The following is a 68,509-nucleotide window of genomic DNA, read 5'->3' as shown; positions in this document are numbered from 1 at the left end:
GGCTGGGGACAGCCTGATATCAACGGCGGTGGTGTGGGCGAGAGGTACCAAGACACTCCTCTGCTCTGGGAGAGGCTGGCCTTGGTGAAATGCGACAGGGTGAGGTGGTATTCAGTGTTGGACACGTGACACATTCCCTAGCACTGCCCCGGGATGAGGACAATGTGCAGGGAGCCATGAGCACTCTGGGCTTCCCCGAGGACAGTGACCCTTGGGACTGGTGAGTCTGTTGCAGGGGCCCTGGAAGCCTGTGCGTCGTTCCAGGGTTGTTGGCAGTGGGTCGGGGGCTTCTGTGCCAAGGTGGCCCTGCACCCCCGAGGTGGTACCTCCTTGCACCTGACCTGCCACAGAGGAGCGCCGGCCTCTGTCCTCCTGGCCCGCTCCGTGCCCGTCTGCGTGAATGGGCTGGCACAGGGCCAGGAGGCCCCTGAGAAGGAGCGGGGCGCGTGTGTGCTCAGGAAGAGCGCTGTGTGCCCCACCTGCGGACCCGCTCCAGCTCCAGGCGGTGCTCCTGCAGCTTCTGCTGGTACCGCTGCTGCAGGTCCTCCAGCCGCTGGGCCTCATGGGCGAGCGCCTGCCTCAGCTTGGCCGCCTCGACCCTCAGCTCACTCGCCTCGGCCTGCCGCGCTTCCTCCAGCCCGCGGGCCTGGGCGAAGGCGGCGTCGTAGCGCTCCAGCTCGCGGTCCCGCTCCTCCAGCACCTGCAGGTTGTAGACGAAGTCCTCCTGCAGGCGCCGCAGCCGGGCCCGCGCCTCCCGCAGAGCCGCCTCCTGCAGCTGGGAGCGGTGGGACTGTAGCGCCCGCCACTCCTCCTCCTTGCGGGCCAGCAGCGCATCCAGGCCCTGCTCCGAGGGCGGGGGCGGCGGCATCACGCAGCTGTGGCAGAGAGAGGCGAACAGGACTCTGTGAGGGGTCTCACTATCCTCCCACAAGGCCCACCTCAGACCCCAACCTCAGGGATGGCTGTCACCACAGAGAGCAGGGGCGTGGGGCCAGGGATCTGCCATCCAGTCATCCTGTGAACTCTGCAGCACCGTGAAGTGAGTCCCCTAAGGCCCAGCAGATCAGGGGCACACCAGGGCCAAACTACGAGGGTCAGAAGTGGCACACGTCACAAGTGACACAGACGTTGGAAGGAACATGGACAAGACATGAGTGTGACGTGCCACAAACAACACACATGTTAAAAGTAACACTCATGTTCGAAGTGACACATTTTAAGAGCAGTATGTTAAAAAAACATTCACATTGCATATGTCACAAATAATAAACAATCAGAAGTGACACGAATGTCAAAAGGGCAAGCGTGACAGTCGATGCTGGAAGTCACATGCATGTAACACATCACGAATGGTACGTATAAAAAAACATTTAAAAAATGGCATGCATGAAATGTCAAAACAATACACATACCAGAAGTGACATGTGCAATACAAAGGTCATAAATGGTACACATGTAAAAAGTGACAGGCGACATGAGTGGCGTGTCTAAAAAACACAATGGAAGTGACACGTGCACATGTGTCATAAACACACGTCCCAAATGACACACCTGTTGCATGTGACTTTATCTAATAACTGACATGCAGCAAACACATCAGAAATGACACACAAAACAGATGTCAGAAATGACAAACGACACACACCATAAACACATGTCCAAAACAACACACATGTCAGAAGTGAGATGTGACACACTTGCCAGATATGGCATGCAACACGGACAGGAAGCGCTATGCAAGACAGATGCCAGAAAGGACATGCGACACAAGTCATAAATAACATGTCACACTGATACACACGTCGAAGGAGATGTGTGATGCGTGTCAGAAGTGACATACAAGACACATGCTAGGAATGAGCTGGAACACATGCCACGGTACTCGTATCAAAACCACATATCAAAAATGATTCATTAGAAGTGACATGCAACATGTCAAAAGGGACATATTACACAAATGGCAGAAGTGACATGTGGCACGCATGTCAGAGGTGACGCACAACACGTCAGAAAGTGGCAGGTGACACATACCAGAACTGACATGCACCTGACACATGCCATAAACGGCATACGTGTCAAAAAAGTGACATGCACACAGCGCATGTCAGAATTGACACCCTCAAACATGTAAGTGACATATGACAAATGCAAAAAATGACACATATCAGAAGTGACGTGTGCCATATCATGAAAACTGCATGTGCCAGAAGTGACGTGCACGCACATCAAACATGACGTGTGTGACACGTCAAATGACACCTTGCCAAAAGTGATGTCTTAAAGACGCACATGTCAGATGTGACACATCAGAAGTGATCCACATCACAGGTGACGTCCATGTGATCACACTCACCAGCCCCAAACCCAGCACACACACAAGCCCAGCTGACCGCGGTGGAGCCACGTGAGGGAACAGTGCTCCTGTCTGGCCCCGACTCGCCCTAAGGAGCGGCCACTGCATGTCAGCACGAGCATGGGGACTTGGGCCTACCCGCGAGATGCCGCCTGCGCTGTTGTCCGACCGAGCGTCTGCCGTCACAGTGCTTCCTACAGAGTGCCCTCAGCCTCCCGGCCAGTGAGGGCCCCTTCTCAGTGCCCTGCATCGGTCACACAGCCCCCTCTGGGTGACTTCTGCTTCGGAAAACTGATCATGTGACGCCAAGCCCACAACTCCAGCTGTCTCCTAAACTGAGCCCCACCTGTCTGCACACAGAGGCCCCTAGGACCAGCAGGCCACGCGCCCGCCCCGCCCCGCCCCACCCCCGGAATTTCCAGCTGCTTCTGGGAGAGACACCAGCTTCTAGCAGGCCCCCCTGAAGCCGCTGCGCTCTGGATCCCAGGCTAAACCAATCCACGGAGGGAGGCGCCAAGTGCTCCGCGTCCCTTCTCACCGCCACGGAGCGCCGCCAGCCTCTGCACACACCTCACGGAAAGCCGACCCCAAAAGCCCGGGGCTGTGACTGCCCAGCTGGAACCAGCAGATTCAGAGCCTGCCCCCGACCTGTCGGTCAGCCGGCAGATGTCCCCACAGGGACTGTGCGAAATTTCTGGGAAAACTCTAGAAACCTCCGGAGGAGAAGGCCCGCTGTCAGCTCAGCCCTCGGCAAGATGTCATTCTAACCAGGGTGTCAGGAGACCAGCTGCCCAGCAGGGCAGGGCCAGGCTGCCCCCTGGTCCTCGCATCCCCCGATGGCCTCCTCTGTGGACCAGTGAGCTCCCAGGCCTGAGTCCTCATCAGGTGTAGGGAAGGTGAGGCCACGGGCTCCCGCAGGAAACTCGCAGGCACCAGCAGACGCCGCAACGGAGACCCGTCTCACACAGCACCGCACACAGCACCCCGCACGCCGCGGTGAGGCGGCACGCATACCGGCACCGCCAGGGCCCCGCCGGCCGCGAGCGTGGGACCAGCCCCAGCAGAGGCATAGGTAGCAACACGGGAGCCCAGGAGAAAGAGGCTCAGAAGTCGGTGCTTCCAGAGGTGCCAGACCCTGGCGTGTCTCATCACACGGCACGACAGGGCCAAGACTGCCAGGGCCGCGAGGACGACCCTTGGATGAGGACGTCTCAACACTGGCGTCTTACTTACTGCGTCCTCAGAGTCCCGGGGCACGGGGCTACAGGAACATGGAGAATGGCCTGAGCACAGTGTGCCCAGCAGGGCCCCCAGCAAGCGGGCTGCGGTGATCACACACTCCACGGACAGAGACGGGGGAGGAGGTGATGCTCTCTTGGGCCAATGGCCAGAGTGAACGCGTCAGAGTCACAGACGAACCAGCAGGCTCCCGCTCTGCAGACGTGGCAGTGGGGTTGACCGCAGTTCTGTCCGGCGACCAAACGTGGGCGGTTTATTTCAGAATGGACACCAGTGAAGCACTCCACTGGAAGGGCGTCGCGTCATCTCCAGAGAACAGAGGCAGTCGCAGACCTAAAACGCACCCGACAGTCAGTTGCCAGGTGAACGAGCCGTCCAGGCACAGGCTGACGGAGACGCCGAGGTGGGGGCTCTGTGCGCCTCCCTCCTCCGGAGGACTATGCTCTGGGCGCACCTGGCTGCCCGCCCGTCATGATGCAGAAGGACCCAAACCCACTCCGGGCGATGTGCTCTTGTAGTCACTGTAATACAAGCCATGTGCTGAATTCATGTTGCGTGGGGCCCAAGGGAGGGCCCAGAGGTGGCTGCTCTGCACGCAGGGTTCAATGCCGGCACCCTGTGGCATGCCAACGTGGGCAGCGGGAGCCCGGCTCATGGCACTTCGTTGCTATGGGGGTCTAGGGAGTGACATCCATGGGCCTGTGGCCACAGCCTTCTCTCCCATCCTTCCCTGACTGCCAGATGGTACCCACACCATCTGTGAAACCCGACACAAGACAGGCAGCAGACAGCTTAACTCCACCGCTGGCACTTGCTGCGGTGGGCGGCACCGCTACAGTGAGGGGTATGCAGTGCTTTTTTACTTGAATTTACACTCGCCAAATTCCCTTGCCTCAAAAGTGAACATGTGAGAAATAAAAGGGAAGAGAAACTGAATCGTCTCGTAGTTAAGGACTCACACCTGCCACCCTGCAGAACCACAGCGGTGTGTCACATACCGAAAACCTTCAATCAGTGAGGGCTCAGAACGAAACGGAAACAACGCACCTGACTAAAGCAACTCTGGAACACAGGACTCTGACTGTGGATGCTAAGGACAAAAGCAAAGGCAACTGCATGCAAATATAACACTCTAGCCAGTAGGTTCGTTCCTCACAGAAACGTGGATGGGCGATCCTAGTGCCACTTTCCGTGTCGTCTAAGACTGAGCAATTAAGTAAATCTATTTAAGCACAACGAGAGCCAGACTTAGAGGGGAGAAAAAATGGAGAATGAGCCCTGTGAACTGGAACTGGAGGTGGCAGCACGAGCCGACAGTTTTACACACAGGTGTACAGATCCAGAAATCAATACAGATGTGCATGATGCATACCCACATGCGCTTCCTAGCTCTGCCCACTGAGAAGCCAAAAAGCAGCGTCATTCAGGGCAACAAGCACGCCGCACCCAGGCCTCGATGCCTAAACACCACTTTCTACATCAGAAGGAACTAGCACTCCTGGAAGAAAGGACAATTGTAGGCGAGGCCGAGGCGAGCACCACATGAGCCTGGAACATATGGTGGCGCCGAGAAGCAAGGAAGTGCTCAGAAAGGCTGGGGCGTGCTAAAAGGACCCCAAAGCCAACCTGCACGGGCTCCTAAAGCCCAAATCTGGACAATCAGAGCAATGAAACAAATGACAGTAATGGATTACAACCCATGGAAAAAAAATAAAATGTCTATACCAACATAAATAACTGGATACAAAGAAAAATGGGAAGGAGAGACGTTTCTCACAGTAGAATCTCAACTAATATATGTGGAAGGAATAATGGAAATGGGAAAATCACCATTTGGCAAATATGATATAACTGTTTCAGAAATCACTCACTTGTGGTCGCTAAAATCAGTGACAGGAAGCATGGTAGAAAAAAGATAGTCACATAGTCTCAAAGTATCTCCCCACAAGTCACTTATTATTTACTAAAGAAAAGCGGTAACTTCATGATAGACACCTGGTAGATGCCACCTAAAACTGTGTGACCAGTTAATGATGGGACGAACTGGCATCAGGTGCCTACTGATAAGATACACTGAGAACATACTTTCAGTGTTGAGGCCTTCTTATCAAAAATACATTACTTAAAATTTATCACGAGGAAACATCAGATAAACCCAAACCGAGGAGCTTCTACAAAATAACTGACTCATGAAAATCAAAGCAACACTGAAGAATTGTTCCAAGTAAAGATTAAGCAAATAAGGATGGTCCTGGATTGGACTCTGTAGAAGAGTAAAGTTAGATAACTGAATAAATCCTGTATGTTCGATTATGGCTACGTATTAGTGTTAATTTCCTTAGTTGGCTACACGAAATGTGGTAATGTAAGAGGCTAACGTTTTGGGGATGTCGGCAAAAAGGTACAAGGTAAATCTCTGTGCTCCTTTTGCGACATTCTAGTAAGTCTCCAGTAATTTTCAGTCTGGGGGCCCAGACCGCCTGGGTTTAAACTCGTCCTCACCGGCTGCGGAACTTGGGCGAACGCCCTCATCTTTCGGCGCCATTGCGTCATCAGCAGCGCCCCCGTCACTGCTTTGCCTGAAGGGGCTGAACGGTTTGAAGCGCTGCAAACAAAGCGTGGCGCCAGCGAACGCCCGCAGACTGGCCGCCCCGCCTACCGAGGCGGACGCGGCAGAGAACAGCCCCAGGGACCAGGCAGGGGCGGGCCCCACGGGGTCCAGCCCGCTCCGGGCCTCAGCGGTCCCCTCAAGACCAAGCTGTGTCTGGCAGGACCTGAAAGTCACGAGTTTTTCCAAGGAAAGCGACAACATCGTGCAAAGTGACTCAAGAGGCCGCGAATGAAGACACCTCGCGCGCCCCCACCGCTCCCTCCCGCGTCGGGGCCCCGCGCCCACGCCTGCATCTCACCTCGAACGCTCGCGGGGAGCAACTTCCGGCCGCAGCGTTGCCATAGCGACACGACTCCTTCCGCGCAGCCCGGACGTGCTCCGTGCAGCGCTCGGATCCCGCCGGCCGGAAACGGGAGCCGGCCTTCGGGTTCCGGGCTCCTCCGCCCCTGTCCCGCCCGGGCCGGTGCACCGGCGCCAAGGGCCCCGCGGCGGTCTCCCTCCCACCCGACTCCGGGCGGGGTCAGCCGAGTGAAGAGGGCCCCGTACCATCGTGGGGTGGCGGGGTGAAGAGGAGGCGGCTGAGGCTTCCCCAGCTGAGCCCAGCGGCGCCCGTCTAGGAGCGCGGAGGGCGGGCCTCTGTGGGGCGCGCCGCCCTGGGCCGGAGGGACCACGGGGCCGGGACCGGGATGCGCGTGGGCGGGCAGGCTGCAGGCGGCGTGGCGCGCACCTCCGCGCGCGAACCCCGGAGCCGGGCCGGGAGGTGCGGCGTCGCGCGGGGGTCCCTCCAACCAGGGGCGCCTCCACTCGTCACAGGCAGGCGACAGGCGGGCCCTGGCGGCGGCTCCGACACTTACGTGCGTGCGCGCTCATAAGCTGTGCGCTTTTGTTCGTGTGTTCAGTTATACGTTAAAACAAGACCACCTCTGCAGGCGTCCTGGTGCTTAGTCACCAGGTCTGGGCGTCCACTGGCGCTGAGAAGGACCCAGCTGTCCCAAGTGAAGATAAAACAGGTGCTCGGCCCGCCTGGCGGAGGCACCATTGGGCAGTCTCCTGCGCGCCCGTGGTCCCGCCCTTGCTCGTACGTCTGTGTGTTTCTCGACCTGGATGGTATGCCTGCTGGTCCCCAAGCTTGTCCTGCCAGTGCTGGACAAACGTCCCAACCTAGGCAGCCGTAAGAAAGGCTCTGCTTTAGGAAGCAGTTCGTGGAGCAAGGTCCAGGAGGTATTAAGAATCAGAGATCAGTAACCCAAAGCCATGGGGCATGGAGGATGTAAGCCCATCCTGCTCAGACCCCACGGGACAACGGCAGTGTCTGCCTGAAGGAGCCAGAGGGGCCCGGAGACCTTTAATCTGCTGTGACAGAGCGCGGGTTCAAATCCGGCTCTGTTCCTGCCTTGTTACAACTTCCCGGGACTCAGTTTGCTTCTCAATAGAATGGGAGTGACACTCTCCTTTCCCAGTTGCTTTGCGGGTGAGAAACACGTGAAATACACAGTTCGTCCCCAGGGAAGGGCTCTAGGACGCCCATAGGACGCCCCGTTTCAATGACTATGAGCACTCCTTACTATCTGTGGTCCCTAACCCTGACCCATTCTTACCTTCAACCTGACCCCAGCGCTAACCCCAAAGGTTGCCCCAGGCACAGCGCGGCCTTGCTTCCCGTGGAAGGCTAGCTTCTACTGCCCTCTACTGGTCACATGCATTTTCCCAACCCCTCCAGTCTAGCCAAAAACCCCACAACAGACCCTCTCTCCTCAGCCCCAGCTGAGGCATCCAAGGTGCTGGGTCCAGAGATGCAGTACACACCTGCCCCCACACATCACACAGCCAGCAAGACAGTGGATGCCCGCGGCAGGCCCTGCCAACCCAGGTGCTCACCACCCTTCCCCGGGGCCACATCATGTCACCTGGGGCTGGCCCCCCACTGCCTCTCTGTGGTCTGCCATCCTATCTGGCCTCCCTTGGGGCCCCTTAGCTATGCCCCCGCCCGGCAGCCCATTAGCTGCCCATGGGGAGGAAGGGACATGCTGGCCCCGAGCCCTTGGCACCTGTCTCTGCCCCACTGCCCCTCTCCACAATGCCCTCCAAAGTCTTCCGCCTCCTGGGACCACCGAGGCCAGCACTGACATGCAGTAGCCTCAGCCTCGTCTACAGCCTTCTGCCTGCAACTCTGGTCACTGCTGTCCACTGGGCTCCCCAGCCAGGGTCCCCACAGATCAGGCCAGACTCCATGTTCTCCCAGGCGGCCTTCCCTGACCTGCTCACCGTCCTCCTGGTCAGACCAGACTTGCACCCTCCACTCCCCAATGCCCTCTGCCCGCCCTGCAAGACAGGTGTCCTGCTCCCCTGTGGTTGTTGGGCCTGCGAGCTGTGTCCATCCTGCTGCATCGCAATGGCAGACCATGTGTCAGTATCCTGGAACCCTAACAAGTAACCATAGACTGGGGTGCTTAAGACAACTGTCCCAGAGACCACAAGTCCAAAATCGAGGTGTCTGCAGGGGCTGCGCTCCCGCCGAAGGCCCTAGCTGGATCCGTCCTGCCTCATCCAGCTTCTGGTGGCTTACTGGCAGTTTTCGGTGTCCCTTGGCTTGTGGACACATCACTCTGATCTCTGCTTCTGTCATCACATGGCCCTCCTGTGTGTCTCTGTCTTTACGGTGGGACTCATGCTGCTGGTGCTGGGAGCTGACCTCACAGCCAAGCCCCCCGCAGGCCACTCACGGATAGGGATGGGGCAGGAGGCAGGGGAAGGGCACAGCCCGGGCACTGACCCGCGTGGCTTTGAGCAAGTCTCTTCCCCCTGAGGCAACAATTTCTCCATCTTCCCCTGCTCCCTGGGGCCTCTGCCTGTGAAGACAGCTCCAGAAGCGTGTGGGCACAGGTACTCCTGGCAGAGTGCTAGGGAGATGGGGATCCAGGTGGGGGTTCAGTGGAGCTGTCCTTCACTGCCCCCATCTGTGCCAGGCCCTGGACGGCCAGCCGGAGGGCCCCTGTCCCCAAGAACAAGGAGTGCCCTGTGAACCAGGAGACAGGCTGGGGATGGGAGGGGGGTCCTCACAGCTCCACACCAGGAAGGGACTCAGTGGGGAGGACAGTGCCCTGGAAGGGATGAGGGGGACTCGGGGTTCCAACACAGCCATTTCCCAGAGGTCAAAGCCCAGAGGCACAGACAGGGCTGTCGGGTCCCATGAGGGTCTACTGAGGGATGTCCCCACGGTGGGCACCGAGCGGGAAGCCTGGCCAGGACGACCCCCACAGCCATCTTTAACGGGGAAAGGGGTGGTATCCGCCTTCTCTGTCATCCCACCCACTGCGTGAGAGGTGACTCCAGGGGACTCATGGCACGTCCACACTGGGACCGACCCCCCAGAGACCACGAGGTCCACCCCTCAGGAGTGAGAATGTGGGACCCAGGTGGGAGAAGCCAGGAGGTTCCGCGGCCTGGGGCAGGCCCTGCCCGCCTCGCCGGCCTCGCATGCCCGGGTGGAAGCCCACCCTCAGGCTGGCCTCGCCTTGAGGGCACCAGCTGTGGCCGGGCTCAGCCGAGCTGCAAGCGGGTGCTGAGTCATCAGGGGGAAGAGGCCTGCGGTTGGCCCCGGAAGGGATGCCCAGGCCTGGCACGGAGCCCCGCCCACTCCCTCGGCCCCTCGCCAAGGGCAGCTGCCACCCTCCCGCCCTCCGCCCTGGGAACGCCACTGCACCCATGTGCCAGGCAGGGGCTGGGGTCATGACTTCTGTCCCCCGGGGCTGAGAAGCTTCACACTGAGATTCGGGGGGACGGGGCGGGAAGCTACAACTTCAGATACCACCGGGGAGGGGCCTAGGTGAGCTGAGCCCAGTGACTGGAGAGCAACACCAAAGGACAAGGTGGCCCACACTCGGGTCACACCTGGACCTGATGAGCGCAAGGTCGGGGAGAGGCGGGCAAAGCAAGGTCAGGTGCACACACCGCATTAGCGGGGTCACCAGGCAACTCACCTGAGCAGGTGAGACCTGAATGGCCTGCATGGGAGGAGAGAAAGCTGGACCAGGGACCAGGCAAGGGGACGCAGGTGCCCTGGGGCCAGGCTAGTGGCTCCTGTCCGTGGAGGTGCTGTTACTCGAACGTCCTCTCCATCACCTGCACTCACCGAGCGCCTGCTCTGTTCCAGAAGGTGGCCCAGCCCCTGGGTGGTGGTGGCCCAGGGCACGAGGCGCTACAGGGCCTGCTGGGCCCGGACACAGGAGCAAGAGGCAGAGAGGAGGCTGGGGGGCACCCGAGGAGGGTTGTGGGAGGGGGCGGAGGCACAGGCAGAAGAATCTCCACTTGGGTGGTGGAGTGTCTTGGAGTTGCCATCTGCAGGCAGCCTTGAGTGCGGACAAGGCCACTGCCCAGACAGGTATGGACAAGAACGAGAAGGGGGCATGACTGGGCCTCACGCGTGGGAGAGCAGCAGGGGGAGAACCAGGCAGAGGAGCCCTGGAGACTGAGGGTGTCCCCAGGGAGTAGTGTGGTGGCGACCAGCCATGGGCCCTCACACGAGGCCTGGGAAATGGCCATCGCACATGGGGGTCAGGGCTGGAGGCTGACACAGGCAGCCTGGGGCAGCACATTTTCACAGGTGTCCCGCCGGCAGGGTCCCCAACTGAGGAGGCTCTGTGCAGCGTCAGGCTCAGCCAGCCACCTCAGCTGTCCCCGACCCACCATGAGCCCCCCCTCACCTGATGAGGAGGTATAGTTGCAGGTACCCTTGACTGCCTTCAGACATGCAGGGGTCACGGGAGCTGGCCACTGCCAGCAGAGGTTGTGTGGCCACCAGCTCTGTCCCGGACCCCATCTCAGGAGACCGTGGGCGCTGGGGGCCAGACCCAGCCAGGGAGGGGTCCCCCCAACGTTGGTGGTGCTTCTGGCCACCAGTCCTTCACCCTGCCGCCCCCCCACCACGGCTTCTTAGTGACACCTCTCTGAGGCCAGAGCTGGGGGCAAACAGTGGTAGGCGAGGTGGACAGGGGCCCAGGGAGGCAACATGCCACAGCTGCTGCCCCTGAGCTGCGGAGTGTCGCTTCCCTGTGCTTGTGGGAAGGACAGGAAGTGTGGACAGCAGAGGAGCTGTCCACTGGGAGCCTGGGCTGGGTGGCCTCCAGGAGGTAGGGAGGGAGGAACAGGCAGTGGGGACTCCAGAGACCAAGGCCGGAAGGGCAGCCTGTGGGGCCTGGAGGGGGCGGGTCGGGGCGTGAGGGGGAGGGTGCAGAGGGGAGTGAGGGGGGCTCCCAGTGAAACAGCTCAATGTCTTGGCCAGCCTGCCTCGTGGGCCCCATTACAGTCCGTCCTCAGGAGCCTAGATGGGCAGAGGGGCGGACCCCCCCCACACAGGATGGACAGGAAGTGCAGCCAGGGGGGCTAGACTCAAGGGGATTGGAGAGCAGGGGAGGCTCAAGTGCTCGGGGCCCCTCCCAGTCCAGCCTGCAGCCCCATCCGAGGGACAGAGGTGAGTCCCTGATGGCCTCGCAGAGCCAGTGGCCTCTGGAGCAGCCCAGGCCCTGGGCACCCTACAGCCTTCATGCCAGGCGAGCCTGCCCCCCATGCCCCTCGCTGAGGCCTTCAGCTTGAGGCTGGTGGCCACGCGCAGCGGCTCCAGTACTGTGGGGCGAGGCGCTGGGCAGGGCTAGGAAGGGGGACCCGGGGAGACCCCTGCCTGGCGCCACCCACTCCAGTCTGAACACAGAGCAGGCCGATCCCACATACTTATTTTTGTAATTCTGAGAGTAACAGAGCCACAGTGGCGTGGGGACACTTCGCGGACATCCTCGTGCAAACGGAAGCCAGACCCCATCTCACACCACAAACGGAAACCACTCAAAATGGACCGACGACCTAAACATAAGAGCTGAAACTAGAAAACACAGGCACATCTTCATGCAATCGGTGATTAGCTAGGGCTCCAAATCAGCCACCAAAGGAGCAAAGACAGAGCTCGTGTGGCTCAAAGGGCCGTGCAAGGGGGCGCAGACAGCCCCCCGAGAGCAGAGCAGAGATGTGTACTTCCCAATGCCGAAGAGGGTCCAGGACGTTAATACCCAACCAGAGAGATGAACGGCCCCATTTCAAAGATGAGCAAAGAACTGCAACAGACATTTCTCCAAAGAAGACAGAGACGTGACTGACGAGCAGCCGAGAAGAGGCTCAGGGGCGTAGCTAGTGGGAACTACGGTGAGATGCCACCTCACACCCACTAGCATAGCGTCAGTGTAGGAAAAGGGGAAGACGCGATGTCAGGATATGGAGAAACAGGAACCCGCATGCTGCCGCTGGGGACGTCAGGGGCACCGCCGCAGAGAGAAACAATTCAGCGGTTCCCCAAACAGGATGACAGCAGCATGACCCAGAGGGCCCCCTCAGCCCTGTGGGCACGGTGTGACAACGCTTGTTTACAGCAGCCGAAAGGGGGACCTGGCCCACACGTCCAGGAACAGTGGACAGCAAGGTGGGCTGTCCACACGGTGGAGTGTTATTCAGCCGTCAACAGGAGGGGAGGGATAGAGGCTGCCACAGACCTCGGAGCCAAACCCCGAGCAGGTGCAGGGAGCAGGCCACAAAGGCCACCTAAGGCAGCTCCTTTCACGTGACGCCCCCCAGAACAGGCGAATCCAGACACGAAGCCGCCAGAGGATGGGGGAGGAATGAAGGGGAACCATTTGATCAATGAGCGTGACGCTCTGACCCCCAGCCCTAACTTCCCCAAACCCACATGCCCCCAAACCCCAGCCCTGATGACCACGCCCAACGCCCACCCTGGGCGGAGAGTGCAGACCAGTCAGGGAGGCGCTGGCAGGTGCGTGGGTGGGCGGGGACCGAGCTTCTGCTGCTGAGCTGGCCACGCGGTTGACACGTCGGTTTTTCCAGGAGCCGGAAGAGGTTCTGGGGAGCAAACTGAGGGGAAAGCGAGGGGAATGGCTGGACACCCTGGCCGTGGGGCCAGGCTGCCCCAGCTGGAGGACACCCTCCGTCCCCGCCGGCCTCCACCATCGGCCTCTGCAACTCAGAGTCAGGGAAGGTGTGGCCGAGGTGTGCAGGGAGAGTAAAGGCCAGCTGTGACAGTTGTGTCACCCGGTCCCTCAGGAGCCTGGCCCCAGGGCAGGGGTTGCAGCTTGGCTGGAATGTCCATCCCATGATTCAACTTTCTTCAGCCGACCGGGCCTGTCCTGCCCCGATCCTGTCCATGGGGTGGTGGCAGCCAGCGCTGGGTGGCACAGGCAGGCATGGAGCCCAGTGGGGTTCTCAGGGCTTGAGGATGGGGGATCTGCATGGCTCCATCAGCCCCAGAAGCTTCCTTGGCACCCCAGACCTGACTCTGGGTAGGAGCAGAAGGCCTTTCCCACCACACTCCCTGGGGCACTGTCACCTCCAGCCTCAGACACCACTCCATTTCTAAGTGTGTCAGAGCTCATGCCCACAGGCACAGGCAGGGTGTGGGGCCCTGCCCTCCTCCAGTCCCTTTCCAGTGACAGAAGCTGCTGTGGAAGATGGAGCATGCCCCCAGGGGCCCTGGCTGGCTGAGGAGGGGAAGGACAGTCCTGGGGGCCCCTTGGAGCGCATTCCAGGGCCTGCCCGGACCTGCAGCTGTGACTTCTAGCCACGAGAACCCAGGCGATGGGGCAGACTGGCCCTGTAGGCTGCGGGCTCTTGGGCCGAGGGCGAGGTCCCCCATGGCCATGCCAGGCAGTCCTGTGAAACCACCCCCAAGCCAGGATGGCTACACCTCCCTGTCCCCCACCCTCTTCCCTTTCAGATGGGGGGGGGGTGTGGGGCAGCCCAGGGCCAATGCAGGAAACCAGCCCTTGGAGCCAGGTCCGGGGTGGGTGCCTCTGGCTCTCCCCAGCCTCCCCTGCCCCTCACCCACTCCTTCCCAGCCGTGCTCTGGGCTCTGGGCCCTGGAAGGGGACCGAGGACCAAAGATGGGTGTGGGGAGAGGCTCGGAGCCCTCAGGGAGGTTCCCAGACCCGAAGGTGCCCTGTGGGGTTGTGTAGGGATCAGAACCTGGACACCTGAGCCTGGGGTACAGATGCTGGGTGGCCCAGTGCAGCCTTGCTGATGGCTGAGCACTCAGATGTCGAAGGGGTGTGGGAATCCTGGGGGGCAGGGAGGTGTCAGGTGTGCAGGCCCCTGCCCCCCGCGGGGCCCTGGTCTGGATGAGGCCGGGCCTCTCTACCCTCCTCCGATGACCAGCAAGCTGGTGTCCCACAAGGGCCCATCTACCCCACACACCAGCAACCATCATTCTGGTACCCCACCTTGATATGTCACCACCCCCAGTCAAAACCCATGGCCTGGAACGTTCTGCCAGGATAGGGGCTGGACAGCCGGTGCCTGACCGGTCCTCTCTTTGTGTCCCTGTGAGGGGTACCCCCGCCTCAGCCCTGGGTGGGCAGCCGGGCTGGCCCCGGGGTCCGTACAGGTGGAAGACCACACGAGAGGAGCTCCAGGTCTGGGGGACAGTCTCCCTCATTGCAGGGCAGTCCCTGGGTGACTGCCCGCAGCTCTCCCAGCAGACCTGAGGAGATCCCTTCTGGGAGGGCTAGGGCCAGGGCCCGTCCCCAGGCACCCCTCAGATCACTGAGCGGGGGTGGGGGAGTGCTTCAGAGCTCAGAGAAGACCCAGCCCTGGCCTTAGGGAGGCCAGAAGTGGGGCAGGAACACCCCAGCACCCCTCCTCCGGCCCCACATGGACCAGGCTCCTTTCCCGGGGCTGGGGGTGGGGTCTGTCAGCCTTCGAAAGAACCACCAGAGACCTCAGTGGACTTAACATCTCAGAGGGGCGCAGGGATGGTGGGCTCTGGGCCAGGAGGCCAATACTGCTGTTCTGCTCCCCACCTTTACTGTGCTGGGGGGGGGCCCACAGGCCCCTGGGGGGCCTCCTTCACTGATGCGTGCTGCACCGCATTCTGGATAACTGGGATCTTTGTGGTAAAGCCCAGGGCCACCAGTGCCTCAGTCTCCTGAGGCCTCAGGAGACTTGGGGTGTCGTTCCAAGTTGGTTAGGTGGAAAGCGGTCCTATGGTTCCAGCTGGGGGGCCCCTGGCCACCAAAAGCCACACTCCCTGGTGCCTTCTCAAATCTTAGCGCTTTCCATGTTGCTGGTGAGAAAAGGGGCTGGGGCACCTCGCCCAGCCCCCACGGCCATGTCTGCTGGGGTGGGGGTGGGGAGAACGCCCAGGGGCCTGGCCATCTGCCCCCCACTCCCACCCCCACGTCCCAGTTCTGGGTGCGCGAGGGGAGGAGCCTGTTTTATCTGCCTTCGCAGGGCGGGGAGCCACCCAGGGAAACGGAAGTTCAGAGCAGGTGCTGGCCTCACCCAAGATCACCGAGGCCCGCAGGCCGGCGGCTTCCCAGCCCCAGCCTAGAGCAAGCGCAGGTCTGGATGGGGGCGCAGACCCCACGCGCCCTGGGGAGGGAGGCCTGACGGCCCCAGACCTGAGCCGCGGGGCCGGAGGAGGGAACCCCACAGGGTTCGCGGGCACCTAGCGGCGTGGGGTGCAGGTGGGTGCTCGCGGCCTCGGGCGTGGGGTACACGGAAAATCTGCCCGGAAGGTCGCCAGACCTGGCCAAGCTTGGGAGCCAGCGCGCACGGAGAGGGGGGTGGAGGGGCGGGAGGAGGCTGAGCGCTGGGCGGCCGGACCCGAGGCGCGGAGGGCGCGGGACTGGCCGGGCGAGGGGTCCTGTCCCCCGGCCGGGAGTCCTCAAGCTGGTCCCTCGGCCCTGCGAGAGCAGCGGGGACGCGCCGTCGGGGACCACAGGGGGCGCCTCTCGCGCAGCGGCGCGGGGTCCGGGCGGGGCGGCAGGGGCGGTGCCAGCGGGCGTGACGTGCGCGGTGGACGTGCGGCGCGAGCGACCAGAGCATCGAGTCGCCCCCAGCGCGGGCCGGGCAGCCGGGCGGGCAGAGGCGGCGGAGGCGCGCGGGCGAGCGGCAGCAGGTAGGCGCGGCGCGGACGCGGCGCACGGGCCCGCGGCCGGGCCTGGGGACCCCGCGCGCCTGCCGGGCGCCGCGTCCGCGCCCTCGCTGCCCTCGCCCCTTCCCGCCCTGGTTCGGGGGCCCCGGGCGCGGACGAGTCCCCTCCGCCCCGGCGCCCCGTCCCGGGCGCCCCTCCGACGGGCGGCCCTCGGGGGCCGGGCTGCGGCAGGGAGGCGGCTGCGCCCCGCAGCCCGGGCGGGTCCCGGGTAGAAATAGCTCGGTCCGCCGCGGCCCGAGTGCCGGCTGTATTTGGTGGGGCTCCGTCCCCGTCCCCGAGGGCGTGGGGAACACCGCGCTACCGACCGGGCGCTGGCGGGTTGGGGGTACCCGCGGGGCTCTCTTTCTCACCGCTACTCCTTGCTGCCCGCCTAGACACTCCCAACGCATACCGCCCCTGGGGCGGCTTCCAGCCCGGGCTCCGGGCGGAGAGGTCGGCCGCCCAGAGATTAGGCTGGGCTGTCTGCGCTGCCTCACCAGGAGGGGCTTCAGGGGTCTCGGTTTCCTTTTCTGGAAAATGGGTCGATAATGCAGATACCTGGGGGCTACACAGGCCAGTGGCTGGCAGGCCTGAGTGGAAGGGAAGCAGTCAGCCGAGTCCCTGCCACTGGTGATGCCTGGAGTCTGGCTGAGGGACAGAGGCCCCCCCCCGCCCCCCCGCGGAGGGCCAGAGTGCTTCTCTGTCCCAGAGGCACTGAGCTGCACACCCAGAGGTGCCTGGGCAGACAGGGTCACTTTGTGTGGTGACTACGGCCAGGCTGGGTGGCCTGAAGGACATCAGATGGCAGCTCCCCCCGCCACCATGCAACCCAAGCCTCTGGCTTTGGCCAAAGCCACAAGCAGGGGTGGGTGCTGTGTGTGTGTGGTTGGGTCCCCGGGTTACCCTGTCTCATTGCCAGGACCCCAAGGTCTGGGGTCAGGTGGGTGCTAGGAGAGACGGGACTGTCGTGCGGGCCGAACTGGGCCCCACAGGGTGGGCAGGGACTGGGGAGTTATTCCCATGGTGAGAGGTCTGCCCCCTGGGGCCTCTGGGGGCACTGGTGGCAGATGTACAGCCTTCCTGCCCAGCAGTCTGTGGTATGGACAGGGCCTGGGATGGGCATGGGAGGCCTGGTCCCAAGGTAGGCTCTGTACTGACCCCAGTTGACCACGGGCAGGGCCTGACACCCTGGAGACAACTTGGCTCTCACTGACTCCAGTTGGACGCCTCAGTCCGGAGCGGCAGCTGTGAGGAGGGGTCTGTGCACCGGGGGCTGTGTGGAGGGGGCCCTTCTGGGAGGCGCTGAGTGGGGAAGTCGCCACACAAAGCCACCGACCCATCACTGCCTCCAGGTCAGGCCTGGGGGCACTGGGCACCACCGTGGCGGCGGACAGGGTTTAGGGCTTCTCACAGCCTCGCCTTGGGAGCGCAGACCTCTTCCAGGCCTCAGTCCCCATCTGTGAAGTGGGCCATTAGGGGACACGGCCCTGGGGACCCAGGGTTCAGGCCCCTGAAGGGGGAAATGAAGCCAGTCCGCTCTGGGGGAGCCGCGAGACTGCGTGCGCGGACTCTGCGCGCCAGCCAATACGGTAGCGGGGAGTGGGGGCGCCTACTCCAGGCAGTACGGCACTGGCTTTTCCCTCGGCTCGGTCACGTCCCCCACGTCCCAGCCTGGCCAGCAGCGGCCTCTCCAGAGCATCATTCCTTCCCACCCCTTTCCCGGTCTCTACCCAGGTGGGACCCGCCCTGCCCAGCGCGGGTCAGGCCCCACTCCTGCCCAGCCGGAAGCTGGACTGCAGGGCTCACACGGTGGGGGGAGGGGGGACAGTGGCCCGGTGGAGCTCAGGGTCCCTCTGTCCCGCCACTCCCCTCCCCTCCACCTGGTAGGCGCGCTGAGGCAGGGACCCCCTTCCAGCCTTGGCCTTAGCGCACTGGGACCAGGTGGCCATGTGGATGGCAGGCCAGGCACTCCCAGGATCAGGCCGGAGGGGAGGCAGCTTTGGGCCTGCTCCAGCCTCCTCGGCCACCCGGCCCCTCCCACTGCCCTCCGAGCCTTCCTGAGGAGGGGGCTCTGACCGGTAAGCCCACAGACGCCCACCAGTGCGTGGGCTCTTCCTTGTCACAGTGGGGGATGGTGTGGGGGGGCACGGCTGAGAGCCAGGTGCTGGCAAGGGGGGAGGGTGTCGTGTGCAGTGTTCGACCTGGCGAATGGGGCCGGTATTTCTAGCCAGGCCCGCCCTGGAGCTCACAGGGCACCGGGCATGCCCTGGGGGCCGTGGTCAGAGAGGTAGGGTGGGGGGCTCCGCAGGCCTGGTGCAGACCCCTGCTTGGAGCCCGCCTCCCACCTCCCCAGAAGCCCTAGGCCTCTTCCTCCAGTCAGAGCTCTGTGCACTTCGGGTGGGCACTGGGAGTCCTGCAGCCCACCTGGGAGGGGCACAGGCCTCCTGAGCCCCAAGAAGGCAAGTGTCTCAGATCTGCTGTTACCTGTTTGCACATGGAGGCAGTGGGGAGGAGAAAGGGGAATGCGTCCCCCCACTCCCCCAGGGCACAGATGCCTTTTGCCATGGGGGGGGCACCCCAGCTGGCTTCAGGGGCCCTGGGGCCCTTTCGTGGGGGGCCAGGCCTCCTGGTATGGGAGGTCCAGGAGGGAACGTAATCTCCCTTTTCCTGCCCTGGCTTGAGCTGGTTGGTCTCCAAGGACTTAAGTCCAGCTAGGTGGGTAACTGGCCAGCTCCCACGAGCACTGGGACAGGCTGCAGGTTTTAGGGTTAGGGCCACTGCACTGACATGGGGGACATGGCCTGCCCTGGGGGCTGACTGGCCGGACAAGGACCCAAGGTGGGTGAGGGACCGCAGGTACAGAGCGGGCCCCGGGGAGCAGGCCAGGGTGCACTAGGGACAGCAGCAGGCCCACAGCAGTTGGCTCCAGACCTTGGAGGTGGCTGAAGGCAACGGGCTGTGGGTGAGGTGGGGTGTTGACGGGACACAGAGAGGGTGGGGCTGGACACCAAGATGGAATCTGGAGCCGGGTGAGTGCAGGCAGAGCAGGTGCACTGGGAGGCCAGGACCGCAAGAGTGGTGGGCGGCTGAGGGGCTGGGCCCCCACCCAGGCAGCCGGCAGGAGCCTGACGGGAGGGCCCGCTGCGTCCTCCGGTGTGCGGTCTGTGAGTGGGCCACTCCAGGGCCCCCCGTGCCCCCCTCCTCGGCCCGCCTGACCCAGAAGCGGGCACACAACCCCACCGGGCAGATCGGCTTTCTGAGGCCCACTGGGCGTGTTATTTCAGGGCTGGGGACATGGTTCACATGCCTCCCTGGGACAGTAAATGTCACGGAAGGCCAGCCAGCCAACGTGTACCCACTGATGGGCCGGTGCTGCCTCCCAGTGCACGGCAGTGAGGGTGCCACCTCTCCCCCGGGTCTAGGCTGGGCAGTGGCAGGCCCGATGCTGGGCTGGGTTGATGAGGCCATTTTACTCTTGGGGTCTGGCCCCTTCCCTACCCACCCCGGGGTTAGCAGAGCCCTTCTCCCCTCCACCCCCCATTTGCAAATTAAAGCCTCACCCTGAGGGCCAGCCGGGGCCATTTCGGCCTGGTGACCCAGCAGGCAGGGGGTCTGCTGGAAGCCTCTGCAGTCTGGCCTGCAGGGGTGGGTGGCAGAGGCTGGGCCTTGGTCCCAGTGCAGAGGACAGGACACAGAGGATGGCCCCACCCCAGGCGAGCCTCGCGTGGCAGCCACGTGGTCCGCAGAGGTACCCCGAACAGTGCGGTACCCTCGCGGCCTGAGGCCTGGCAGCCCACCCCCTCTACCTTACGCTTCTGAGTGCTAGTGTCAGGAGACGCCCCATGTCCTGCAGGCTGCCAGCCTGTGTCCTGGGGACCCTGGGAGCCTCAGGGGAGGGTCTGGCCCTGGTGGGCAGCGGACGGCAGAGACCAGGACTCCAAGGTTGGGGCGCTGTGACCCAAGTGTGGCAAGAGCGGACAGGCAGGCCCTAGGGAGGCCACTGTGCTTTGCGATCTCCGTGTACAGAGCTGGCCTGTTCCTGCTGGTTCGATTCGCCCCCCCCGCCCGCCCCTTGGCCTTTGCATGGCCCACTCGATTTATTTAAAAAGTGCAATGAGCGTTAAGGCCACGACCAAGCAAGCCAGGATTCCGAGGACAGCCAGCACCTCAGCGCCCCACGTCCTGAGGGTCCCATGCTCTGCCTAACTCATGTCCGTGTATCACAACACACCCCTAAAGTTTTGTGTGGTCAGCTTTGTTCCTTTACAGTTGCCCTGCTTTGTGTGCCTTGGACTTTCTAACCCTGACGCTGCAGTGTGCAGGGTCCGCATGGTGCCCCATCCCGTGCACTTGGCCGCGGGTCAAGGTTTGGGCAGCAGGCTGTGGTCCTGCGCAGGGCTCTGGCAGGGAGAGCCCGGGGCGGGGGCCACACTGAGTCCTTCACGCCTGGGGCGCAGAGCTGGGCCACCCAGGGGGCCGTGTCAGGTCATCTGCAGGGCAGGGGCTCCCCTGGTTGGGGTGCCCCATGCACCTGTGCCCCCCGGGCGGCTGCACAGCCTTTGGCTTCAGAGACACGTGCTGCCCACTGAGGTCCAGCAGCCGTCCGCGTGCTCAGGCCGGGGGCAATGGCTGGACCCACAGGGCCCAGGGTCTGGGTGCTGGAGCGTGGAGAGCCTCTGGATTCCTCAAGGTGCGGGGCCTCTGGCTCCGGCCCGGCTGGGAACAGGCAGGCTCGGAGGTGGACTTCTAGCCCAGCGGCGGTGGGCTGTTCTGCACCAGTGGGCTCTGTCGCGTCATCACCCTGACTGCTAGCTGGCCCCCGGGGTTGGCCATCTCACACAGCGGCTGCCGCTCGGAACCACACTGGGGTCCCCGGCACTGAACCGGGGGCGGGGCGGTACTTTTCTACCTTCTTCTGCCCTCCGGGCAGAGGCCCTTGCCCTCACTCCGGTCCGGTCCCAGGCTCCCTGTGTCTCAGACGTGGAACTGGGCCACCAGGGAACATGCGAGGTTGGAGGGCAGGTCTGAGGAAAAGGGGCAGGGTGGGGCCAGGGGACCTTGAAGGCCAGTGGGCGGGCAGGGTGCCAGCAGGAGGGGTGCCAGGAAGTTGCTGGGCATCAGCGCAGGTGGAGTGTCCATCCGCACCTCGGGTCCTTCCCCAGAGCTGGTCCACCACACTCGCTGGTGAGGACAGACCCGGCTCCTGCGGGCAGCACAGGCTGGACTGACGCACCCAGGCCTCAGACTGCTGGACGCCCCTCGGGACAGCTTCTGTCTGGTGAGGCGGGGGGCAAGGCCAGCAGGCTGGTTGGGGACGGGGGTATCAGTGCTAGGACTGGCTGCCGGGTCAGGGATGAGATGGGAGGAGGGCAGGGCCTCCGGCAGGATGTCGGGCCCCAGCACTCAGAGTGGCCCACAAGAGCTGCAGCCTGTGGATGATCGGGGTGGAAGCAGCCGAGGGGGGAGACCAGCTGGGGTCCTCCCGTGTGGGCCGGAGGCATGAGGGCCCGTCCTCAGTCCCCGCTAACCCACCTGCCTTCGGGGCGGTGCTGCTGGCCACCCCCTGACGGCACAGTCCGCTGAGCCTCCCCCAAGCCCAGTATTCCCACGAGCCACTGGGGTCTGCCTTGTTCAGCAGGTAACCCGAGACCTGGCTGAGCCCAAAAAAGCCACTGCCCTTTAGGGCCAGCTGTGTGGCAGCGTGGATGGAGGGGGGAAGGGCTACAGCTCTTGGTCACCCCAGACCTCGAGCTGTGCCCCAGCACAGGCTGGGGCCGGAGGCAGGCTCTCGGCAGGGGTTGGAGGAGTGGGAAGGTGGGCAGTGGGGGCCCCCAGGGCCCCCAGAGCTGGGCTCCTGCTGGGGACTGAGGCCTGGAGGGAAGGAGCCCAGCCTGGTGCCAGCTCTCCACCTTGTCTGTCCCCATGCTGCTGGGCTGTGGCTGGGATGCCCACCTGACAACCGAATGAGCCTGCCCACCTCTCTCTCAGGGACGAGGAACCAGCCTTTCTGGCCATGGGAGGGGCCGTGGTCGACGAGGGCCCAACTGGCGTCAAGGCCCCTGACGGAGGCTGGGGCTGGGCCGTTCTCCTGGGAGGCTTTGTCATCACAGGCTTCTCCTACGCCTTCCCCAAGGCGGTCAGCGTCTTCTTCAAGGAGCTCATGCACGAGTTTCGGATCGGCTACAGCGACACGGCCTGGATCTCCTCCATCCTGCTGGCCATGCTGTACGGGACAGGTGCGCGGCCACCTCCCGCTCAGAGGGCCCGTCCGCACCCACACTGCTGTGCAGATCCACGCAGGGGCCACCGGTGTGGGCGGCGCTGTGTTCGGGGCTGTCTGAGGGGACGCGCTCTGGGCAAACGGTGCCCCTGGTGTCCGCTCGGCTGGGGCGTTGGGAGGGGCTGGGGCGTCGGGAGGGGCTGGGCCCTGCCACTCAGTGCTGTGTCCCACAGGCCCGCTCTGCAGCGTGTGTGTGAACCGCTTTGGCTGCCGGCCAGTCATGCTGGCGGGAGGCCTCCTGGCGTCCCTGGGCATGGTGGCCGCATCCTTCTGCAGGAGCGTCATCCAGCTCTACCTCACTGCCGGGGTCCTCACTGGTGAGTCGGGGGGCCGGGCGGGGAGCGCTCAGCGGGCGGAGGAGCATCAGGGCGGCGGGCCCGTCACCCTTCCCTCGGGCGCCAGCCTGTCCCTCCATCCCCGTCTGTCTCCCAGGCATGTCAGTTGGTGATGTGGGCTCTGTGCTCACACCATACGTTTGGGGGGCCCGGGACCAGGGTGGGGGCAGGGTAGTGCCTCACCTGCTCGCCCCCACTCCAGGCTTGGGTTTGGCGCTCAACTTCCAGCCCTCGCTCATCATGCTCAACCGCTACTTCAACAAGCGGCGCCCCATGGCCAACGGGCTGGCGGCGGCCGGCAGCCCCGTGTTCCTGTGCGCGCTGTCGCCGCTGGGGCAGCTGCTGCAGGACCAGTACGGCTGGCGGGGCGGCTTCCTCATCCTGGGCGGCCTGCTGCTCAACTGCTGTGTGTGCGCCGCGCTCATGCGGCCCCTGGAGGCACCGGCGGGGTCGGCGCCCGCGTCTGGGCCCCAGCGGCCGTCCAGGCGGCTGCTGGACCTGAGCGTGTTCAGGGATCGTGGCTTCGTCGTCTACGCGGCAGCCGCCTCCGTCATGGTGCTGGGGCTCTTCGTGCCACCCGTGTTCGTGGTGAGCTACGCCAAGGACCTGGGCGTGCCAGACACGCGGGCCGCCTTCCTGCTCACCGTGCTGGGCCTCGTCGACATCTTCGCCCGGCCGGCCGCGGGCTTCGTCACAGGGCTCCCCAAAGTGCGGCCGTACTCCGTCTACCTCTTCAGCTTCGCCATGTTCTTCAACGGCTTCACCGACCTCACGGGCTCCACAGCCAGCGACTACGGTGGCCTGGTGGTCTTCTGCATCTTCTTCGGCATCTCCTACGGCATGGTGGGGGCGCTGCAGTTCGAGGTGCTCATGGCCATCGTGGGCACCCAAAAGTTCTCCAGTGCCATTGGCCTAGTGCTGCTACTGGAGGCCATCGCCGTGCTCATCGGGCCCCCGTCCGGAGGTGAGGGCTATGGCCCACCCCGTCCCCAGGAACGGGGACTCACGGTGGGAGGGCTCTTCACGGGGGGGACCCCCTCCCCTGCCCGGTCCAGGCAGGCCACCGTGTTGTCCAGCACACAGGGGGGCCAGCAGGTGTCGGGAGTAAATGGGGACCCCTTAGTCCAGTGTAGGAGGGCCCGGCAGCCTGGGCCAAAGGCAGGCGCACACCCAAATCTGGCCCCTCAGACACGGAGAGTCAGCGGGAGCCGCTGGCCCGGGCTGACACTGTCCCCTTGCAGGCAAGCTCCTGGATGCGACGCACGTGTACCAGTACGTGTTCATCCTGGCTGGGACCGAGGTGCTGGCCGCCTCCCTGGTGCTGGTGCTGGGCAACTTCTTCTGCATCAGGAGGAGGCCCGCCGCGGCCGTGGAGGGAGAGCACAAGCCCCCCGCGGATGGCGGGGTGGACTCGCGGGAGGTGGAGCACTTCCTGAAGGCGGAGCCTGAGAAAAACGGGGAGGTGGCGCACACCCCCGAAACCAGCGTCTGAGCCGGAGCCGACGGTGGTGCAGGGAACCGGACAGGCGGTCGAGGCTCGTATTTATTTCACAAACAGGACTCGCTCGGGCTGGGCCACCGGCTCAGCCCGGCAGCACGTCATCACCTGATCAGTGTTTTTCGGGGGAGGTGGCGGGTGGGAACCGTGTCACTCCAAAGCGGATCTGTGGTGAAGCCAAGCCGCGAGGTTACAAGCCGTCTGCATCAAGCACCCAGCCTGCCGACCCCGGAGCAGCCCGGAGCCCACCGCTGGGCTCCAGGACCTAGACGCCCACGCTTCATGCTTCAGAGACAACACGACTTTAATCAGCAGCAGGGTTGGAGACACTGCTGAGACAAGCCCGCCCCGCCGGCCCCCACCCAGCACCCCAGCCTGCCCTGAGTGTCTGGGGGACTGAGGTCCCCCGCCTTGGCCGGGGTAAACCTGCATGTGGAAGGGGCTGAGTTCTCTAACGGGGGAGGGGCGTGGTCTGTCTACCCTTCATCCCCAATCTACTGTGTCAAACGTTGGAGTGGGTCTGGTCCTTGCTAGTGCGTCAGCCCCCTAAGTGCTGCTAGTCCTGGGCCTGGCTGTGCGGGACGCCCTGGCAGCTCAGAGCACCCGCACAGGGCCCTGGCGGGGGCAGGGCAAACGCCACTGCGCCTGGGAGCCCTTCCGAGCCACAGGCACTTGAGCTGAGATGGGCGTGTTTTTCACTCCCAGGCGTGTGTTTAAAGACAGTGCTCTTCCTGCCTTCCGTTTATTCATGCCCCGGTTGGCGGAGAGAGGCTCTACACGGCCAGCGCGCGGGGCGGGGGTCTGTTCCCCATCCTCCTCATCTATCCCTGCTGGCTTCACCCAGGAACCTCGCACCCACCTGCCCTTGTGGCCAGCGGTGGCCCGTGTGGCTGGGAGCCTGATTGGAGGCCGCTGGGGCCGCGTCAGTAGGTGGTGCGTCGGGGGCGCTGGGGACGGCAGCGGGCGCCCTGGCGGGCGGAGTGCAGCCGGAGAGACGCCACGTCCCTGCTCCTCTGCAACGAAAAGCAAGCGAGGGCTCATGCCAGGGCCCCAGGGGCCACTGCTCTCCCTCTCCCCTCTCCCCGCTCCCCGTCCCCGAGCCCTGCGCAGACGCCAGCTCCTGCTTGCAGCCCCTCCCAGTCCCGTGGCTCTGGGACTCTGCCTGCCACCCTTTCTGGTTTTCTGTCCTCTCTGCCGGGGGCGTGGACTACGGGCAGCACAGGTGGTCGCAGGGGTCGAGGCACAGCCTGCATCTGCTGGGGCACGTAAGGTGGGCCGTGCAGGGCTGATGGGCAAAGCTGAGACGCCAGCTCCCCGTCTGTCACATCTCAGAGGGCTGGCCCCACCTGTAGACCCAGGCCTGGCTGTAGCCACCTGAGGCAGCCTGTAGCCCTCCAGCTACCCTGGGGGGATTCACACCCGCTCCCTTCACTCCTGGTGTGTACCCTGCCTGACTGCTGCATCACACGAGTCACCCCTGGCTTGCTAATTGGCCGAGTACCCCAGGGGCGTCTCCGCTCACTCTCATCCTAAGCTGCCTTCCCCCCTGCTGGCCAGAAGCAGCAGAAAGTGGGTACCTCCTGCTGTTTTTACATCAGCACCCAAAGGGCCTGGCCTCCACGTGAGGGCCAGTAACCCCCAGAAGTCACATTTTGGGGACACCATTAAACAATCCTACAATGGTTGACATGTCTGCATTGCTCCCCTGGGGGCATGACCCACAGCTGGCCTGGGACTGTGGTCCACGCAGTCTGAAGTGGGCGAGAGCTAGTTCCCCCCAACCCAGGCCTCGGTGACGTGGGCCAGATGCTACGTGCCCATCACGGAAGCAATATTGCTGGCTGGTGACGAGGCTGAACTAGAGGCTGACGCCTGGGGCCAGGCAGAGGGTCAGCATAGACTCGTCTGCCTAGCTTTCTGGTTCCAGATGTTTCCGGGTGTGCCCAAGACACGAAAACAGGAAACTCCCTGTTCTCAGGAAGCAGTGGCCCCCAAGGGCCCTAAGAGCCGATGAGGAGGCAGCCAGTGCTCAGGGGGATAGGAGCACAGATGGGCCTGGCCCCTCCCTCCAGATGTCTCCCGCAAAGGAGGCTCATACCCCACACCCTGTGAAGACCCCCCAGTGGTGTGGATGCCCATGCTGACCCTGCCCTCTGTGGAAAAAATGTACACATCACCCCAGAAACGCAGGATTACACAAGCAGGCACCTGAGCTGCTGTCCCCACGCTGGCCAGACCCAGGGCACCTGCCACACACACATTTGGGAGGGCCTGTGTGGAACACACCCTGGACACGTGTGGCCCCCACTGGGGTGAGGCCCATGGGGGGAGTGGACGCTGGGAGTGGAGGCCGAGCGCCCGGCCCGACCCAGGCCTAGGGGCGAGGGAGGCCCTCCCAGCACTGATGGGGCGGGGTGAGGGGTAGGGGCAGGAGCTCAGCAGGAGGGCCTCTCCTGACAGGAAGCAGTGCAAGGCAGCCCAGGGCAGGTTCCACTGACATTTCCACTGATGCAAGTATCAGCAGGCTGGGGGGACACCTGACAGGGTACAGACACAAGGGACGGGGCCAAGGAAGAGCCCAGCCTCTGCCCAGAACCTGAGGGATCCCCGGGCCCAGCCAGACTGGCAGAGAGCAGGAGGGGTGGGGTCACACCTGCCCTGCCTGTGCGGGAACTCACCTCCAGCCCCGGCACACGCATTGCGTGGTGCAGCACGCAGGCTGGGGCAGGATGACGGGGAGGGACAGGGCTGCCCCCCAGGGCCTTCGGCCTTCTCACTCAGAGCCATCAAAGGTTCTTCTGGGGGGGCCTCCTGGCCTTTGATAACTCAAGTGGGAGAGGGAAGCCGAGGCCGAGTGTGACGGACGGACGGACGGACGCCTTCCCAGACGTGATCCGTCTGCTGGTTGCAAGGGCCACAGAGCATGAAGCGGGCCCGCGGGACGATGGGCACCTCGCCGTGAGCGGCCGGGATGGGCACGGTGCCAGCTCCCGCACCGGTCACTACTTGGAAACCCTGAGGCAGGAGGCGGGAGGACACCGGTCTGGTGCTGCCCAGAGGGTCACTGGGGTCAGGGGATCTTTGCAAATCCCCAGGTGGACTGGCATAAGGAAGCAGTGGCCCATCCAGTCTCTTCCCATTGGCTCCCAACCAGCTCCCCACCCCCCCCAGGGCTGGAGAGGGCCGACACCCACGCCCACCTTCCGAAGTGAGCTCACACGCGGCCCATCCACGCGCACTGCGGACGCCCGCACCGGTGAAATAAAGACCACGCGGCACGGGCAGGAAGAAGGTAGACGCCGTCATGAATTTATTACTGACACGGTGTAGGCACACAAATACAGTGGTTACACAAGCGCGGGTCAGAGCCCGGCCACCAATCACAGGTCACACAGACACTCCGACGACGGCCCCTGCAGGTCGCGATGGGGATCGACACTGCCCACGACCACGCACCGGGCACTAGACCGGAACCCACTGCACAAGACAACCGGCGACGTCGGGCAGGGCCTGGCTCCAGCGGGGGTGCAGGCGTCACGCCTCCTGAGGGGGAAGCCCGTCAGAGGAAGGCGCGGGGCCCCAAAGGGAGCCCCCAACTTGCCCTGACCTACCCAAGCTCCCTCTGCACTCCTACCTGGCCAAGTCCCTGCACCCCCAAATGCTTAAAGTAGCTGGCTCGGGATTCCGGAAGCAGCCAACAGTCATGTCCTGCGCCGTCAAGGCACCCCAGTCCAGGCCTCCCAGGCCCAGCACTCGTGCTGGGGGACTTAAGGGCAGGAAGGGACAGACCCAGACACCTTTCAGGCCCCTAGCTTCCTATGAGCACCCCGGACTCCAAACAACACTGCAGTCGGGTGACGAGGAGAAACGTGAAAGTACCTATAAGTATACATATTGCACCTCGTTTCCCCAAGACGGGGGGCTCCTGTCTGCTGGCTGCTGCCACCACTACCTGGCGCCTCTGATGCTGCAAAATGAGCAGGGACAGTGGCCCAGCCACCCAAGGGTCTTTCTGGAGAGCCATCGGCCCCACCCCGCTTCGTGACCTCTGTGGGGTTCGCTCCATCTCAATGCAAGTCGTGCTGTCCCTGCTTCTTGGCACTTCAGAGTGGATCCCGGGGCCCGCCGCCTTTCCGGGCAAACCTGGCCGACGACCATGTCCTTGGCTTTGAGCACACAGCTCGTAACACACATCAAGGGCCGACCTGCACTGCAAGTATGTACAGCGTTTAGAAAACTTCCCCAATTCAAAGGCATTGGGTCACCACCTCCACGAGGGCCTCACACGACCCCGAGGAGGGGCCCGGCGACGCCCGGCAAAGCCTCAGCTTCTGCGTCTCCAGCACCCGCTTCCACTTGGCCGCGTCCGGGAAGGTCGGAGGGCGCTCGGCTCTGCTGCAAGCAGTTGCGTCCTGGCCCGCGGCCGGTGCCCTGCTCTGGCCACTGCGCAGGCATCTCGCTGACGGTGGGGGAGGGGTGACAGCCAACACCAGGGGAACGAGGTCACGAAACACACAGCACACGCAGACGCACATGTTACTTACACACACGTGTACACTGAGAAAAGCCCCTCTCCACAGCGAGCGCACGACTGAACCGCACAGGAAACGCCACGAAGTCCCCTGTGCCCGCGCCCTGCCTCGCTCCGTCCTACACAGAAATCCCACGCCAGCGTCCGTCAGGGCTCTTTAAAGTCACCATCTTTGTGAGGGCCGCAAAAACAGACAAGAAACAATAAGATTTCTTTACACAGATTTAAGCCAATAATTTTTAGCAAAATGATACAAAACTGTCTGAACCAAGTAGAAGACGGGTGGTCACAGCAGACTCGTCGGGAGCAGGCGCCACCGCGGGAGGGAGAGCTGCGAGGCTCGCGGCCGGGCGGGGGCTGCGCCATCCTCACTCTGCTCTTCTTCCCAGCCCCGCGACAACGAGTTCACGTGGGGGGCCTCATGGAGCCCCTGGCGGCGGCAGCGCTTGGAGTCTGTCCGGTTTAGTTTTAGTTTCCCCATGGGCGTTGCTGGGCGGGTGGCCTGGAGCTCCCGGTGGTCTAGACCGGGGGGCGTCACTAGTAAAGCCATGTAACAGAGTAGATCAGCCATGCATTCACTGTCTGCCCTTCACAGCAAAAAGGAGTTCTCACCGGTGCACGACAGACTGAAGACCACTGGAAGCCACCCGACCGGGAATCTGTCGGAGCCAAAGCACAGGACAAGGTCAGCAGGCGGCCGGAGGGCCGAGGCCAGTCAGGCTCGGGCACAAACCACCAGTGATGGCGCCCTGGGCGGAAGGGGACAGATGCCACCTAGCCCCGCACCGGACACCCGCGCCCCCAGCCACTCCAGGAGCTCCCTCTGCGGCCAGGACATGTGCTCTGCAGGGCGAGTGGCGGGAAGACGGGAAGAGGAAGAGGCGTGCAGGCAGGAGGCCTGGAGGCCACGGAGCCGAGGAGCTTGCAAGCGACAGGACGAGCGTCCAAGCAGGAAGAAATACTTGCTCCCAGCCCCGCTCCTGGAGAGTAACCTGGTGTTTTGAAAACGAGGACCAGGCCCCATGGGGTGCTGGGACTCCCCTCCGAGAAAAGACACGACAAGCAGTTCCCACCAAGACGTTTCCAAGAGCGCCACCACGTTCAACTGCAGCAGGCCCCACAGTGGTGCGGAGCCCTGGGCAGGAGGGAGCCACCGAGTGTCGCCCAGACACACGCCCGTGTGGGAGCAGGCGGCCGGGGCCGGTGGGTCAACACGGACGGCAGCAGAAACGAGATGCTGCGCAGGGACCAAGTTTGAGAAGGAAAACACACCGAGGACAGAAGTGAACGCAGGAGAAGAGGTGACAAAGCCAGGACGGCAGAGACCAGAGCCTCACGCAGCGAGAACGCAAGAGCCCCCACCAAGCGCGGCCACTAAGCTGAGCGCGACAGACACACGACGACACGACTGGCCCGCGGCCGGGCGCCATGGGAGCCAGCGGTGTGCGGAGCCCCGGGCTCCTGTGCCGCACGGCGGGCGGGTCCTGGCTGCCCGTCCCCGGGCTCCGCAGCCTGCCGCCCCCCCAGACCAAGCAGCAGTGGCTCTGAGACCCACAGGAGGAAGAGACCTGGGGCCCTCGCTCGACCTGCAGCACCTGGCATGCAAGCCCGAGCCCACCTGCGTGCTCCCGCCCGCCTGGCGCCTGCCGTCTGGCCGGCCCGGCCACGGGCACACTCACCGGGGCTGCCTTCCAGCGGGGAGACGTGCAGCTACTTGCCGTGGTGCTCGAAAGGAATGCTATTCTGAGGTGGGAAAAGACAGCTGTTGGTGAGGGTCCCGCTGGCCGGGCCGGCACGGAGGCCCCGTTTCCAGAAGCGCTGCCTCGCCTCGACCAGGTCCACCATGGCCGCTGGCCGGGGTGCCTCAGAGGGGACCCCAGCCTCCCTTCCGCAAGTTGCCCCGAATAAGAGTGACGAGTGACTGTGGCCACTCCAACAGGAAGAGTCTGTCACCAAGGCCAACCCCTCCCCATGACACAAACTGGACGCGTCTCCTCACCAAGACGAGGAAAACGACAGGATCTCGCTGGAGGAAGCGCAGACGACACTTCAGCTGAGGGAGGAACTGGCCCCGGGACTGTGACCAGCCGCTCCTTCCCACGGAGAGACCACTGTGCAAACGGCCCATCTGCCACACGCCCTCAGGCTCCGTGTGGTCCTGGCTAGAGGCCAGACCACACTCTGGGCAGGGGACGATGGGCTGAGGGTCCCCTGGGGGGCTGTCTAGCACAAGCCACCCCTGAGAAGGACATGGAGGCGAGGAGGAGCGGCCACCATCCCGCAGTCAGAACACACAGAGGCCATGGGGTCAGGACCAGGACACAGGACTCAGTGCTTGCCCTGCCCAGTTGCAGAGGACTGGCAGGCCACCCGCAGACAGGCTGGCAGCGGCTGTGAGCGCCGTTCTGCAAAGACTGAGCCATCCCCCTGGACCGGGCACATGTGCACAGGGTGCAGCATGCCCCCCACCCCGGGCTCGTACCGAACGCTCACGCCACTGCCACCACATTCACCCCACTTTCTTCGGGAAACAAGTATGAATAGAAGGCGCAGAATCGTAGTGCTGGAGAGACAGTCGCCCTGTGACTTGTGAACCACCAGGGCAGACGGTGGGCGCGGCCCTGGGCGGGGTCTCAGGAAGAGCCCCATGCTGCCCCTAGGCGCAGGTCATGCCCCTGGCAGGAGCCCTTCAGTGCCACGGTGACCGGGAAAACCCAAAGGAGACGGCCATGCGTAGAACAGGGCGCATTAGGACACACCCCCAGGGGCCGCAGGAAGTTGACCCTGGGATCATCTCCAGGGTGACCAGTGAAGAAAACCAGGGTGCTGCTCTTTTGGGGCAAATGCTCCAAAAGCAAAACAGCCTCCTTCCTACGCTTAGGCCACGCGCTATCCCGCCACACGAGAGCAAGCGCGACCGCAAGACCTAAGGGTCCAGTCACAGGCCCAGCTGGGCAGGGGAAGGCAGTGAAGCAGGTGCCTGGCGCCCACAGGGCCTTCTGAGTCTTTTGTGTCCCTCAACGACCCCAAACCCACCAGATGCTTCCTGTCCTTACAGGAAACGAGGTCAGCCCCTTCCCCGGCCTTCACTGGCCAAACCCCGCTGTGCGGACATCGAGTCCAGATGGAGCCCCGCCACCCACCAGCCTGGCCATCCCACCTGAGGGGTTCCAGACCACAGGGCCAGCCAACTGCGTGCCCAGGCTCTGCTCCCACCTGCTGACTCATGGGTTCCAGGGCTGGTGCGAGGATATGCTGAAGCCCCTGGGTCGTGGGGTGACGGAGGAGGGGTGGCCAGGGGCGCAAGCAGCCCAGTCTCAGCCTCCAGCCAGAACCCTCGAGCCCAGCTCAACCTGACTGCGCCTTGGTGTCCGGGAGAAGTCAGGGGCCCAGCCAGCCCCTCCGGCAGCATCGCCAGCGGCAAGGTGCTCGGCGGCGGCAGCGCGGCCAGGAGCCTTCCCTCTGCCCGGCTCGCCTCGCTCCTCTGCCGGAGACCAGCGGGGTCAGGCGGCTCCCAGACCCTGTGCCCTGACAGATGCTGGCCCACCCTGGCCCCCAGCAAGCGGCACCCACACGATGCGACAGGATCATGGCGACCACAGCAGGGGCTGCCTCAGCACACAGCCCGTGCGCCCTGCCCCAGCTCCCACGGGACGTTGGCTGAAGGAGAGGACGCCCGAGCCGTCGAGCTCTTGACCCCTGACTACCCGGCACGAAGGCGCCAGAAAGCCATTCAAGGGCGAAGACCTAAGCGTCGAGGACGGCCCGCAAAGGCCGGTCAGCAGCGACAGGGCCCGGGCGGGAAGAGGATGGAGTGGAGCGGAACGCGGGAGGACGTGGGCGCCAGGCCACGCCAAAGACGCGCGGACAGAGACATCGGGACGGTCCCCTTGCCCTGCGCACTGTCAGGCCCTGGGCTGGCAGGCTTCTGTGCACACCGCCTCCCCCGCCTCACCCCCACCCCCCGCACAGGCTCTGCCTGGCCCATGAGAACGCGGGACGAGGCCCCCGGCGTGGCGTGCCGAGTCTGCAGGAAGGACGCTGGGCCCCCAAGGCCAGGCGGGCCTGGACAGCAGGCACAAAGGCCCGTACTCGGCCCAGCACAGCAAGGCGCTGAGCCCTGGCCCCACGGAGCTCCCTTCCGAGGCTCCAACCAAGGGAGCAGATAGCAACCATGGGACAACGAACCTCACCAGTTAAACCCTCGAAAAAGGGGGAGAGAAAGAGAGGGAGGGAGGGAAGAAACTCTTCAAAACCCTCGGGCCACTCTGCTTGTCAGACCAGCCCGGACGCAGGGAGAAAGGCCTGAACTGGGTCCCACCCTCGGTGAGCGGGGCGCAGGGCGCGGGGCGCAGGGCGCGGGGCGCCTGCGCGACGTGCGTACCTGTGAGGTGGACATGCGGGAGGTATCTTGCCGGCCCGTGAGGTCGGACGAGGAGATGTTGACGGGGGCGCCGCGGTGCAGCCGCATGCTCACTTTCCGCTCTCTCTCCACGCCGGACACGGGCCGAGGAGACGTGTTAGCTGCCGGGGCAGGAGACGGCGGCGGTGAGGCAGGGAGCGCAGCTGTGCTGCACCGGGGCGGGGGGGCCCCGGGTGGGGGGGAGAACTCGGGGCGGGGGGAGGGGGGCCGTGGCGTCGGGCCCAGAGCGGCCGAGACTTTCCGGGCGCGCACAGGCTGGTGGTCCCGACGCTGTGCTGCCTGCACCCCGCTGCCCGACCAGCACCCGAGGGCAGGGCTNCATAGCCCCCACTGCCCACTAGTGGAAACCAGGGAGGACTCACCAGTGTGTGAGGTAGGGGTGAGGGGCGTGGGAGGAGCCACTTCCTGTGTCCCCCTCAGCCGGCCCGAGGCCGTGGAAGGGAGGCCGCGGGTGGCTGGATTTCGGGAGTGTCTCAACCGCTCCTCGCGGTCCCGGCGTTCCCGCTCGGCATCGTCAGCGGCCCGGCTGGCGCCCTGAGAAGGGAGGAACCAGAACTGAACTGGCCGAAACGGCCCAAGGCCTGGGCTGTCCCTGCAGCCTGAGGACACCAGGGGCATCTGGGACCAGCGCTCGTGAAACCGTCTGTCACCGAGCCACTTCTCCCTGCAGGACGGCGCACAGGGTCCGGCCTCCTCCGTGTTCCCATCGCGGATGAGGCGGGGTGGCCCTCTTCTCTGCCATCATGCACACAGGGACAGGGTATCGTCTTGGAGTCAGAGATCAGCCCAACGTGGTGATAGTCAAGGGAGTCTGAGAAGCAAGCGTGGTGGCCGAGGTGGACCCGGGGAGGATGTCACGTGGGTACGGACCCGGGGAGGATGTCACGTGGGTACACACCCGTGACGGGGAGGCCGGCAGCCAAATCTATCCTGGGGGGCTGCGTGGTGGGCCCCGGCACCATCGGCCACTTGCGCTCAGTCAGAAGCGGCTGTCGGGACACTAGGTGTTAGCTGGTCCCACTACGACACCCACACACTGACGCCTACACGCAAAGCCCCAGCACTGTCAGGCAGGAGGCTGCAAACTGCCGCCCGCGGCCAAATCTGGCCACAGCTACTCCTGCCAATGGATTTCACCGGCACAGCCGAGCCCGCACGCGTGCGCACGACCCATGGTGGCTGTCCAGCTGTGCCGCAGAGCTGGGTGGTAGCATCCCCACAGACTGCAAAGCCAAATGACTCAGCTCCAGCCCTTCACAGAGGTGTGCCGAGCCCTGGTGAGGGGAGCGTGCCGGAACGAGCAGCCCTGTGTGGCTCTGGCCGGAGGCACCCTGATGTCCAGACGCGGGCCATCTGCAGTGCCACCCCCAGGGCCCTCTCCCCCCAGCACTGGCTCTTCCCTGGGTGGCACAGGCTGGGTCCGGTCAGGCTGGCTCACTGGCTGGACCCCCACTCAGGGAGGCTGCAGCCCTACACCTCATGGAGGGGGTGGTGGTGATGAGGCTTCCGGTGTGGCATCCTCTGAAGAGCAGACTCTGCTCCTCGATCAGACTCTGTCGCTCTAGAAAGGTTCCCAATCTGTCTCCAACTCAGAACTAAGCAGGGCGGGTCTGCGGCGCAAGAGGAAGTGGGAGATCAGGAAGCACGGGCACCCGTGGGGCACCGAAGGCTGATGAGCCACAGGGTCAGCTTGGGATGGGTAGCCCGTTCCAGCGGGACAAGTTCACGCTCGAGTCCCGCCCCCTGCCCCACGTGAGCGCGAGCACTCGACGAGCAAAGTGCGTGAGAGGCCACAGAGCGTCAGCCTGGCTCGTCACATGCCACAGTCAGACTGGACGCCCAGCGCCCGCCGCGGAGGCTGGGGGCCAGGTGTGGCCTCAGCTCCTGCCCACGGACACACCGGCGCCCTGCCGCCCGGCCCCGGGTCACAAGCACGGCACTCTCGGGGTTGACAACACTGGCAAACGGTCCTTCAACTACAGAGGACCGAGAGCTCGGGTCTGGCGGACCTGCGCATGCAGACACACTCCCCGGGGCCTCTGTGGCCCTCACCCCGCCGCCAGCCAGGGGGCCACCCCATCTCCTGCATGCCTGCCTTTGCTTTCCTAGCCTCCCAGAGCCTCGCCTTCAGGGGGACCCCTCAGGCCCCAGCTGTGCCCGGAACACCGCAGCCGACACGCCTCCAAACGCGAGCCCATCCCGCCTGCTCGTCACACACGCGGCCTCCTGGACTGGTCCCCATGCGCGCACCCAGCAGCCGGGGCTGGCAGTACTTACGAACTTGAGCATGTTCCAGTCGAACACGTAGTCGTAGGAGAAGCCCTGGCGGTGGAACAGGTTCCTGAACAGCTGCCTCAGGTACGAGTAGTCCGGCTTGTCATCGAAACGCAACGAACGGCAGAAATTCAGGTACGTGGCAAACTCAGCTGTGAAAGAAGAAGCTCGGTGCTTACCAGCGAGTCACACACTGGGGACCGCCACGGGGTCTGTGAGCGCCGCTGTTCACCATCCACTGCCACCCGGGTACTGGGGGTCAGACGTAAAATGTCAAACGCTGGTCACGACGCAGATTCCCCAGAGCACTGCGTAGTGTCATCTGCGGCACCTGCCCCAGGGGCAGTCCCACAGAGCGAGGGAAAAGTCCCTGAGCCGTGGCTCCTCACAGGGCTGAAGCACAGGCCACCAGCCACTTTTCGCCTTCCTAAGCACAAGAGCCTGGGAGGTCGGGGGACCCTCAGAGCCAGACTCCGGGAGGCTGGCCCAGCTCAGCTCCCAGCACCCCGGAGGCACTGGCGGACACGCCCACCCTGCACGGTGGGAGCCCTGAGGACACTCACATGGGTAGCCTTTGCACAGCACCTCGATGGGGGTGGACATCTTCTTCTCACTGATCCGCTCGTACTTCTGTCTCTTGGTGGCGGCCTTCAGCCCCTGCCAGGGCAGAGAGCCCAGGTTGAAGTACATGAGCACATAGCCCAGAGACTCCAGGTCGTCCCTTCGAGATTGTTCTGGAAAGGGAAGGGAAACGGATCAAGGATAGTGCACGTATACTTGCAGCAGCAAGCACTCATCGCGGAAACGAACTTCAAAAATCACAGAAGTCTACGGCCACGCCACCCTGAATGTGCCCGATCCCGTCTGATCCCGGAAGCTAAGCAGGGTCGGGCCTGGTTAGTACTTGGATGGGAGACCACCTAGGACGACCAGGCGCTGTAAGTGTTAAAAAAAAAAAACCACAGAGATATACACTTGAGTCGTCTGTTTCACCAGAGGTTGCCCCAGACGTGCTGTTATGAAACTTCAACACCCCATGAGTGACATCAATGTCACAGCTGCCAGAAAGCACAATCACTTACCCGCCCCCTCTGCACCTCAAAGTAACGTTTCCACAGTCCCTGAAGCCCGCTTTTGCTACGAAGATTTGACGACAGCCTCCACCCGAAACATGCCGCCCATGCCCAGGCCCCCAAGGGGTTGGCCTTTCCGAGCGGAGACGGACATGCCCCAGGCAGCCTCGGTCAGCACCCACGGCTCACCGATTCCGAGATGCGTGTTGATGGAGGCGTACCGCGCGGTGCCGGTGAGGTTCTTGTTCTCGCGGTAAGGGATGTGCTGGTGGGTGCGGGCATCCCGGTACTTCTTGGCCAGGCCGAAGTCGATGATGTAGACCAGGTTGCCCTTCTTCCCCAGCCCCATGAGAAAGTTGTCTGGCTTCACATCACGGTGGATGAAGTTCTTGGAGTGAATGTACTCGATCCGACTAATCTGCAGGCAGAGCAGTGGCCGCGTTAAGCCTGGACAGCGGCCTGGACAGCGAGCCTGGAGCTGCGTCCTCTGTGCCCCTCAGCCGGTCACTCGACAGAGGGAGGGGACTGAACTAGCCACCCTCAGCCCCTCCACGGGCTTCCGTGTTGCCCCCTCACTGGCACTCCCAGGGGTGGACAGGCTGTGGCCTGTCGTGACAGCCAACACAGGTCTGCACCAGCCGCAGACCTGTCTGGCGGGAGTCGGGCTCTGCTTGTGAGTACGCTGCGCCGTGCCGAAGGCGGCTCGCCCAGCGTGACCCTCTGGGTCGCTATCCGTGGGCTGCGTCGTGAAGGCACGGACGCCCATCTCCGCCTGCGTGCAGCAGGCGCGCTGACAAAGCCCGGCTCCGCGCGTCGCCGGACGCCAGACCGAGGGCGGAGAATGAGCTCTTACCATCTGGTCGGCCAGCAGCAGGACGGTTTTGAGGCTGAATTTCCTCGAGCAGAAGTTGAAGAGATCTTCCAGGCTTGGTCCCAAGAGCTCCATCACCATGACGTTGTAGTCTCCCTCGGCCCCGCACCACCGGATGGTGGGGATGCCCACTGCAAGAGACCGCGGGGCGCTCGCTCACCTCGTGTGCACCAGGTGGTGGGCGGTGGTGGGCTGGGTCAGAAGACCCTGGCACCTATGCTCGCAGCCTATGACAAACCACGAGACCAGCGCTTGCTTTCTGACAGGGTCAGGTGGGCAGCAGTCAGAAGTGACACAAGGTGAACGTAGGGTACGAGAGGGGCACAGGACAGAGAAGGCAGTGATAGGGCAGAGAGACACAGGATGAAAAAGCGGAGTCCCCACACACCCCGTGCCCAGAGTCCCCTACGAAAGCCACCCATTAGTGTGGCACGTTCGTCACGATGCGTGCCTCGCGCGTCAGTGGGGGCGCTAGCGTGGACAGGCCTGCGCTGCCCGTCGAGTGAGACACGGCCCCTTCAGCCGTGTGGGGCAGGGTGTGGCGATGAGAACGAGCCACCACGTCTCCGGTTTGCTCACCAGCTGTGCCAGGCTTACTGCTTTCCCAGAGCCTGCTCTTCCCACCACAGAGGACTGCGGGACGCGGCGGGGCGGGCGACTGCGGGACGCGGCGGAGCGGGGGACGCGGCGGGGCGCGTCACACTGGCTCTGCGCACGCATCTGCCGCCTCTCAAGGCATCGCTTTCTCCTGTGCTCCGTTTTACACATTAGTTCAGCTTGAGTGCACAGCGTGAGTAAAGTGTACCGTCGGGCTCAGGCGTGTCCTCGGCCGTCACACGCACTCACCCTCACTCACTGCCTCACCCAGAGCCGCTTTCAGGACTTTTTCTCTTCTCTACGGTATTTTTACTATTTTTCCTGTGTAGACACAGTATGTTACAACAGCCTACAGCACTCAGCGCCGAGCTGTGCGGGCTGGCAGCCTGGAGAAGCAGCCTGGACCACAAAGCCCAGCCATGCGGTTGGCCACAGCAACGGGTTTGCATTAGTCACTCTGCGATGTTCCCACAATGATGATGAAACCCCAAACAGAACACTTCTCAGGACGTCCCCGTGTCGTTACGTGGTGCATGACTACACGAAAGCGCAGAGCGTTTTCAGTTTAGCTTTACAGTAAGTTTTTGCTACCATTAAAGCAACTCCCTTTCATTTTAAAATTTAACATTTAAAAAACCATATCTTAAAGAGAACAAATTTAACACCTACGTTCTGATGCGTAACGTGGCAAAGGCCTGTAGCCATCCCGAGACCTTGACGGTCCTCAGAATCGCACTGACTTTCACCCCCCAACTCCTGTGCGCCCCAGATAAGGACAATCTGGGACTCAGCGTCTCCCCGCTTCTAACCGAGCGAGCGTGCACGCTGAGCAATGCTGCGCTCAGAGGACACGCCGCGCTGGCCTCGTCCCCGCCACCCACTGCTCAGGGCTGACTCTCCTGTCACGAACGGCTGAGCGTGTTCTTACGTGTGCGCACTGGTGCGAATCCTGACACGTGGAATTCCCGTTCGTGTCTGTCCGCCCCACGGACACACCCAGAAACACAGGGTGCACACGGTCTCCCCGCACAGGACGGCAAACGCCCCGCTGCCGACGAGGGCGGCCGGCCGGCTCTGACGCGAGGCCCCGCGCTGCACCGGCGTCCCCCTCACCTCTCCGCTGGACCCTTCTCACCTATTACCAGCCGTACGCGTTTCCTCTTCTCTGACACCGCTACGCGTGCTTTTGCCAATTTTTTCTGTCAAGATGACTTCTCCCTATTTTACAGCAGTTCTTTATCAATTCTGGATCCGGAAGTATCACTAGTTTAAGTGAGACGAATATCTTCTCATTTAATGCCATGTTTTTATTTTCTTTCGGAGTCTTTCGATAAGGGATGCTAAATTCTAACACATAAACATATCAATCTTCTCCTTTATGAGTAAGCTTTTTGGTACCTGACGTGAGAAACCTATCCTGTACTCGAAGTCACAGAGGGATGGTACTTTCTTTTAAAAGTTCCAATGTTATGTTGCTTCTACTTCCAGCCAAGATGGAGTAACGGGGACCCCCCATCTACCCTCACATCTGCAACAACCGAGAAGAGGAAACAAAACACAGGACCTACGCAAAGATGCCGTTTCCAGGCCAAGGAGCGACGAATGCCACCGATGCCTGAAAGGCAGGAACTGCCCAGTGCAGCCCAGTCCTGCCCGGTCCTGCCTCGAGAGTGTCGGCAGAAAGGCAGGAACCGAACTCGTGAAAGTAACAACCCCACCCCATAACCAGGCCGAGGAAGAATCTGAGCAATAGTAGAATACCCAGCACGCGAGAGGGGAAAATCTAGTGTCCGGCACCCAAAGATGACCAGGGATGCAAAGCAGCAGAAACGTGATCCCAACTGAGAACAACAGTCGATCAACAGAGGCTGACTCAGATGTCAGAATTAGCAGGGAAAGGCAGAAACAGTTATCACAAATTATAACTATTCCACATCACAGTCAGCCAACAGCATGGCACGGGACATAGGTGGAAGACCCACATCTAACTGTGGGAGCTGGACACAGCAACGGCTGGGGTGCAGACACAGGGTGGGGTCAACAGCAGGTCAGACACTGCAGAAGATAAGACTCATGAGCCTGAAGGCACAGCACAAGAAACTACTGAAAAAGCCAACAAGAGCTTCAGTCGGCTGTGGGGCGACTTTAAGACCCCCGACACGTCTGTACCTGGAGCCCCAAGGAAAGAGCAGGGAGGAAGGGGGTAGAAGTCACAGTGGAGTAGATGGATGAGAAAATAAAGCCGCAGATCCAAGAAGCCCAACACGCCCCGAGCACAAGAACCAGAGACACCACGCTAACGCCCGAGGCTCCACTCGCTCGCCACCGGTGACAGAGGGAGCATCTTGGAAGCAGCCAGGGGACATGCCACGCACAGAGCAACAAAGAGGATGACCGTGACTTCCCGTCAGAAACACGGCACGGAACACAGTGCTGGGACATCTTCTGAGCACTCAGAGAAAGTTGGCAATCGATTCGAGTACAGGCTACAAAAGCCCCAGCAAAGCACAGACAAACGGAGATGTTTTCAGATGTAAAAGCTGAGGAATCGATCACCAGCAGCCCTGCACGGCTACTAGGTCCCCTGACGGACAGAGGGCGGTGACACTGCATGGACGTCTGGGCCCACACACGGGGATGGCGAGCTCTGGGGACAACGGAAGCACGCGTGTTAGAGATGACTGTTTAAACAAAAACCACGTGACACAGGGCTTGTAAGATGCATAACGGTACCACGCAGCTGGGATGGGAGAGACGGGGACACGCCTTCGTAAGGTCCTGCTGCTCCACGTGAGGTGCCAGCATCACCTGAGGGGAGGCTGACAGGTGAGGGTGATTGACAGGCCCTAACTCAACCACTGGAGTAACGAGAGGGATGGTAATAAGCCAACAGGAGCTAACCGTGAGAAAAATCACTAAGAAGTTTAAGAAAGTATTTGATTAATCCGAATGACGGCCAAAAAAAGAATAAAATGAAACAAAAACCACCAGCAAGACGAGACTCAAATCTACCCCGCCGTCAATAACGTTAAACGTAGGTGCAGTAGGCGGCTGACAGGCCCTGCAGCCGTGAGTGACACACCGGCCGACTCCACCACAGTCTAACCCTCACGCACAACCAACTTCCTACACCACAGCATCCATGTCGTAACCAAAATGAAGGTATTTGAGGAAGGCACACGTTTCGGATTAGACAGAAAGACCAACCCCACACGCTGCCTGCGACAGGCGCCCCTCAGACACAAACAGGTCACAAGGCCACACCAATGTCAGAGCATAGGACGCCGTGTGGGCCCAGGATGCAGAAGAGGGAATCTCCAGAGACCTAGCAGTCATTTCGCAGTGACAAGCCCTCGATTCATCAAGAGAACATAATTCTAAACGTTTATGGAGCTACCAAGGGCTTCAAACACATGAGGCAAAACTGCCAGGAGAGAGAAATCCATCTGGGACTGGGGGCTTGGGCGACCCCTCTCAACAGAACGGCCTCCGCCAGCATGCACGGGCATCTGCCAGGACGGGCATCAAACAGGTCTCAACAAAGTTAAAGGGACTCACGTTATATAAAGTATGTTCTCAGATGACAGTGGAATTCAATTAAAAATAAAGAATGTAGAGCTCTGAAAAATTCTGATATTTGGAAGCTAAATAATACACTTCAAAACAACCATGGATCAAAGGAAGAAATCAAAAGGAAGACTGGAAAGCATGTGGAACTAAATGAAAATGCAAACAACGTATCAGGACTTGTGAGATGCCACTCCAATTGTACTGAACGCCTGTAGCAGAAAAGACAGGTCAACGATCCCAGCTTCCATCTTAAGAAAATAGGACATTAAACCCAAAGTAAGAAGAAATAAAAGATCACAGTAGAAATCAGTGAAGTAGCAAACAAAATTTACTGAGACCAAAAACTGGTTCTTTAAGAACTCGGATTTTTGACAAACCTCTATTCAGACAGAGCAGGAAAAAGAGGAAGGCACAAATGACCAGTATCAAGAATGAGGGGACATAGCTACACTCCACAAATATTAAACTGCTAACAGGAAAACATTATTTACAGGTTTACACTAATTGCAATACCTTAGATAAAACGGAGACATTTCTTGAAAGACACAAACTGTCGGAGCCCTCGGGTCCTGCTGGCGGGAATGTGAAACGGTCTGGCCACCTGGGAAATCAGTCCGGCAGTTTCTTAGACGTGACCACCCACCCACGTCTGATTCAGCCATTCCACCCCTAGTTGCTTACTCAAGAGAAAAGGAAAGAAACGTCCACACAGGCGTCTCCAAAGAAGTTCACAGCAGCTTTGTTCGTTCGGGCTGCCGGAGACCTGGAACCAACCCCGATGTCTGTGAACAGGCGGGGGGTGGACACTGGCCCACCAACATGGGGTGCGTCTGAGCAATGCAGAGGAGGGGCCACGGATGCACAGGACACGGGTGAGGGTCAAAAAAGAACACGATGGCTCTACTCTCTTATGTGAAACTCTCGAAGATGCACACTAATCCCATAACGGACGCAGGTGAGTGGTGACCTGGGGCCAGAGGGTGGGGCCAGAAGGACTGACTACAAAGGGAGACTCAAACTTAATGGGCGATGGATACATTAACTACTTTGATTACGGTAACGGGCGATGGATACATTAACTACTTTGATTACGGTAACGGGTTCATGAGGGTGTACACACAGCAAAACCTATCACACTGCACACCTAAAACACGGTTTACTACACAATAACGCTTTTTATTTACTTAGTTTCAAGTATACAGTACATTGCTTAGACATCTACGTAGATCGTAAAACGATCCCAATTTCTCCTTCCATCCCGACCCTCCTCCTCGCCATCGTATTAATGCTAACTGCATTCCCTATGCCGTGCTCCCCATCCCGTGACCACCCAGCAGCTAATTTGTACTTCTTTAACCCTTCACCCCGTTCTCCCAGCCTCCAAAGTCTCCTCCCCTATGTCTGTCACCAAACTGTCCACTATATTTGTGGGTCTGTTTTTGATTAGTTTGTTCTTTTTATTCCTTAGATTCTGCATGTAAGTGAAATCGTATAGTGTTTATCTTTCTCTGTCTGACTTAAATACCTTCTAGGTCCATCACAGCAATGTCTTTTTCCCTCCCCTTCCTTTCAGTCTGTGTGTCTAAATCTGAAGTGAGTCTCTTACAAGCAACATGTAGGGGTCTTATTGTCCTTTCTATCCATCCACTCTATCTTTTGGTTGGAGCACTTAGTTCTTTTCCATTTGAAGTTCTCACTGATAGGAATGTAGTTGTTACCATTCTTTATTCCTGTTTTTGACACGTTTTTTCTTCTTAAAGAAGACTCTCCAACATTTCCTGTAATACTGGCTTGGTGGTGATAAATTCCTTTAATTTTTGTCTGGGAAGCTCTTTATCTGTCCTTCAACTCTAAATGACAGCTTTGCTGGATAAAGTATCCTTGGTTGTAGATTCTGGGTCTTCATCCTGTTGAAAATTTTTTGCCAAGCCCTTCTGTCCTGCATAGTTCTTTTGAGAAATCAGCTGCCAGTCTTATGGGTGTTCCCTTATACGTAATTATCTTTTTTTCTGGCTGCTTTTAATATTCTTTGTATTTAACCTTTGGCATTTTACTTACGTGTCTTGGTGTGAGCCTCTTTTCCCTGATTTTTGGAATTCTCTGAGCTTCCTGGGGTTTTGTGTCCATTTCCTTCACCAGGTTAGAGTTTTCCATCATTATTTTTTCAAACAGCTGTTCAACATCTTGATCTTCTTCAGTTACGCCCATCAGACAGATATTTATAGGACCCTTAATAGTGTCCCATATCCTCCTTAAATTATTTTTATAGTCTTGGGATCTTATCTCTTGCCATTCTGATTGCGTGTCTTAGGCTTTCCCGTCCTCTAGATACGGCATTTGATCCTTTTCTTTATTCACTTTGTTTATTCCATTTAATGTACTTTTCATCTCAGATGTGCTCTTCATTTCAGACTGGTTCCCTTTTATAATTCCCATTTCCATTTTTATGTTTTTTATCTTTGTTGAAGTTCTCACTGAATTTATCTACACTTCCCAAAAACACTGACTTTTAAGAATCAAAACATTTTCCAGTTTTGCTCATCACGTTGAAGTCCCTTCCTCCTTCTGGAAGTGGGTTTCTGGGTGAGGTAGGACGCCCACTGTCCCTGGCCCACGTTCCCAAGGCCTTCCCTGTCTGTGTGCAGCTAACACAGGACTGGGGTCAACGTCCGCCCAGACCACATGGCGATGTGTTGAAGACTGGCACAATCCACACACTTCCCCACCTGATGTCCCAAAAATGTCCTTCGTAGCTTCTCCCCGCTAACCTAGGGTCCAATCTGGGAGCACGTGGCTGTCGTGTTTAAGCCTAGAAGGTTGTTGAAACTTTCATCACAGAGAAATTTGGGAGAGGTTCAGGTAATTTTGCAGGATGGTCCTTGGTTCGACTTGCCTGAGTGCTGGGTCTGACCACTTATCAGATATGATCTGCCAGGTCTCTTCACCAAAGGGTACTTCTCTGTTATTAATTAGTCATCTGTGGAGGAAGCTTTGCAGGTAGCATCAAGACCTCGTCTCCTGAGTTTGCATATATTGATGATTCCCACCTGAACCAATCAATAAAGTGGTAATTTTCCATCTCCGATGGTTCCTTCTGCATTTTTCTGTGGAATTAACTGTGTGAAGCTCAGTTGTGGATCTGTGAATTTGCCTCCCCCTCTCATGTGCTATAATCCATTATCAATCTTGAGGTTCTCGTCACCCCAATGTGGCCAGCAGGTACCCCTCCAAGCTTGCTCCATACGGAGTGAAAAGGCTGAGCATGAGGCCAGTCTGATGGACTACGCACGAGCCACTGCACCCGAGGACATCTCCCAGGGGCTGGGCAGAGTTTTCCACCGCTGGATGCCCTGTGATCTGCTCCTGAGGGAGGGTGCTGAATTGTCCCCAGGCGACAGGATAAGAGGAGGGGCAAAAGAAAGCGGCCGGCTCCTGAGCACGTCCCCACAACTCAGTACACTCCCTGAGGGAGCTGCTCCTGGGTCCCACGAACTCCAGAGGCCAACGTCACTGGCTGTATGAATGAGGCATCCTGCATGCTTTTTTCTAGGCGTGAACACTCTGGTTGCGTCTCTGTGCGCTTCTGCCCAGGCCCTGGCAGGCTCCTGCACGGCTGAGCAGGCACCGCGCGAGTGCTTCCTGCTGCTTCAGCACCGCGGAGAGCAGCCACGAGGGGCGCACCCTCCACTGAACCGCCTTTCAGCTTATGAACCAGATCCTCTCGACGCCCCTCCGACAAGAAATCATGGGAGCTGAGGTTCTCAGAAGGTGGTCCCACAGTGTGATCTCCCATGGAAGATTAAGAGAGGCCGGCCGAGGCATAGGGCTGTTCCGGACCTCCAACCCAGCTAGCGTCATCCACCAGAGCCTTTGCTGGCGCAGGCCAGGTCAGCCAACACGACAAGTTTGGGAGTGCTTGTGAACCCCGCGAGCTGGTCGACGTGGGCCTTGAGGACACTCCTGCGCCCAGCCCAAGCTGCCAGGGCGGCTGTATGAAGCGCAAAGTCCTTAAGCATGAACAGTGCTGGGCTTTCCCGCCCGGCATTCATTCCTCCAGAGGGACCACAGCGAGGCTGCTCCGCAGTGCCCTGTAGACACGGGTGGTGCCGTGCAGCTGGAGCGCAGGGGCCAGTCTGCATGCTGGGACTCACGTGTCGAGATGGGACAAACGCAGTGGAGCACAGTGCGTCACCTGTCTGATCCCAGGTGCATGGAGCCCCAACTGCTGGCCCCTTCACCTCTACCCCACCTGCTGTGTTTGTCAGGGTTCCTTAGGACTTCGTGAGTTGCTGATTTGGTGACTGACCACTAGGTGGCCCAACTGACATAACATAATGTGTTCTTTATTCTCCAAGTTTTTCTGGGGTTTGTTTACCAACTTCTCTCTCTACTGAGAAAAAAATAGCCACAACATCTTTGACAAAAGGTTGCATACCAGGTGAAGGACCTGGAAGGCAGGCCTGAAGCAGGGGTCCTGAGACCTCCTTTCAGATCCTCTTGCCCTATTTTAATTTTCTATTCTGGACCAGAACTTGACCCCTAGCCTACTCTATTCCCTCCTCTACCCCCTACTCCCCAAGGAAAAGACCACATGCCCATACATTTGCTTTGTGGGGTGTCTCCATAACTCTTAAATAACGTGTGCAAAACTCTTAAGCAGCTAGAAATAGAGTTCCATTCTTTGTTCTCAACCTCCTGAGTCAAGACCGTCCCTTGATGTGATTCACGCCAGGTGCACTGCTAATTCTAGATGGAGCAAGCCTACCTGACTCTCTAACCCTGGTGGGGGGCTTCCACGTAGAAAGTGGGGTCAGGAGACCAAGGGAGGGAACGTGAGCCATCCCCATGTCACTCAGGAACTGCTGTGCGGCAGTGTGTCCACGTGGCTACAGGGTTAACAGGAAACGCACAAATGGCACTCCATGGTCACTGCTGGGCACTGAAGCTGTGTGAAGTCCTGAACTGATGTGGGGGGGTGGGGCGGAGCCTGAGCTCCTGCCCTGTCCCAGATCCCTCCCCATCATTGTGAATCACGGAGACGGAGTCCCCCGGCCCTCAGTGCCCCATGCCTGGCGTGGTATCGGATGCTTCGCCTTGCGGGCTGGCACTTCCTTCCCATGCGTTGTCACTGTGGAACACGCACTGACCCTTTTCCCTTCCCTTCCCTTTTCCTGGGAAAATACAGTGAATAAAAGTTATTGGTACTGAAAGGGAAAAAAGAATTACATTTGTAACTGACTGTTGTTGGTATAAAGAGATGAACTGACTTTCTATTCTGACCTTGAGCCAGCTTTCCCGCTGAACTTCTGGGCTTCCTGGATAGGAAATTAGATCACATTCTAGTAAGTTTCATTTCTTCCTTTTCCATCCTTATGCTTTCAATCCGCACCTTGGCCTCTGTGCTAGCCAGGACAGCCCAGGCATGCTGAGGAGTCACAGCCAGGCTGATCTGTGCAGGGATAGGGGGCAAACCTGGGCGACCGCCTTGGCACACACCCCCTACAAGCCAAGCCCCTGCCCACCGCCCGGCACGCACCACACGCAGCTGTGCCCTGGAGGCTCCTCTGGGAGCACACGCCAAGAGCACACGTGGCTCCGAGGCAGAGCTGGCTGAGGACACGGATGGCCAGGCAGCATAGGAAGCCCGCACCCTCCCACACACTTGCATTTTCATGAAGCCAAAGGGCCCGCGTGGAGGAGACACGGTGTGGGACGGGTGAACACCCGCGTCTTGTCACCATGGTGTCAGAGGCACACGTGGCGAGAGTAAGGGGCTCCTGGTCCTCGCAGACGGTGGCAAACTGAGCACTCAGACCCCGTCCACTGGGAGCACGCAACTGCTGTGTGGCAGTGACCTGGGAGCTGTAACGTGCAGGTATAGATCTGTGTCCTTTGAGAAGTTTTACAGGCACCACTGCCTCAGTTTCCCCCTTCAGGACAGGAGACTGACGACACCTACGCACAGGACTCTCGTGGCAGCGAATGCACCCACGTGTGGAAAGACATCTTCACAACACTTGACACTAACTCCTCCCCTGGGACTAAGGATAGTTCTCTCTTGCACCAGGCACGACAATGCCACCATCACTTGGGCGGTGGCCCGGGTAACCCTGTGTCACAAGCTAAACAGTGCGAGGTACCAGACTTGGAGCTTTCTTCCACAATCGGCATCTGCCACCGTCAAGTAAGCCCAGAACTCGGCAGAAAGAGAGGAGCCCGAGGTGCTGGCTGGCCCTCGACAGCGACCGAGCGGCCCGCACCCCCACAGGAGATGGGATGCAGAGGCGGGCGGGCGGCGAAGCCGGGGCTCCCTGGCGCAGCGGACCTCTACGCCCTCCCTGCCGGCCACAGCGCAGTCCTGGCCGGGGTGCGCTCCGCTCTAGCGGGCACAACCTGTTTCCCAACCTACAGACCCTCGCGTCCTACTAGCGCCCACCAGCGAGCGCCTGATGGGGGAGCACAGATCCGCGTGTGCGGGGCGGCCAGACAGGGGAGGAGGTTTCCCACAGGAAGACCAGGAAAAAGTGCTGTTCCATGCGGGAGCTGGAGCGGGGGCCGGGGGCCGGGCGCCGTGCACGGGCAGTCGGCGGCATCGACACGGCTCCGAGCCTCCCGCCTGGGGCAGGGTGCTCCTGGCACCATGCTCTGTGCAAAGAGCAGTCCACACAGCGAATGGCCTAGTCTGCCTTGCCAGCACCCTCTGGGGGTCGGGGGAGGTTGGGGGGAGGCTGGCTCTCTGCCCGCTCTGCCTTGGGTGCCCCAGCTTCAGTTCTCAGATGCTGCTTCTCATAACTCAACACAGCTTGTAAGCTGGGGAGGCTTTACTCAACCTCAGCACCAAGCTCCTCCATGAAGGCCACATCCGAGTCACCTCACTCTGTTTGTCTCCACCTTAAGAGCTGTGTCCGAGAAGCCTGCCTCGTGCTGAGGGCCACTGCAGGGCAAGCTCCGCTGACCTCTCCCTGGGGACAACACAGGCTGGGACGTTTTCACCCCGTGTGCCATTCCACGGCCTCTCTGGTCCCACAAAATGCAGGACGGGATGTACTGGACGCGCCTCCGCAAGGGTCCCGCGGGACCGTCTGCGTTGCCTCCAGGCGCATCTGCTGCCAGAGACACGCACGCTGCAGCAGCCGAGGAGCGCTGGCTCCCCGCAGCGGCACAGACGCCTCGCGCTCCTGCAGGAAAGACGTCGGGACTCTGAAGACAAGCTCTTCGTGGCCGGGAAAGGCCGCAGGGCTCCCAACAGGGCGCCAAGGAGGCGGCGGCGTGGCCCCCGTTCCCAGGAAGCCCCAGCGCTCAGGAGTGGCACACACTTGCCTGCCGTCGCACTGCAGGGTCTTCACGCCTCCAAGACCCCCAACAAAACTCCCTCCTGCTCCCTTAGAGAAAGTATTTTCAAGTCCAGAGAACTCTAGAAGCTGATCCTGCGGTCGGGAGAGGCACCCGCAGGCACCCTTAGGCCTGAGAGGAGGATGTGGTACAGAAATGGGACAGTTACTAAGCTGGAAGGGGTCACAGACAGGGCTGAGTTCAAACCGCCTGCTCCATTCAAAAAAGACTGAAGGGCTCCCCCAGAGCTGTGAGCGAAACAGGCGGCCCAAGTGGCACACAGGACCACTGGCAGAGCTGGAAAATCCGAGTCCACACAAACCCCAAGTTCAAGGTGCTGCTGCATAAGATGGAGCTAAGGAAGGTGGTGTTTAAATAAAAAGCGTAAATTTACATTTCTTGGGGGCGTGAGGCCCTCTGCAGGCCTCTGGACAGGCTCTGAGGAGCCGAGGGGCGGGGGCCTGGGCAGTGCCTTCCCCTCCCCCCCACAGGAAGCAGGTGCTTACCCACCAGACACAGCAGGTACCCCCGCCAGGTCAAGGTCAAGGCCGTACCTCCTCCCTGCATCATCTTGTAGATCTTGCTCTCGATGTGGAGCTGAGGGTGTTTGGTTTTGACACATTCGAGCTTGATGGCGACTTCTTCTCCTGCAGCGATGTCCGTACCTGGGCAGAGAGAGTCGTAAGCGTTAGTCATCTGGTGTCCACCGCCTAACCCAGTGTCACGACACGCAGAGGAGCAGGAGGCTGCCCGAGTCTACCAAGGACCGGATGACAGACGCCCTCCACCCCCGGCATGAGACGGTGTCAGGGATCGGCAATCCCCGCAGAAAGTCATCTTCATTTCACTTTTTAAAAAAACAGCAAGGATTTGATGCGCACAGAAAGATCTAGAGTGGCGTTCCGCCACCGCTTCCCCACGTGCCCGCGCGGATGACGTCGCCAGGGTACCCGGAGACAGGCCTCCCGTCTCTTCAGGTCTGAACCTCCCTACCCACCCTGCTGCCGGCCCCAGCGCGGCTGCGTGTTCCTGGATACTTACGAGTGGGCCCCATTCCCCGCGCTGCCCTGAGGGGCCTCTCCCTAGGGGGAGGGCCTCTGTCCACCCAGTCTGGAGGGTGGAGCCACACACAGGTCTCAGCGGTCAGGTGCTTCCCCAGTGGGCCTGACTGCCACAGGCGGCAGCAGTCATCGCTAACCCATCGCGGGCCAGGCCAAGTGACGCCCAGGGGGGCTCGGCCAGCCTCTTCCTTCCTGGGCGACAGGACCGCCTGTGTGTTTCTTACTGACGCTTACTAATGTGACATGTATGTACCTGTCACGTGACTTTTGTTAAGTTTTGTGCTAAAACTGGCAGCACATCTGCTGATACCTCCCGATCATCAGCCATGAGTTTAAAGGCAAAATTAGAGTTTCTGTCTAAAAATGCTGTATCTCTGCTTTACTCCACTCGAAAACTGCAACGTGACAGCCAACATCGTCCAGGCTCCACACACAAGTGCTCCTGCGTCCCCACCTGACCCAGTGCTGCCTGCACGGCGTTCCCGGGAGCTGACCGCAGGACTGGAACAGAAAGATGCTGCGCGGGCACGCACCGAGCCCCTGCGGGCTCTCCCCTGGGGTCTGCCAAGCACAGGCACTAGTCCTCCCCGACGCCTCGTCCCCAGCAGAAGAAAGCATCACGCTGGTCCCAGCAGCCCGGAGAGGGCCAGGGACGTTCTCTTCCCTGGGAAACTGCAGGGCTGGGCCAGTTCTCGGTGACTCGGTTCCCCTCGCCATCAAAGACAAGCTGGGAGCTCTGCCGTGTGTCTCGTGAGGGGGCCGTGAAGAACAGGTGGGTGGTCACAACACACTTCAAGATGCCCAAACGAGAGGCAGAGCAAGGTCATCAGGCAGCAGAACGAGCAGCCTGTTCGTGTCCACATGCAGTAAATGGCCAAGAACCCCAGAGAAAACAGCCTCCTCTGTCTGCTCAGACAGCTGCATGAAATGCAGGAGCTTCTAGCGAGCCTGGGACCCAAACCAGCCCCCAGTGTCGTGTTCCGTGGGAAAAGCCACCATCCGGTCCTGCCAGCGACCACTCCAGGGTTTAGAGCTTCACTGCCTCCAGCCCCAAGACAGACAGGTAACATGCTCTGTTCTTCCTGCGGCCAGGACAATCTATCCAGTTCCAAGAGAGGCGTCTTCACCGCAAAATTTATTGTGCAAGTGAAAAACAAGCTCCGACTTCCTGCGAAGACCTGGACTCTGAGCTGCACTCGCCGGCCCAGGAGAGGCCGGTGACTCATCCACTGGTTACATCGGCAACTCCGCTCGGCCCAAAGCTGAGCTGTACAGCCTCCGCAGGAGCCCCGCTGATCTTCCAACTGTGTCCACACTGCCACCCCGGCCAGGCCACAGGTCCTCGAAGACAGCCTGGGAACACCACCGGGACTAGCACTTTCGACAATGCAGAGCACATGTCTAGCTAAACTCCACTGTGGCCCAGAAAGACAATGTAGAACAGTGACCCCTGCACAAGGGACAGTCTGCGAGAGAAATGACCCCAGGCAACTCTGCAACACAATATGAATCCTCCTATTGTGGTGCCAGCCTCCCCCGGGGTCACACGAGGAACACAGCTGGGCTCCCCTGGGGTCACACCCGCCACAGAGCCGGGCTCCCCCGGGGTCACGCCTGCCACAGAGCCGGGCTTCCCCGGGGTCACACCAGGAACAAAGCCAGGCTCCCCTGGGTCACGCCTGCCGCAGAGCCGGGCTCCCCCGGGGTCAGAGACGTGAAGGTCGCTGAGTCTGATATGCGAGAACAGGCTGGTCGTGGACCGTCTGCCACACACACCTGAGCATAGCACAGGCTGCAGGCCCCGCCCCTGGGAGGCCCTCACCCCCTAGGGGGAGTGCCAAGCAGCAGAGTGGGAGGATCCCTGCATTCTGGGGAACGCAAACATCAGAGGCCACAGAGCAAGACTGAGGTTCACCAGTCTGCAGCCCCACAGTCTTGTCTCACTCCCCCCAGCTGACAGAGGCCTCGTGCTCCAGGGACAGTGCTGCTCCAAGCCCAATCTTTGAACTGCCGTGGTCCATGCAGGGACAAATACAGCCCAGTGAGGAGGCCCCAAGGAGCTTTGACAGCAACATGACATTGTTGCTACGTTTTAATATTATTTTGCAAAAGCGCTGGTCGGCATTGAATTGGAAATTACAAAAGCTGGTGCTTCACCACTGGTGACTTTTAGGAGTACTTCTAGATGAGGACAGACATTTAGAAGGCACCGCTGAGCTCTGGTTCCAGATTCAGAACAAGCCAGAACCAAGTGGCAGGTAAGTGTTCCTGCACAGGGTCTGTGGCCACGAAGGCGCTTCATCTGCCACACAAACTCCACCCCGCGCAGCTCAGCCCAGGCAGACGGTGGTCTGTGCGTAGACTCAGCTCCCTGCTGGTCCCAGGAAAACAAAACTATGTCTCTCAAGTGGGGCGGAAGAGGCAGATGGTAAATTAAGTGACCCCAAGCTTGACCTTGTCCTGGAACAGGAAGGTAATTTGCCACTGAGGAGTGATATCCACAAAGAAAACAGGGAGAGGCCTCGGAATAGCAGGGCAAAGGTCACTGCAGGGCAACTGGTGACAAGGCAGCTGATGCAGTGTCATGACTTGTCAGCTCAAGCCACCACCCTAAAGAATGCAGGCAGATGACTAGAGCTGAGCGAGGGCAGGCGACTGCTCCTCTCCGGGCCCGACAGCCACCACGCTGGAAGCCCTGCAGCGTGTCCGACACCCCGGGTGCTGCTGAGAGGCAGCGCAAGGCGGCGAGGGGAAAGCGTGAAAATCAAAAAGGGCGATTCCTTGGCTTTAGTGCCCAAAAAAGGTGTTTGTGCACGTCACAAAGTCAGACAGCACAGTCCCTCTGGGTGACAGGCCGGCAGACTGTCCTCTGGTAGACTGATGGAGCAACAGCACCAGGCACAAATGCCAAGAGCTGGTGGGAAGAAAACCTCCACTCTGACCCATCGGGAAGGAGGGGGTCCTGGCCGAGAGCAGAGCTCCCTGAGAACAAGGTGGGGGCTCACATGCGCCCCGCAGGCGGCCCTGGAACCCTGGCCGAGCTTCAAGGCCACTGGCTGCTCCTGTGGCCGGCCCACACAGGCTCTTCCACCAAGGCCTGCATTAGGGACACTGGCTCTCCCTTTGTCTTCAGAGGGGATCAGACGTATGAAGCAGAAAGGACTTCTGGTTTCCACTGTTTACAAGACACGTAGGGCTGACGCCGTGGAAGCGAGAGCGGACGGAGGCCGGGGGGAGAGAAGGCTCCGCCTCACACGCACGCACAATACCAGCCACAAGCAACCTTCTGCTCAAGTGTGTGCCGCAGGTGGCCGCTGCGGCCCCAAGAGCCTCTGAGATCTGTCACTCTTAGGGAGGCTGGCTGAGGATCAAGACACCTTCTGGGGTCCATGACGGCCCAAGTCCAGTACGCCCTTTCTGAAGCCCAGGCCCTGGAGACACGGCCGGCCCTGAGATACCGCCTGCCGTGAAGGCGCAATATGGGGAAGGGCTGGAATGACCCAGCAGGGCAGTGCCACAAGCCCGTGTCAGCGCTGCAGGCCACGGAGAAGACGGGCCACGTCTGGGCTCTCCTGTTCCACGAGGCACTGTGCAAGCTGAAGGCCAGCCTCCCCTCCTAGTCTCGACCATCTGGGGGCACAGAAAGTCACAGGTGGAAATCCAAGCCCCTAAACACCAGCCCCCACATGGGTGAACCTACCTGCAGGAGTCAAGAGCGCCCTGACCACTGGCAAAGCGACGGGGGTAGAAACGATTTCCATTGTCATCACACTAGAATACGCAGGACGTCCCGATTTTCAAGATGGGAACTCAGTTCCTTAAGTGATGCCTAATTAGTGGCCTAAACGAACAGTAAGACTATGGTACAGACGACTCCATGCATCCCCGGCTCGCCGGGCCTGCCATCTGCCGGTCACTGCGGTCCACGGCGGGCTCCTGGACCCCGCCCTTCCAGCCCATCTTACTCAGGCCAGCAAGACCACCTCCCATTCCAGAAGGGGGTCACTGGAGCCTGCAAGGACCACCACGTGGGCGAGAGCCAATGCGGATGGGAAAGACTGAGAGTGCTCGGGCCACCCAAGTAAGCCCCAGCGCACCCGGGGCCGGGCCATGTGGGTGCACGGAAGGGGGGCGTGAGCCACAGCCCGACGGTCTCGAGAGCACACACGTGGGAGACTGAGGACGGACTGCTCTGGGACCGGAGGCACTGGTGCACCCAGCGCGAGCTGAGGCCCAAAGGTCGCAGTGGAGGATAAGCAAGCAGGGTTCCCACAAAACTTATATCTCTGTGAGTGACTTGGTGACAACTGTTCCACAACGTGACTGTCTGAACCCAGCTTCGGAAAGCACAGAGCTGTCTGGCAAAGCCTGAGACCAAAGGACGAAAAATTTTAAAGTATCTACTCTTTGATGCCTGTGTAAAGGTGGCTGATGGGCTGGCTTTTTGGCACTGCTCCTAGACCTGAGAAAACTTTGCCAAAATCTATTGTTCTATAAATAAAGCACACAGCTAGCATTGACCCAGCCTTTCACCTCCCCAAACGATGCTGAGAATGCACCCGCTGACTACTGCACATAAATATTTAAAACAGAAAAATCCACATGTCTCCAAAGTGTATTTTACTCAGCTGGACAGGAGGCTGAAATACAGGTTCAAAGCTATCGATATGGCATGTGACAGGGGGACTCAGTAGGGGAACCAGGCGCCAAAAGCAGTAAGAGCCACCCAAACGTGTGGGCCCCTCTCCAGGTGACAAGAGGGAAGGATGGGGTGTGAGCACACACACTTGGGACCAGCTGAAAGGCACAGCGGAAGCAGTGCTGACAGGTAAAGCCATTCCTGACCCTCCCTGCCTGACAGGTAGGCCAGCCTGACACCACCAGCAGCGCAGGGCTGCCAACGCCACAAGTTTACCCCCGAGACTTGTGCAACAGCAGTCCCTCTGTGCACTCACACGCGTGCCAGGCCGGACCATCCCGAACCCGGGGGGTTTGGCGTGACTTACCCACGATTCCTCTGAGAAATGCGAAAAAGTTCCTTTTAAATGCCCAACTTTGGGAGTCAAGCCGACCTTTTATTACACGCGGGCATGTGTGTGTTCTTTCACTGAAAATCTGAGAAAATCCAGAACATTCTAACCCCAAACATTTTCCCCCCGAATTTGATAGTCAAAGGACAAAATCACGAGGAGAGCGTCGCCACCGACTCTGCTCCTAGCTGTGCCATCTCGACACAGACTTCGTCTGGTCCCCTCAACGTCGCTCTCGTTCGGGTCGAGGCACCCAGCACGGAACTCGGATGCGCAACACGTACTCAGCGACCCGCCGCCAGGCCGCGGCCCGGCCCACGGCGGCCGCTCACCGGGGCCGCTGGTCGCAAAGGGCACCGAGGGGCGCGGGAGCCTTGGGCAGCCCTGGACGTGCCCGCTGCCCACCCCACGCGGCCCACCCGCACGTGCGCAGGACGCGGGGACAGCACACCCGCCCGACGGCCTTTGTCCGTCTGCGGGTCACCGGCGCCGACACCGGACAGCGGGTATCGAGGGTCTTGGGCCGCGCCCGGCCACTGCCCGGCCACTCCCCGGCCGCTCGGTGGGGCAGGTGCCCTCGGGGGCGGGCGGGACCGGCCGGACGCCGGAAAGGCCGCGAGCCCCTGTTCGGGGCGCTGCGGGATCCTGGGGCGGGGCCGGGGGTGGCGGGGGCTGGGGGCGGGGTCCCCGGGGCAGGGGCCTGAGGGGCCGGGCGGACGCGAGTCTCGGTGGCCCCGAGCCCGGGGGAGGGGCGCCTCACCGAGATAGATGTCGCCGAAGGAGCCGCTGCCGATCTTCCGGCCCAACCGGTACCTGTTCCCGACTCTGAGCTCCATGGCGGCGGCGGGCCCGGCTCGCTCCTGCCCTCCCGGCCGCTTCCTGGGTCTGAGCTCGGGTAGGCGGCGCCGCTGCTGCCGCTACTGCGGGTCCGGCTGCCGGCTCCGCCCCCCTTACGGCCCCGCTTTCACCATCGCCTTCTGGCCCGCCGGCCGCTCCCAGCGCCTCAATACGGGGCGGATGGAGCAGTCCGAGCGCCGCCGCCCCTGCTCCGGGCCCCGCCGGCCCCGCTCGCCCTCTCCCCGTCGCGGATGGACTCGGATCTTCCGGGCCTAAATCCCCCTTCAGCTACCTAAAGGAGCCGCCGCCATCGCGCTGTGACGTCACTTCCCCTAGCAACCCGGCGGGGCGGGGCCGCGCTGCCGGGGGCGGGGCCGCGCTGCTGGGGGCGGGGCCGGGGCGAGAGCGGCTGGGCGTTCTCTAGACCCCCCCACGCCTGGGCCAGCCCCCTGCTCTCCTGGACCCCACTCCCCGCAGCCGCCCCGCGGACAGGAGAGCCCACCTGGCCCCTTCCCGCATGCATGCTCCACGTTTGCCTCCGCGGGGATCTGGGAAGCCAGCGGCTCCTGGCGACAGACCCGGAACAGGGCCGCGGGCAGCACCCTTTGCAGAAGGGGAAGGAGGGCCGAGCCCATCCCTCCAGGCCCCGGGAACCGCGCCTTCGGACTCTCCAGAAAGACAGCCTTCCCCACTGGGCAGGCGCCCGGAGGCAGTGACTCAGTCCGGGCCACAGGGGACACAGGTGTGCACGGCTCCTAGCCGGGAAGTCTCCTATGCTGGTCCAGGGCTTGCGGCACGACCTGGTGCTGCCCCTGACGTCCTACACACTCTAACCTAGGGCAGAAGGCAGGGCACGTTCTCAGGTCTCATGTCAGACCTGAAGGGTGAAAAAGGTGAAGCTACCAGGGTTCCAAAGGGTGAGGCCGGAGCCTCTGCCCCTCCACGGCCCGTAGACCGAACCCACATTGCTATCTAATCGATGTTGGGTCTGACATTTCTTCCTTGTGAAAGTTCAGGCTGATGGCCAGCTTGGAAGATCTGGACTCGACTCCAGTCACTGGGAAGGAAGTCTGGTGGGAAAGGCACCCAAACCCAGAAGGGACTTTGCTGTGGAGCCTTCTCTAGGCCTATCCCCTGCCCCAGCCAAAAGGAGGAACCTTAAAATAGGCTGTTGGTACATATTATTGGACATCTAGTGAACACACTGCTGTGTGCACGGGGGTTACAGAGAGATGTGGGCGGGAGCACCCCAAGCTAAGGTCAGGACCATTTCTGGGGAAGGAAGGACTAAGGTGTCTGAGACAGTGCTGTCTCATGGCACACTGCAGGGCTGGTCTCTCGGCCTCGGGAGTGCAGCCCCTGCCTCAAAGTATTTGGAGGTTCTGAGCATTCTGTGCTAGTACCCAGAAACAGAAGGAGAGGCCACAAGGCAAGCTGATGAGTAGTGGGCTGTCCGTGTACACCGGTCAGCCTAGTTTCTCAGTCTTAGGGAGTGGGAGTGGGTTTTGACAAACTAGTAAAAATAGCCTTGTGGGCAGAATCGAACAGTGCTTGGTCCCTCCACCAGAGAAAGCCACAGTGCCAACCGGAAACAGGGGCCTGAAGCCCGCTCCCTGGACCAGCCACTCCCTTAGCTGCCCTGGGCTCATTGCTGGCCTCAGTGTCCTCTCTCGAAAAGAAGCTGCGACTTTCTGGACCACCCCAGGGCCCAGGTTTCTGCCTGCTTCACCTGTTTACTGTCGAAATTGGTCAGGAGAATCGGCCAACGGGTAACCGATGCCACGTGAGCTCTGCAGAAGCTTCTGTGACTCCCAAGGTCTTGATCCCAACTGGTCTCACTGCCTCCCAGCCGCTATCCTCAGCCCGCTGTCCACAGCATGGCCACAGGGATGGTTCCAGAGCTCGCATTCCTTGCCGGCCCTGCCTGCTTCAAACAGCCGAGTGGACCCCTGGTACAGCCCAGCAGGGAGAGCAGCACGATGCAGACCTTCGAAAACAGTGTGGCAGTTCAACTGAGGGCCAGGGAGGGACTGCTGGTGGGCGTGGGGCCCCTCTTCTGGGGTGACAAACGCTTCAGAACCAGGTGGAGGTGATGATCTTGCACCATCACGAATGCGCATAAAGCTGCTGAGCTGTACACTTCAAAATAGTTGAAAAGGTGAATTTATGTTATGTGAATTTTAACTCAATTAAAAAAAAAAAAAAACAGACCAGCCCCTGGGGACTGAACCCAGATTCCATGTTGGGGTTTAGCGGATCCCCACCACCCCACAGGAATGACCTCTGTTCCTGAGTGCATTAGTGTCTCTGCCTAGCGCCTCTGCAAATGCTGCCCCTTCCACCTGGCATGGTTTGTCCCCCACTTCTGCTCACAGCTGAGTTCTACTTGCCCCTCCCCAGGAACGGAATGAACGCCAATCTCATGCCCGTGGCGTGCATAAGCGACAGTGGACAATCTCATGCCCGGGCACCACCACCTTCAAAGGCGGCGGCTGGGAGACCGGGCTCCAGGGTCACGTGCCCCAGTTTCAATTCCTGCTGTGCCACCAGCTGTGCCAGCTTGGGCTGGTAACTCAACCTCTCTGTGCCTCCTCCTCTGCGAAACGGGGATGACGGGAGCCCCGAAGCCCTAGGGCTGTGGAGAAGGTTAGCAGAGTTACCGCAGGCACCGTTCGGAGCAGGGCCGGCCGACGAGCGATCGCCGTGTGAATCTTAGCGGTTTACATAGCTGCTGTTTACTCGGGAGATGAATCGTCATGCAGGCAGCAGTGGCAGCATTTGCCAGCAGAGCAGTTGATGGTGGCCAGGCTGTGCGGCGAGCCAGGACCTGTGCCCGTTCGCCGAGGGCGGGGCCAGCACTAATGATTACCCCCATTTAATTAGCAGAATTCTGTGGGAGTGAGGATGGACGAGCCTTCGGAAAGCGAACGGCATTTGCCAACCAGCCAGGACTGTGAAGGACCAGATGGGCTCCAGGAGGCACCCAGCGAGCACCGGGCTGGAGAGGTGACCTTCCCCTGAGATCTGAAGGAGAAATGACCTTGGCCTGGGGAGGGAGGCCATCAGGGAGGGCCTGTGGTGGGAGCTGGGGGGTCTCCCGGGATGAGATGCAGCTTACCTCTGTGAATGTGTGCGCACGAGTGTCTGCGTCCTGCACAGCCAATGCCCAGCCACTGGCCGACGAAAACTCTAGGAAATGCCAGGGTCACCCAGGGCTCAGCTCTGGCTGGACAGAGGCACCCATGGGAGTCGGGAAGAGTAGCCTTTCAGGTTCGAGGTATTCCGTACAAACCCCCTAACTAATGGGGCGGAGGCAGGCAGCCCCAACCCGCCCCAGGAGGGGATAAGACATGGGTCCATGCAGCCAGCAGCTTCCCACCATCAGCCAGGGGGCCAGCAAGGCTGGACGGAGGGTCAGGCTGGGATTCTAGCTCTGACGGACGTTTGCTATAGAGGCAGCCACTAGCCACGCATGGCTATTTAAATTAATTAAAATGAAATAAAAGTAAAAATCCTGTTCCCTGGCCTCAGGAGCCACATCCCAAGTGCTCCGTTGAAACTGGATGGGACAGCGCAGCACAGAGCTTTTCCATCCCCCCACGGCCCCCCCGGAAAGCTCACCTGGGCCGCCAGAGACCGGGGCTCCACTGGGGTGCGGGTGGCGGCATTCGGCAGTGTCCCGTTGTCACAGGGGACTGCTGGCACGTCGTGGGTGGAGATTAGAGATGCTGCTCAATGTCGTGCTGTGAGCAGGGTCCCCAGGTGTCAGTGGGGCCAAGGCGGAGAGGCCCCAGAATGAGCCCAGCGCCTGAATGCGGCCCCTGCCCACTGGACGTAGGCCTTCATGAGTCTGACTCCTGCATGGCGCGTTTACCTGGGTCACGTGAGGCAGTGAGCCCAGAGAAAGCCAGGTGGATGGAGGGCTCAGCCCGAATCCCCGCTCCAGCGGGCCTGTAAACGGTGTTTGCTGGAGCCTGCCTGCTGTCACCCACGGCCCATGGACTCAAGGGCGGCCCGAAAGCAGTGCCCAGCCGTTTCTGACAGAAAAGCAGGTACCCACAGCCTCTTTTGGAGCCCGAGAGTGGAGCCCCTCTGTCCCCCAACCCTGCTCCCAGCCGTGGCAGGGTCTCTGGTCGTGAGCCCGAGGAGCCGCTCCCATAGGAGGCCTTCTCCTCCCTGCCCGCCCCCCCCTCACCTCTGCCCTTCAGGGTCCGTAGCCCCTGGCCCAGCCTGCACCATCTCCTGCCAGGCAGGGCAGAGCTGGCCTCTCGACCTGCTCCTGCCCCTCTCTGCCCACACCCCTCTCCAGAGAGCCCTTTCTTGTGTCCCTGGGGACAGGTAGGGCTATAGACACTGCCACCCCAGGTGCCAGGGCCAGCGGCCTGTGGGTGGGGGCTGATGCCTGCATGACTGGAGCATCAGTGGCTCTGGCCCAGCCTGGAGGAAGTTGGGGCGACCCTCAGACCCCCATCCCCGATGGGCTGTGGCTGCTGGCCTGCCAGGGCCAGGCCGGGAGGGTCATGCCTGTCTCTGGCTTTGGGTGGTCTCGTCTCTCCCGTGGCCGCTCTGTGCAGCCCGAGGCCTGGCTGGCTGGGAGAGCTTGGTTCCCACAGGCGTGTTTGTGCTCAGACCCCTGATTGCCGTCGGATCTCTTCATGTCCTCTGTGCTGCGTGACCAGACAGTGAGTCACCAGCAAGCTTATCCTGGCTCCAGTGCCTCCTGGCCCCCCAGATGAGCAGGGCCCCCCAGTGAGCTGGCAGCTATGGGAACTCCCCCAGTATGCCTTCCCCTGAGGCCTTACAGGTCTGCCCACCCCAGGAAGGTTTGGGGCTCCTGCCACACAGTGAGAGGGCCCTAGAAAACAGTATTTGATGGGGTAGGGGCTGGGGTTTCTGCCAATAGAAGAGAACCCCCTGCAACTTCCTCCAGCCAGGACACCCCACCAATGCAGCTGGAAAAGGGTGGTTGGGCCAAGCGACCTGGCCCTGGCTGGCCTTAAGCGCGTCCCCTCAGAAGCCTCAGAAAGGGTGTCCTGGGCAGGAGCTGAGGGTTCCAGGGTCAAATCCAGGCAAGTTTGGTATACTCTCAAATGGGGCTCACACATTGGCCGGGGTGGGGGCAGTGGGCAGAGGGGGCGTCAGGAACAGGATACCTGGGAGCACTGATGAACGAATAAACTCGAGAACCTAAAGGAGGTAGATAAATTCCTAGGAAAATGACGACGATATAGGGCAAAAAGAAGCAAAGAATAGGAACAGACCAAAAAGGCGTCGTCAGAGCCCCCTCCTCCCCCAGCCTGGATCCCAGCTGCTTTATGAGTGAGTCCCACCCCAGTTCCAAGGACCAGCTAATTCCTGTCTGAGACAGAATGTTCTAGAAAGGAGAAAAGAGTGAGATGTGCCCAGCTCACTGTCTGAGGCGAGGGGATTGTGGCTCCTGACTGATCACAGACAAAGAGGACACAGGAGGCCTGCTTTGCTCAGGAATTTAGGTGCAAAAAAACCTGAAATAAAATACCAGGTAACTGGACTGAATCGTAAGTGAGAATCAGACCCGATCGATGGTCTGGGCTCCTCTGGTTTAATACCAAGCGCACCAATGCGGCTCGTCCCGTCGATGGACTGAAGGAGGCGACCGTCCGATTGGCTCGGCAGGTACCGGAAGCGCCTGATGCTGGCACTGGACACGCTACATTCCTTCTATTTTGTTACTGATGGAAAAGCTCCTGCACAACAGAAGGACAAGAGCATGTCCTCCACGAGGAGGAGGTCGGACGCCCAAAACCCACAGCCGCGGTGTAAGCGATGCAGAAATGCGCGGCCGAGACCAGTGCGGGACAAGCTGCCTGCCGGGCAGCCGTTTCACAGCCCCAGAGGCTGTGATCCAGAGCCCGCACTCTGCTATCCACTGAACGGCGGTGCCCCCAATTCCTGCGTGGAAACCCTCCCCCCAGCGTGATGGTGCTAGGGGGCGCAGCCTTCAGCAGTGGTGGTGGCATTAGTGCTTAGAAGAAGAGGCCTGGGAGCCAGCTGTCGCTCCCTCTCCACCACGCCAAGCCACAGTGAGAAGATGCCGGCCGCCGGCCTCCCCAGACCCGGGGACTGCGGGCTTCTCGATCCTGGACACCCAGTGCCCGGGACTGTGAGAAACGATGGTTGTGGTTTGGGTTGCCCAGTCTGCCGTATTTTGTTGCAGCGGCCCGAACTCGCTCGCAGGCATTGACCCAAGTGAGTGAAAACCTTACGATCCCACAAAAACCTTCACGCGGATATTTATAGGTTTGTTCATAATTGCCTCAAACTGGATGTAGCTGAGATATTGAGATATCCTTCAGTAGATGAGTGATAAACACACTGGAACACTCACCCAATGGGGTATCACTCAGCAATGAGGAGTGAATCGTCCGGCCAGGAGGGCCGTGGCAGGTGGTCAGTGCATACTGCTACCTGAAGGCAGCCAGTGTGCAGTGGCTGCAGGCCGTGTGAGTCCCTTCGTGTGACAATCTGGAAACAGCAAGGCTATGGAGACAGGAGATCGGTGTTTGCCGGGCAGGCTGTCGGGGAGCACGGACGAAGAACGGGAGGAGCACAGGAGATATTTAGGGCAGCGAAGCTACTCTGTACGATGCCAGAACTCGGGGTACACGAATCTACACGTTTGTTAAAACCCATAGATCGCACAGCAGAAGGAATGAGCCATGAGGTAGTTAACAATGCAAATTAAAAAGAAATACATTTGAAAAATGCAAGCGTAAGGGAATGCCCTTGGAGCTGGGATTCGAGGATGGTACGACAGGAGAACCGAGCCGCATTTCCGATGCGTGCGACCAGCTCCCCCAGGGGTGGGGATCGATGCTGACCTCCGTCGCTCCGCACGTGAGTGGGGTCCGTGAGACCAAAGGCAGAGGCCTGTCCTGTAGTGGGCAGCACTGGTTTCCACTGGGCACTCGTGAACAATTCTGAAACCGCTGTACACGCGCACGAGTTGAACCAGCGAGCACCCGGGTGGGGGGTGCTGGGAGCCAGCCATCTCACTGTTGGAGTGGAGTTTATACATAAGCAAGGGGAAAGGGCTAGAATGGTCCGGGAGGTAACAGGTTAGAGTTAGAGACATCAGAAGGTACTCATGGAAAAACCTAGACCTATTTATACACATGGGTTAGTACACACGCAGCTGAGAAGCACCGATGCCAAGTAGACAAGCACATCCAGCACCCAGCTGGTCTCTAACGCCATTTTGCAATAAAAGAAACCAGGGCTACTCAGGGAGATGGCTGATTGGAGGACTGGGCAGCGAATTAAAAAAATTTAAGTGAAGCCCTAACCTCCAGTGGGACTGTATGGGGTCATTAAGGTTAAATGAGGTCATGAGGTGAGGCCCTGAGCCAAGGGGACTGGTGTCTGGATAAGAGACACCAGGAGTGAGCACACAGAGGCAAGGCCATGTGAGGACACAGTGGGGGACACAGCGGGGGACACAGCGGGGGACACAGCGGGGATACAAGCCCCCAGAGAGGCCGCAGGAGAAACCAGCCCCACCGGCTCCTTGATCAGGTCGTCCAGCCTCCAGAACTGGGAGGAATAAATGTCTGTTGTTGAAGCCGCCCAGTCTGCGGTGCTGTCACGGTGTCCCCGGCTGACTCCGTCAGCTAGAAAATAAAGAAGCACTCGACAACACAACTAAACCAAGCAACACCTCACACGAGGAGGTTGTGTCAAAGGGGCACAAATGGAAGGAGCTCCCCATGGCTAAAGCGGGAAAAATTTGAACAAAATAAATGTTAGATTAAAACACAAAGGCATAAAAATAGATATCGATGAGTTCATACTGGCATAAAAATGGTTGAGTAAATAAGTAGATGGTGAGAAAAGAAAAATTTCTCATGATGTGTGTGGAAAGCCTGCCCTCGGGGAGGCGAGCAAACCCTGGTGTGGGCTGGTGTGGTGACGTCTTCCCTACCCAAGGGCAGGGCTGGAAAGGAAGGGAAGGAATAACAAGTGGAGACACCTGGCAAACACCTCAGCCAGGTGACCAAGGTCCCATCAGCAAGAGCGGTCACGTCAAGAGCACGGCTCCTCGATGTCACGTGATGAGTGCACTTTGCCCTGCGCTTGTCCTCCCCTGAACCCACGAGGCCAGGCGGACAGAGCATGAGGAAGTGTCCGACAGGTCTACAGAATCCCCGCCCAGAACTCCTCAGAGCTGTCAAGGTCACCTAAAACAAGGACCATCTGAGACACGTCACAGCCCAGCATAGCCTGCGGAGATGTGATGATTGAATGTCCCATGGGATCCTGGAGAGAAAAGGGACAATAGGTTTAAAACCAAGGAAGTAAAGTGTGGACTTTGGTTAATAAAAATGTGTCACTTGGGCTCGTGAATTGCAACAAATGCGCCACGCAGGAGTAAGATGTTAGTGAGACCCTGTCCGTGGGGTGTGCGGGAACTCTGCGTCCTATCCTTGCAATGTTTCCATAAATCTAAAACTGTCCTAAAATAAGTATATTTAAAAAGCTAAAAGAAAAATTTGCTGTAGGCTCTTAAGTGTTACCATAACAAGTTAAAGATCTTCCCCATCATTCCTCGCTTGGTAATAATTTTCATGAGTTTTCAAATTTATCATCCCTCGAGTTGAAAAAAATACATGCGCACGAGACACATCTGAAGGGTTGTCTGTGGAGTCAGGGAAATGAGAGCAGCGATGAATGAGTAAGATATAAATACATGAAAGAAGAGAGGGCTTGGTACCTGTGAATCACGATCATGTTTCATGACCTGAGGCGTGTGATGAACTTGACCCGCAAAGAAACCGGCTGTGAAATTGGCAGGCTGGCATGCAAGCTGCAGAACCTCCCCCAGTCTCTGGTGAGTTTGGTGAAGGCTTGGAGCTTCAGTTTTACTCTTCTGTTAAGGGGGACAGGTAGGGGAGGCACCAGTCAGTCCCACCCCCCACTCTCAGCAGGGCTCCAAGTGAAAGGAAGTGGGAGCCAGGAGGAGGACCTGCCCAGAGACCAGACCTGCACTGTGACAGCCGCAAAATTGAAATGTTGTGATTTAAGAAACACACAAAGAATACTATTTTTAGACAGGAGACCTAGAAAGTGTGGGAAGGGGGACAATGTAGAAAAAAAAAATATTTTTGAATGATCTTTGGGTCCTGTTGGACCTGAAATCACCCTCACTACCTGCCCCTCTCTGGGCACTGTACACGTACTGGGAGGGCGGGGCCAGGCAGGGATGGGCTCCCATGGCGGCTTGCTTCTTCCGGGTGACATTTTCTCGGAAATCTACAAGTGGGGTTGGGTGGGTGAGAGTATCCTACCCACAGACGATCCTGGCCTCCAGCCAGTGCCAGGGTCTCCCTGTGCAGGGGGGTGCTTGGATGACCCCCGTAGGGGGCCAAATTTAACAAATAAAAATACAAGATACCCAGTTAAATTTGTACTTCAAATGAACACGGAATAATATTTTAGTATGTTGCAATATAGGCAACTCTATAGGGACCAAAAGTAGCTTAGCTGTTTCCTAGGACTCGGGGGAAGGGCAGGGAGAGGGACCGCTGATGGGGACAGTGTTTCGGATGAAAATGCAAAATTAGACGGTGGGGATGGCTACACCACTCAGAGTACGCTGACAACCACTGAACCACACATATTCAATTATTGAATTTATGGTTAAGTGCAGTGCTTCTCAATAAAGACTCTATTTAATCTGCCAACCAAGCCGCTGTGCTGCTTCTAGAGGTGGGTCCTTGTCACGTTGCCAGGGCTTCCCTCCAGCGACTGCGCCGAGACCCCACAGGGAACGGAAGGCGGCCCGGCCTCGTGTGACCGGCAGGTGCACACGTGACCCCAGATGCACACGTGACCATGCCGGACGGGCGTGGGGACCCCGCTCCGGCCTCGGATTCGAGTTCCCAAGTCTCCCTTCGGGACGCTGGACGATCTCCGACCTCCGCGTGCCTATTCGGGAAAGTCATTCGAATTGCCACGCTGGGAGATGCGGCAAGAGGGGAGGGCTGGGGACCACGTGGACCGTGCCTCCCTGTCCTCCGGCGTCTGCAGTGTCCTTTCCGGGCGTATCACCCCCAACACACGAAGATACAGACACCACCGCAGACTACTCGCTGTCACACCTGGAGCCCGAGACCAGCTCCGCTAAACGAACGCACCTGCGTCCTGATTGGTCTGTTGGAGTCATGTGCCCCGCTAGCCCAATCACCGAGGCTGTGGCCCGTTGTATTGTGGTTGGTCAGACCAGGCCACGTGCCCAGAGGGGGCGTTGCTGGATTGCGGCCAGCCCCGCGTCTACGGCGGCCGGGAAGGCCCTGGCCGGGTCGGGGCTGGGGCTTCGCCTCCTGCGTATCCACCAGGAAGTCGGTCGGGACCGCCCTGTGGGACCCCTCGCCCCGGGCAGTCCGGCCACCCAGTGTGGACAGCGCAGAGAGGCTGGGAATCCTGCCCGTCAAGGTTTGATTTAACGACCAATTTCAAACTCAGCAAAGTTGGAGCAGTTTGGCAGCGACCACCACCGGCTTCTGCCGTCTGCACTTAGTCCATCCGTCCGGCTCAGCGTTGGGCACCGGAGCGTGCTAGGAGCATTTCCGGTCTGTAACCGCGGTGTACGAACGTGTGGGGACAGCGCTGACCGTTTCGGGGAGCGGACGGGGGAGCCCACGGAAGTGCTGCTGGTCGGCAAGTCACCACGCCGTCCTACGAAACCTGTGACTCTTACGTGACTAGGTCGCAAACGGCAGCACAGACACTGCAGCACACATACCGTTAGCATGCAGTATTTGCTTGTAGATTTTAAACGTTAAATGTGTAAGTGCGCTAATCTTAATCACACGTTCGCTGGGTTTTAGCAGATACGTACAGCTGCGTAACCCAAGATGCTCATCGCCTCAGGAAACTGCCTCGTGCCCTTGCCATCCCGGGTCCGCCCCTGCCCACCAGAGGCAGCTACTGTTTTGACTTTTTCCGCTATAGTTTTGCCTGCTCTAGGAGTCACACAGCACGTGCTCCTGTGTGTGGCTTCTCTCAGCAGTAACGTTTTTTGAGATTCACCCATGCCCATTGGTGTGTTGGCAGGTGGTTCCTTTATGATGGCGAGCGGTGGCCCAGGGCAAACACACCAGTGTGTTTATCCATCCCGCTGATAGACACTTGGGCTGTCTCCAGTTTTGGGCTCATGAATAAAGCTGCTAGGAACATTCTTCTTGAAGTCTTTGTGTGAACGTGTTTTTATTTCTCTGGGCAGACACCTAGGACTGGGTCCAAGGATAGCAGTGTGTTTAGTTTTACAGGAAGCCGACAATTCTTTTTCCATCATGGCTGTTTCCATTAGCGTGTCACTAGCAGTGTGTGAGGGTTCCAGTCTCTCTACACCCTCATCAGCACTTTTGTTTTGTTTTTAATTGATGTGAAATGGTACCTCATTGCGGTTTTAATTTGCATTTTCCTGATGACTAATGACACTAAGCATTTTTTTCTTTTGAGAAGGGCAAATCTTTTGTTCAATTTTTTCATAAATTGGGTTGACTTCTTAAAAAATGTTTCCAACAGTGTCATTTCATTAGAAATGTACTATCACGGGTAATTTCCAGGAGGACATTTAAAGTGGATTACTATATGGAAAAGGGATTTTCAAACGCCCAGCTCTGTGTTTAAAACCCTCTGATAAGAGCAAAAGTGTAGCTGGTCTAATGAGATTACCTACACGTCTGTGTCACACATGGCGTTGCTAAAGTCAACTCTTAGGCCTCTGGGAATTCTGGATGGCATCCCCCTCCCCCACACTTCCCCCTGCCTCGTCCTGCCCCCACCTGGGGAGGCCCTCAGAATGCTGGGCGCTGGACTGCGGGGGTTTTGGAAGCCTTTTTTTAACACTTACCTGTGGGCCTGGGCGATTCTAACTCCTGTAAGGATCGTGGTTCATGGCTTTGGCCGGCAAGATCTTCCTAAGCCACGGTGTTTTTAAAGCAGAATTAGGTGCATCTTGGCTTGCAGTCACCACGCCCCATTTCCCTGGGTCCTGAGATATTTCCTGCCTCATCATCCCAGGAATCACCTCCCCGTCACTCGTCACTCGTCACTCATCGCAGGGCCTGGAACTGTAAGGAAAGAGAAGGATGATGACGTCCCCTGCAGGGCGAGGCAGCAGTGACGTCAAGGCTGGCGCCCCGGCTTTCCTGGGAGGGAAAGGTGCCACAGTCCTCAGGATGAGAAGAGGGTACCTGCAGAAGAAGCCAACAGAGGCAGAGGGGTCAGAGAGGCGGAGGCCGCGCTACCCCGGGCGATGGTCTCGGTCAGCTAGGTCCCCATGCGTGTCACGTGTGTCCTGGGCTCCAGCGTCAGTGAGTGAGCAGCACAGTCCTCACCCAGTCAGTCCTTCGGCCAGACACTCATGATCACACGCCGTGTGCCAGCACGGGGACCACGTGACTGAAAGGGTCCACTACACTACTGTGGTCTCTTGCGGTGTGCTTCAAACATACTTGGGAGCAAGAGGCATTCCATGTTTACATTATTAAAATTTCTAATAAGGATTTTTATTTTCCTTTTATTTTTACTTGTGTAAATTGTTAGTAATCTGAACTAAAATATAAAAAATGAAAAGTGGACTAT

General features: G+C 60.1%; 3 protein-coding genes and 1 pseudogene across 14 annotated transcripts in view; 2 read left to right on the top strand and 2 right to left on the bottom strand.

Annotated features, from left to right (window-relative positions):
* The window catches only part of CCDC57 (coiled-coil domain containing 57), a 66,212-nt gene extending 59,330 nt beyond the window's left edge, over positions 1-6,882 (bottom strand). For 2 of the 4 annotated variants that reach the window (XM_039859801.1, XM_039859802.1), the window contains exons 1-2: positions 6,502-6,879; positions 480-875 (exon numbers count right to left, since the gene is read on the bottom strand). In XM_039859801.1, coding sequence (XP_039715735.1) covers positions 480-875; positions 6,502-6,752 — 647 coding nt within the window. In that variant the 5' untranslated portion in view covers positions 6,753-6,879. Of the gene's footprint in view, positions 1-479; positions 876-6,501 lie in introns of all 4 variants that reach the window. The other 2 variants (XM_039859799.1, XM_039859800.1) reach the window with 2 other exon arrangements.
* An 8,644-nt stretch (positions 6,883-15,526) lies between these two features.
* Positions 15,527-24,794, top strand: SLC16A3 (solute carrier family 16 member 3). 6 transcript variants are annotated; one of them, XM_039859448.1, is made up of 6 exons: positions 15,528-15,721; positions 21,333-21,448; positions 22,159-22,406; positions 22,624-22,767; positions 22,988-23,749; positions 24,027-24,794. In XM_039859448.1, the coding sequence occupies exons 3-6, from the start codon at positions 22,184-22,186 to the stop codon at positions 24,275-24,277; spliced, it is 1,380 nt and encodes a 459-aa protein (XP_039715382.1). In that variant the 5' UTR covers positions 15,528-15,721; positions 21,333-21,448; positions 22,159-22,183; the 3' UTR covers positions 24,278-24,794. The 6 variants fall into 6 exon arrangements, with proteins under 6 accessions (XP_039715384.1, XP_039715382.1, XP_039715381.1 ...); XM_039859447.1 differs by lacking the exon at positions 15,528-15,721 and adding an exon at positions 16,035-16,155; XM_039859446.1 differs by lacking the exon at positions 15,528-15,721 and adding an exon at positions 16,077-16,155 and having other exon boundaries at positions 21,297-21,448.
* A 384-nt stretch (positions 24,795-25,178) lies between these two features.
* CSNK1D (casein kinase 1 delta) lies at positions 25,179-56,198 on the bottom strand. 4 transcript variants are annotated; one of them, XM_039859454.1, is made up of 10 exons: positions 55,806-56,196; positions 49,509-49,619; positions 37,438-37,586; positions 36,774-37,002; positions 36,075-36,245; positions 35,515-35,663; positions 33,600-33,771; positions 33,199-33,338; positions 30,494-30,557; positions 27,572-29,473 (listed from the first exon to the last, which is right to left on the bottom strand). In XM_039859454.1, the coding sequence occupies exons 1-9, from the start codon at positions 55,879-55,881 to the stop codon at positions 30,525-30,527; spliced, it is 1,230 nt and encodes a 409-aa protein (XP_039715388.1). In that variant the 5' UTR covers positions 55,882-56,196; the 3' UTR covers positions 27,572-29,473; positions 30,494-30,524. The 4 variants fall into 4 exon arrangements, with proteins under 4 accessions (XP_039715386.1, XP_039715389.1, XP_039715388.1 ...); XM_039859452.1 differs by lacking the exons at positions 27,572-29,473; positions 30,494-30,557 and adding an exon at positions 25,179-25,296 and having other exon boundaries at positions 55,806-56,198; XM_039859455.1 differs by lacking the exons at positions 27,572-29,473; positions 30,494-30,557; positions 55,806-56,196 and adding exons at positions 25,184-25,296; positions 55,022-55,046.
* LOC120600404 (uncharacterized) lies at positions 36,338-36,456 on the top strand (annotated as a pseudogene).
* Positions 56,199-68,509: the final 12,311 nt, after the last annotated feature.

This window comes from Pteropus medius, unplaced genomic scaffold (genome assembly GCF_902729225.1).
Source record: "Pteropus medius unplaced genomic scaffold, Ma_sr-lr_union100, whole genome shotgun sequence".
NCBI lineage: Eukaryota > Metazoa > Chordata > Mammalia > Chiroptera > Pteropodidae > Pteropus > Pteropus medius.
Note: the sequence above shows the minus strand (reverse complement) of the source record. Positions and strands in the feature narration are given on the sequence as shown.

Bases quoted from the DNA above. Each gene is read 5' to 3' on its own strand.
- SLC16A3 (XM_039859450.1), top strand. From the start codon at position 22,184: ATGGGAGGGGCCGTGGTCGACGAGGGCCCAACTGGCGTCAAGGCCCCT. The intron at 22,768-22,987 runs GTGAGTCGGGGG...CCCCCACTCCAG, and splicing joins CACTGCCGGGGTCCTCACTG to GCTTGGGTTTGGCGCTCAAC. The intron at 23,750-24,026 runs GTGAGGGCTATG...GTCCCCTTGCAG, and splicing joins CATCGGGCCCCCGTCCGGAG to GCAAGCTCCTGGATGCGACG.
- CSNK1D (XM_039859452.1), bottom strand. From the start codon at position 55,881: ATGGAGCTCAGAGTCGGGAACAGGTACCGGTTGGGCCGGAAGATCGGC. The intron at 37,587-49,508 runs GTACGGCCTTGA...GGTCTCTTGCAG, and splicing joins CAAGATGATGCAGGGAGGAG to TGGGCATCCCCACCATCCGG. The intron at 36,246-36,773 runs GTGAGCCGTGGG...TTCCCTTTCCAG, and splicing joins CAACACGCATCTCGGAATCG to AACAATCTCGAAGGGACGAC.